The 72,089-nt window shown below is 43.9% G+C and overlaps 1 protein-coding gene across 1 annotated transcript; it reads left to right on the top strand.

Annotated features, from left to right (window-relative positions):
• The first annotated feature begins 12,122 nt into the window (after nucleotides 1–12,122).
• LOC106592864 (doublesex- and mab-3-related transcription factor 1) lies at nucleotides 12,123–39,248 on the top strand. The gene is made up of 5 exons (XM_082968776.1): nucleotides 12,123–12,302; nucleotides 12,469–12,758; nucleotides 14,613–14,793; nucleotides 27,717–27,880; nucleotides 38,946–39,248. Exons 1-5 carry the CDS (start codon nucleotides 12,257–12,259, stop codon nucleotides 39,246–39,248), a joined length of 984 nt encoding a protein of 327 aa, XP_082824902.1. The 5' UTR covers nucleotides 12,123–12,256.
• Nucleotides 39,249–72,089: the final 32,841 nt, after the last annotated feature.

Here is a 72,089-nt window from a genome sequence, read left to right on the forward strand (position 1 = left end):
CGCATCACTGGGGGCAAACTGCCTGCCCTCCAGGACACCTACACCACCCGATGTCACAGGAAGGCCAAAAAGATAATCAAGGACAACAACCATCCGAGCCACTGCCTGTTCACCCCGCTATCATCCAGAAGGCGAGGTCAGTACAGGTGCATCAAAGCTGGGACCGAGAGACTGAAAAACAGCTTCTATCTCCAGACCATCAGACTGTTAAACAGCTTCTATCTCCAGACCATCAGACTGATAAACAGCTTCTATCTCCAGACCATCAGACTGTTAAACAGCTTCTATCTCCAGGCCATCAGACTGATAAACAGCTTCTATATCCAGGCCATCAGACTGTTAAACAGCTTCTATCTCCAGGCCATCAGACTGGTAAACAGCTTCTATCTCCAGACCATCAGACTGTTAAACAGCTTCTATCTCCAGACCATCAGACTGATAAACAGCTTCTATCTCCAGACCATCAGACTGGTAAACAGCTTCTATCTCCAGACCATCAGACTGTTAAACAGCTTCTATCTCCAGACCATCAGACTGATAAACAGCTTCTATCTCCAGACCATCAGACTGTTAAACAGCTTCTATCTCCAGACCATCAGACTGATAAACAGCTTCTATCTCCAGGCCATCAGACTGATAAACAGCTTCTATCTCCAGGCCATCAGACTGTTAAACAGCTTCTATCTCCAGGCCATCAGACCGTTAAACAGCTTCTATTTCCAGGCCATCAGACTGATAAACAGCTTCTATCTCCAGGCCATCAGACTGATAAACAGCTTATATCTCCAGGCCATCAGACTGATAAACAGCTTCTATCTCCAGACCATCAGACTGTTAAACAGCTTCTATCTCCAGGCCATCAGACTGGTAAACAGCTTCTATCTCCAGGCCATCAGACTGATAAACAGCTTCTATCTCCAGGCCATCAGACTGATAAACAGCTTCTATCTCCAGGCCATCAGACTGATAAACAGCTTCTATCTCCAGACCATCAGACTGATAAACAGCTTCTATCTCCAGGCCATCAGACTGTTAAACAGCTTCTATCTCCAGGCCATCAGACTGATAAACAGCTTCTATCTCCAGGCCATCAGACTGATAAACAGCTTCTATCTCAAGGCCATCAGACTGTTAAACAGCCATGACTAGCCAGCTTCCACCCGGCTTCTCAACCCTGCACCTTAGAGGCTGTTGTATTTTAGTCAACGCCACTCCGACATTGCTCGTCCTAATATTTATATATTTCTTAATTCCATTCTTTTACTTTTAGATGTGTGAATTGTTAGATATTACTGCACTGTTGGAGCTAAGAACACAAGAATGACTCTACACCTGCAATAACATCTGCTAAATATCTGTATGGACCAATAACATCTGTTAAATATGGACCAATAACATCTGTTAAATATGGACCAATAACATCTGTTAAATATGGACCAATAACATCTGTTAAATATGGACCAATAACATCTGTTAAATATGGACCAATAACATCTGTTAAATATGGACCAATAACATCTGTTAAATATGTGACCAATAACATCTGTTAAATATGGACCAATAACATCTGTTAAATATGGACCAATAACATGTGTTAAATATGGACCAATAACATCTGTTAAATATGGACCAATAACATCTGTTAAATAAACACGGAGTGTGCGACTTTCTTTATTTTGATAGTTTATAGTTTATTCGCCGTTAATCAGCACCTCCACACAAAATAATTATTCTGGGTGTGCGCCAGCTCATGGTTTTTTAGTGCATTAATATCTAACAAGTAATCGAACATTCCCCCAACAACTACCTAATACACACAAATCTAAAGGGATGAATGAGAATATGTACATATAAATATATGGATGAGCGATGGCCGAGCGGCATAGGTAAGATGCAGTAGATGGTATAAAATACAGTATATACATATGATATGAGTAATGTAAGATATGTAAACATTATTTAAAGTGGCATTAATAAAGTGACTAGTGATCCATTTATTAAAGTGGCCAGTGATTGGGTCTCAATGTAGGCAGCAGCCTCTCTGAGTTAGTGATGGCTGTTTATCAGTCTGATGGTCTGGAGATAGAAGCTGTTTATCAGTCTGATGGCCTGGAGATAGAAGCTGTTTAACAGTCTGATGGTCTGGAGATAGAAGCTGTTTAACAGTCTGATGGCCTGGAGATAGAAGCTGTTTAACAGTCTGATGGCCTGGAGATAGAAGCTGTTTTTCAGTCTGATGGTCTGGAGATAGAAGCTGTTTATCAGTCTGATGGCCTGGAGATAGAAGCTGTTTAACAGTCTGATGGTCTGGAGATAGAAGCTGTTTAACAGTCTGATGGCCTGGAGATAGAAGCTGTTTAACAGTCTGATGGTCTGGAGATAGAAGCTGTTTATCAGTCTGATGGCCTGGAGATAGAAGCTGTTTATCAGTCTGATGGTCTGGAGATAGAAGCTGTTTTTCAGTCTCTCGGTCCCAGCTTTGATGCACCTGTACTGACCTCGCCTTCTGGATGATAGCGGGGTGAACAGGCAGTGGCTCGGGTGGTTGATGTCCTTGATGATCTTTTTTGCCTTCCTGGGACATCGGGTGCTGTAGGTGTCCTGGAGGGCAGGTAGGTTGCCCCCGGTGATGCGTTGTGCAGACCTCACTACCCTCTGGACAGCCTTGCGGTTATGGGCGGTGCAGTTGCCGTACCAGGCGGTGATACAGCCCGACAGAATGCTCTCGATTGTGCATCTGTAAAATTTGGGTGACAAGCCAAATTTCTTCAGCCTCCGGAGGTTGAAGAGGCGCTGCTGCGCCTTCTTCACCACGTTGTTTGTGTGGGTGGGCCATTTCAGTTTGTCCGTGATGTGTATGCCGAGGAACTTAAAACTTTCCACCTTCTCCACTGCTGTCCCGTCGATGTGGATAGGGGGCTGCTCCCTCTGCTGTTTCCTGAAGTCCACGATCATCTCCTTTGTTTTGTTGACGTTGATTAGAACGATAAAAAGTATTTTTTTTTGTCAAACCTGTGGTATAGGGTCTGATATACCACGGCTTTCAGCCAATCTGCATTCATGGATCAAACCAGGTTTATAATTGTAAATAAATCCCCTTTACGCATGTGCATAACTATAGATTAATCCGACAGGAGAGTTTGTTGCTCAGAGATCTCGAAATCTCTGAGCAACAAACACTTGGATGAACATGAAAAAACAAATGTTGAATTATTGTCTAGCTCCCGAGTGGCACAGCGGTCTAAGGCACTGCATCTCAGTGCTGTAGGCGTCACTACAGTCCCTGGTTCAATTCCAGGCTGTATCACAACCCGGCCGTGATAGGGAGTCCCATAGGGCAGCGCACAATTGGCCCAGTGTTGCCTGGGGTAGGGTTTAGCCGGGTTTGGGTTTGGCCGGGGTAGACCGTCATTGTAAATAAGAATGTGTCCTTAACTAGTTAAATAAAGTGGTACATGAAAAAAAATCTGGCAATTGTGTTGTTATTATGTGCCAGATATTAAGACTATAAACCGTTATAAATGGCCCGTTTGTGAGATTGACTTGTCAATGTAATGCGTTCGAACACATGATTGAGATAGAGCTTTAATACCTTACAACTTAATGAACTTAACATGTCCATAATAACATAAGGCAACAATACACCGAAGATAAAGGCTATTTATTAAATTGGTTTGCCAGCTCCAGGTAGGCTACACAAGTGGCACAAATGGATTTGCAATGATATCGTCATTTCAACATATTTATTGTATCAAATGGTAGCGTACAATGACATACAAAATGAATAGGCTACTTGATGGCCAACAGATGCAAATGTATCATTCTCCACATTTAATGTCAGTTTCATTGAGGATTTTCCCCATTAAAACAACCACGTGAGGGAGTTGATGGAATGAAACACAAACTGTAAATAAACTTTTGAATGGTCAGTGATCGTCGCCATTTCGTCGCCATTTCAAACATGTCATTAACTAAACAGAATGACATTTAGGCTGCAATATGTTATGGCCAAGAGGGGCCATCATAGGAGCCTACATAAGAAGAATAGGGAACAACTAATACAAATGATGGAATAGATTAAAAATCTGAGGAATGGATAACAAAGCTGAGGGATGGATAACACATCTGAGGGAATGGCTGATTTCTTTTCTCCACCATGACCCTTAAGGGGCGCTGTAGGGCTACAGATTCCAATCCCAGTTTCAGCTGGAACTTCTTCATCTTCTCTGGTAATAATGGCATTCGCAACAGTTGAATGTGGATAATACGGATGTGGGGTAAAAATCATACAAACTAACAAAAAAATTAACTTTATCTAAACAAAATAAACCTGCTTTAATATTCAATTCTCAAATTCTAAATCGGGACATTTTCTGGCGTCAGTAGTCCTTACAGTGCTTCTGCAGTGAAATCTTGGAGGCCCCAAAACCTTTTTAGCTACAAATATAACAATGTCCAGCTTCTTGGACTTCTTAAACACTTGTGCTGTACAGTTAATTACTGTGGCTATAAATGGCTAAAAACATCCACCTTCTTCACAACGAGTGTCTCCAGGTCACTCGATTGACTTAAAACATTTGCATCTGGTTGCGGTGCATCCACCTCCATATCTTCTTCAGCACTGTGGCCTCTTGACCCTTCGACTCTCTTCCCCGCCGCCACATAGGAGATCTGCTGTACAGCCCTGATCCTTGACCTCTTTCACCCTAACAGGGCACATGGCCATATCTTTTACAATTCCCAAAATCTAGTGGTTTGGACACAAATGCTCTCACCGCATACCTCACATACAGTGGGGGAAAAAAGTATTTGATCCCCTGCTGATTTTGTACGTTTGTCCACTTACAAAGAAATGATCACTCTATAATTTAATGGTAGGTTTATTTGAACAGTGAGAGACAGAATAACAAAAAAATCCAGAAAAACGCATGTCAAAAATGTTATAAAATGATTTGCTTTTTAATGAGGGAAATAAGTATTTGACCCCTCTGCAAAACATGACTTAGTACTTGGTGGCAAAACCCTTGTTGGCAATCACAGAGGTCAGACGTTTCTTGTAGTTGGCCACCAGGTTTGCACACATGTCAGGAGGGATTTTGTCCCACTCCTCTTTGCAGATCTTCTCCAGGTCATTAAGGTTTCGAGGCTGACGTTTGGCAACTCGAACCTTCAGCTCCCTCCACAGATTTTCTATGGGATTAAGGTCTGGAGACTGGCTAGGCCACTCCAGGACCTTAATGTGCTTCTTCTTGAGCCACTCCTTTGTTGCCTTGGCCGTGTGTTTTGGGTCATTGTCATGCTGGAATACCCATCCACGACCCATTTTCAATGCCCTGGCTGAGGGAAGGATGTTCTCACCCAAGATTTGACGGTACATGGCCCCGTCCATCGTCCCTTTGATGTGGTGAAGTTGTCCTGTCCCCTTAGCAGAAAAACACCCCCAAAGCATAATGTTTCCACCTCCATGTTTGACGGTGGAGATGGTGTTCTTGGAGTCATAGGCAGCATTCCTCCTCCTCCAAACACGGCGAGTTGAGTTGATGCCAAATAGCTCAATTTTGGTCTCATCTGACCACAACACTTTCACCAGTTGTCCTCTGAATCATTCAGATGTTCATTGGAAAACTTCAGACGGGCATGTATATGTATTCTTGAGCAGGGGGACCTTGCGGGCGCTGCAGGATTTCAGTCCTTCACGGTGTAGTGTGTTACCAATTGTTTTCTTGGTGACTATGGTCCCAGCCGCCTTGAGATCATTGACAAGATCCTCCCGTGTAGTTCTGGGCTGATTCCTCACCGTTCTCATGATCATTGCAACTCCACGAGGTGAGATCTTGCATGGAGCCCCAGGCCAAGGGAGATTGACAGTTCTTTTGTGTTTCTTCCATTTGCGAATAATCGCACCAAATGTTGTCACCTTCTCACCAAGCTGCTTGGCGATGGTCTTGTAGCCCATTCCAGCCTTGTGTAGGTCTACAATCTTGTCCCTGACATCCTTGGAGAGCTCTTTGGTCTTGGCCATGGTGGAGAGTTTGGAATCTGATTGATTGATTGCTTCTGTGGACAGGTGTCTTTTATACATGTAACAAGCTGTGGTTAGGAGCACTCCCTTTAAGAGTTTGCTCCTAATCTCAGCTCGTTACCTGTATAAAAGACACCTGGGAGCCAGAAATCTTTCTGATTGAGAGGGGGTCAAATACTTATTTCCCTCATTAAAATGCAAATCAATTTATAACATTTTTGACATGCGTTTTTCTGGATATTTTTGTTGTTATTCTGTCTCTCACTGTTCAAATAAACCTACCATTAAAATTATAGACTGATCCTTTCTTTATCAGTGGGCAAACGTACAAAATCAGCAGGGGATCAAATACTTTTTTCCCCCACTGTATCAAAGCTTCAAATGTTGGGGCAGCAGGTAGCCTAGTGGTTAGAGAGTTGGGCCAGTAACTGAAAGGTTGCTAGATCGAATCCCTGACCTAACAAGGTAAAAATCTGTCATTCTGCCCCTGAACAGGCAGTTAACCCACTGTTCCTAGGCCGTCATTGTAAAATAAAATTTGTTCTTAACTGTCTTGACTAGTTAAATAAAGGTAAAATTAAATAAATAAATGTTCAGGTAGAGTCTCCTACAACAATAATATTAACAGGCTTTTCTCCTTCCTTTCATTTACCATTCGGGTCAGGTGACTGACTACTCCTGGGATTTTCTGACTGAGGGACTACTCTATATCCAATGAGACTCCAGCTGTAACTCCTTTAGCGGGCGCCCTGCTCCAAGATCAATACAGGTTACTTCTGACGTGGATGAGTTCAGCCAGATCAATACAGGTTACTTCTGACGTGGATGAATTCAGCCAGATCAATACAGGTTACTTCTGACGTGGATGAATTCAGCCAGATCAATACAGGTTCCTTCTGACGTGGATGAATTCAGCCAGATCAATACAGGTTACTTCTGACGTGGATGAATTCAGCCAGATCAATACAGGTTACTTCTGACGTGGATGAATTCAGCCAGATCAATACAGGTTACTTCTGACGTGGATGAATTCAGCCAGATCAATACAGGTTACTTCTGACGTGGACGAATTCAGCCAGATCAATACAGGTTACTTCTGATGTGGATGAATTCAGCCAGATCAATAAAGGTTTATTCTGACGTGGATGAATTCAGCCAGATCAATACAGGTTACTTCTGACGTGGATGAATTCAGCCAGATCAATAAAGGTTTATTCTGACGTGGATGAATTCAGCCAGATCAATAAAGGTTTATTCTGACGTGGATGAATTCAGCCAGATCAATACAGGTTCCTTCTGACGTGGATGAATTCAGCCAGATCAATAAAGGTTTATTCTGACGTGGACGAATTCAGCCAGATCAATACAGGTTACTTCTGACTTGGACGAATTCAGCCAGATCAATACAGGTTCCTTCTGACGTGGATGAATTCAGCCATATCAATACAGGTTACTTCTGACGTGGATGAATTCAGCCAGATCAATAAAGGTTTATTCTGACGTGGATGAATTCAGCCAGATCAATAACGGTTCATTCTGACGTGGATGAATTCAGCCAGATCAATACAGGTTCCTTCTGACGTGGATGAATTCAGCCAGATCAATAAAGGTTTATTCTGACGTGGACGAATTCAGCCAGATCAATACAAGTTACTTCTGACGTGGACGAATTCAGCCAGATCAATACAGGTTCCTTCTGACGTGGATGAATTCAGCCAGATCAATACAGGTTTATTCTGACGTGGATGAATTCAGCCAGATCAATACAGGTTACTTCTGACGTGGATGAATTCAGCCAGATCAATACAGGTTCCTTCTGACGTGGATGAATTCAGCCAGATCAATACAGGTTTATTCTGACGTGGATGAATTCAGCCAGATCAATAAAGGTTTATTCTGACGTGGACGAATTCAGCCAGATCAATACAGGTTACTTCTGACGTGGACGAATTCAGCCAGATCAATACAGGTTACTTCTGACGTGGATGAATTCAGCCAGATCAATACAGGTTCCTTCTGACGTGGATGAATTCAGCCAGATCAATACAGGTTTATTCTGACGTGGATGAATTCAGCCAGATCAATAAAGGTTTATTCTGACGTGGACAAATTCAGTCAGATCAATACAGGTTACTTCTGACGTGGACGAATTCAGCCAGATCAATACAGGTTACTTCTGACGTGGATGAATTCAGCCAGATCAATACAGGTTACTTCTGACGTGGATGAATTCAGCCAGATCAATACAGGTTACTTCTGACGTGGACGAATTCAGCCAGATCAATACAGGTTACTTCTGACGTGGACGAATTCAGCCAGATCAATACAGGTTACTTCTGACGTGGATGAATTCAGCCAGATCAATACAGGTTCCTTCTGACGTGGATGAATTCAGCCAGATCAATACAGGTTTATTCTGACGTGGATGAATTCAGCCAGATCAATAAAGGTTTATTCTGACGTGGACGAATTCAGCCAGATCAATACAGGTTACTTCTGACGTGGACGAATTCAGCCAGATCAATACAGGTTACTTCTGACGTGGATGAATTCAGCCAGATCAATACAGGTTACTTCTGACGTGGACGAATTCAGCCAGATCAATACAGGTTACTTCTGACGTGGACGAATTCAGCCAGATCAATACAGGTTACTTCTGACGTGGACGAATTCAGCCAGATCAATACAGGTTACTTCTGACGTGGACGAATTCAGCCAGATCAATACAGGTTACTTCTGACGTGGACGAATTCAGCCAGATCAATACAGGTTACTTCTGACGTGGACGAATTCAGCCAGATCAATACAGGTTACTCCTGACGTGGATGAATTCAGCCAGATCAATACAGGTTACTTCTGACGTGGACGAATTCAGCCAGATCAATACAGGTTCCTTCTGACGTGGACGAATTCAGCCAGATCAATACAGGTTCCTTCTGACGTGGACGAATTCAGCCAGATCAATACAGGTTCCTTCTGACGTGGATGAATTCAGCCAGATCAATACAGGTTACTTCTGACGTGGATGAATTCAGCCAGATCAATACAGGTTCCTTCTGACGTGGACGAATTCAGCCAGATCAATACAGGTTACTTCTGACGTGGACGAATTCAGCCAGATCAATACAGGTTACTTCTGACGTGGACGAATTCAGCCAGATCAATACAGGTTACTTCTGACGTGGACGAATTCAGCCAGATCAATACAGGTTACTTCTGACGTGGACGAATTCAGCCAGATCAATACAGGTTACTCCTGACGTGGATGAATTCAGCCAGATCAATACAGGTTACTTCTGACGTGGACGAATTCAGCCAGATCAATACAGGTTCCTTCTGACGTGGACGAATTCAGCCAGATCAATACAGGTTCCTTCTGACGTGGACGAATTCAGCCAGATCAATACAGGTTCCTTCTGACGTGGATGAATTCAGCCAGATCAATACAGGTTACTTCTGACGTGGACGAATTCAGCCAGATCAATACAGGTTACTCCTGACGTGGATGAATTCAGCCAGATCAATACAGGTTACTTCTGACGTGGATGAATTCAGCCAGATCAATACAGGTTCCTTCTGACGTGGACGAATTCAGCCAGATCAATACAGGTTACTTCTGACGTGGATGAATTCAGCCAGATCAATACAGGTTCCTTCTGACGTGGACGAATTCAGCCAGATCAATACAGGTTCCTTCTGACGTGGACGAATTCAGCCAGATCAATACAGGTTCCTTCTGACGTGGACGAATTCAGCCAGATCAATACAGGTTCCTTCTGACGTGGACGAATTCAGCCAGATCAATACAGGTTACTTCTGACGTGGACGAATTCAGCCAGATCAATACAGGTTACTCCTGACGTGGATGAATTCAGCCAGATCAATACAGGTTACTTCTGACGTGGACGAATTCAGCCAGATCAATACAGGTTCCTTCTGACGTGGACGAATTCAGCCAGATCAATACAGGTTCCTTCTGACGTGGACGAATTCAGCCAGATCAATACAGGTTCCTTCTGACGTGGATGAATTCAGCCAGATCAATACAGGTTACTTCTGACGTGGACGAATTCAGCCAGATCAATACAGGTTACTCCTGACGTGGATGAATTCAGCCAGATCAATACAGGTTACTTCTGACGTGGATGAATTCAGCCAGATCAATACAGGTTCCTTCTGACGTGGACGAATTCAGCCAGATCAATACAGGTTACTTCTGACGTGGATGAATTCAGCCAGATCAATACAGGTTCCTTCTGACGTGGACGAATTCAGCCAGATCAATACAGGTTACTTCTGACGTGGACGAATTCAGCCAGATCAATACAGGTTCCTTCTGACGTGGACGAATTCAGCCAGATCAATACAGGTTCCTTCTGACGTGGACGAATTCAGCCAGATCAATACAGGTTCCTTCTGACGTGGATGAATTCAGCCAGATCAATACAGGTTCCTTCTGACGTGGACGAATTCAGCCAGATCAATACAGGTTCCTTCTGACGTGGATGAATTCAGCCAGATCAATACAGGTTCCTTCTGACGTGGACGAATTCAGCCAGATCAATACAGGTTCCTTCTGACGTGGACGAATTCAGCCAGATCAATACAGGTTCCTTCTGACGTGGACGAATTCAGCCAGATCAATACAGGTTACTTCTGTTCTTCATCGACACAATTAACCAAAACAAGGCCGTTTCTAGATTGAATCCACTGTTTTCTCCACAGTCATTGATAGTACAAATGGATCTCCACAGTCATTGATAGTACAAATGGATCTCCACAGTCATTGATAGTACAAATGGAACTCCACAGTCATTGATAGTACAAATGGATCTCCACAGTCATTGATAGTACAAATGGATCTCCACAGTCATTGATAGTACAAATGGATCTCCACAGTCATTGATAGTACAAATGGATCTCCACAGTCATTGATAGTACAAATGGATCTCCACAGTCATTGATAGTACAAATGGATCTCCACAGTCATTGATAGTACAAATGGATCTCCACAGTCATTGATAGTACAAATGGATCTCCACAGTCATTGATAGTACAAATGGATCTCCACAGTCATTGATAGTACAAATGGATCTCCACAGTCATTGATAGTACAAATGGATCTCCACAGTCATTGATAGTACAAATGGATCTCCACAGTCATTGATAGTACAAATGGATCTCCACAGTCATTGATAGTACAAATGGATCTCCACAGTCATTGATAGTACAAATGGATCTCCACAGTCATTGATAGTACAAATGGATCTCCACAGTCATTCATAGTACAAATGGATCTTCACAGTCATTGATAGTACAAATGGATCTCCACAGTCATTGATAGTACAAATGGATCTCCACAGTCATTGATAGTACAAATGGATCTTCACAGTCATTGATAGTACAAATGGATCTCCACAGTCATTGATAGTACAAATGGATCTTCACAGTCATTGATAGTACAAATGGATCTCCACAGTCATTGATAGTACAAATGGATCTCCACAGTCATTGATAGTACAAATGGATCTCCTAAATGAACCATGTCCAAAAAATGCAGTCCAACGAAAAATGCAAGAAATGCATTAGTCCACAGAGTCTCAAATGGAATATGCCCGAGCCCAGTGTGTTGACTGGGTACAATATACAACCAGACCCTAACCCGCTTTGGTGCGCTCTGCCCACTGTTTGTTTGCCAAATGTGCTAGACTGAATCACCCTGCTGAAAAATAACATTACTCCAATTGGAATAGTTGGAATAGTTGTAGTGTATTAAATGCAATGGGTGCGTGGCCCACAAACACTATGCACATGTTTGTACACTGTAGATTGCTGTCTATTGAGTAGCATTTAGATAATTTATATAATCAGATTTCAACCAAAACCCAGATATTAACCAAAATAAGATGCCAGAAAGAGGTCATAAAAAAACATATGTTAATCTGGTTGTGATCTGGTTAGATGTCCCGATCAAATTTCAACCAGAAAAATATGTCTTATGAAAAATACTGTCGTATGTCCACTGGGTAGCGTTCAGAGGGCTTCGCAAGGCCACATTTGATAGACCTGGGGCCCTGTTGCCTACATTAACTCTGAGCGAAAGCATTATGTTAAAACAACTTAGATCTTCATAGTACAATGCCAAGATTCATCTGGTCAGCGAGTGGGTAGAGGAGAGGAGGACCAGCCAGGACCGGGCTGGGTCGGCCTAACCATCATCCCCCACGGACCGGAATGTTAAGGTTGATCTGGGCCAAACCGTCCACGGTGACGTTGAACGGTGAGACTACACGTGGCACAGTAACCTTGTAAATTCTCAATCTTGCTTCAACTTCTCGCGACATTAAAAACTTCAATACTATAAACTCACCGTACTAGATGTCACTTGTGTCGCGAGAGAAGAGAGCCGTTGGTCACCGAGCATCAGTGTTGATTTTTTTTTGTAGCTGAAGATTTTCCTGCAGCCGGTCAGAAACCACTGTCACCATCATCATCATCACTAGCTACCACCACCTCAACAATGAGCGACGACGAGCAGACCAAACTGCTGGAGTGTGCCGGTGCCAGGTCCGCGTCGCCCGGGAAGAAACCCCCGCGGATGCCCAAGTGTTCCCGGTGCAGGAACCACGGCTACGTGTCGCCGCTGAAGGGACACAAGCGCTTCTGCAACTGGAGAGACTGTCAGTGCCAGAAATGCAAACTGATCGCCGAGCGGCAGAGAGTTATGGCGGCCCAGGTAGGGAAAATACTACAGTTTGCAATAGTGCATTGTGGAAAATACATTTAGCAGTGCATTGTATCTTTCGATTAAGCTATGCATTGTGTTTTTTTCCCCCAGTAAATGTAAATAATGCTGTTTTGCAATTATATGCATAAGTGGATTGTGCATTGTGCTGTGTGGACCTGGCTAACTTTAGCTAGTTAACGTTAGCAATACTTTATTAGCAATACTTTATTAGCTACAGTTTTGCTGCTGTGGTTTTCAAATAGTCTGTCAGATTTAATTTTCTTTTCGTCCTACAGTTGTTTGTTTGTGTTCCGTATTTACACAGTTTATCACAACAAAGGCATTTGTTTAGATACATGGATACATTGAATAGCTAGGTGGCTACAATCTGCTACAATGTGAATAAACCCCATCATGTCGGAGTTTCCCTCAGACAGACGGCTAAATGTGAAGATCAATACAGCCTGAAGCATGGATGGAATCCAGGTTAATGAAATACCACATTAGAATAGGGCCAAAATTGTACACTATCAATTTTGCTTTAAAGATATGCTGCTGTATGCATGCATTGTAATTTGTAAACTATAATTTTACTACTACAAGGCATTTTTATTTGGGTTACTTGTAGCTTACTAAAAACGTGTGAAAAAAGTGAAGGAAGTTAATGACGAACTCTCTGATGAGCAGAGACCAGGCTTTGTGGAATTCAGCTCCAATTGTCTAATTCGCCCAAGGTCAATACTTTAGTCAGATAGGCTACATGTAGAGTAGCCTAATCTGCTAGCAGTGGAAGAAGCTGAAGTCACTCCCTGTCTGTCAGAAAGCCTTCTTCAGGCTATATGATTGTGAGACAATAAAATGTTTATAAAGTTTGTAATGTCCAATTGATTCCAAGTTCACTGACATGCAGGAATTCCTATATTTTCATGTGTAGGGAGATTTGGTGGACAAAGATAGGAGGTAATATTAATTAAAAGCAAGATGTGGTCAAAGTAAACCCAAAGATATTCTCCACGTGCATTTTACATCAGGTCCAGGTGCAGGCTGGGTGTGGGAACTGGCCAATGAGGTCCAGGTGCAGGCTGGGTGTGGGAACTGGCCAATGAGGTCCAGGTGCAGGCTGGGTGTGGGAACTGGCCAATGAGGTCCAGGAGCAGGCTGGGTGTGGGAACTGGCCAATGAGGTCCAGGAGCAGGCTGGGTGTGGGAACTGGCCAATGAGGTCCAGGAGCAGGCTGGGTGTGGGAACTGGCCAATGAGGTCCAGGAGCAGGCTGGGTGTGGGAACTGGCCAATGAGGTCCAGGTGCAGGCTGGGTGTGGGAACTGGCCAATGAGGTCCAGGTGCAGGCTGGGTGTGGGAACTGGCCAATGAGGTCCAGGTGCAGGCTGGGTGTGGGAACTGGCCAATGAGGTCCAGGCTTAATCTGTCTGTCTGTCTGTCTGTCTGTCTGTCTGTCTGTCTGTCTGTCTGTCTGTCTGTCTGTCTGTCTGTCTGTCTGTCTACCCAGCTGTCTGTCTACCCAGCTGTCTGTCTGTGTCTACATTCCTGCTTGTATGTCTGTCATGTCTCTATCCTTCCTCAATACAGTAACTAACTGTGTGTGTGTGTGTGTGCATGTATGTGTCTTTCTCTCTCTGTGTGTGTGTGCCTCTTTCTCTCTCTCTCTCTCTCTCTCTCTGTGTGTGTGTGTGTGTGTGTGTGTGTGTGTGTGCGTGTGTGTGTGCCTCTTTCTCTGTGTGTGTGTGTGTTCCTCTTTCTCTGTGTGTGTGTGTGTGTGCCTCTTTCTCTGTGTGTGTGTGTGTGTGTGCCTCTTTCTCTGTGTGTGTGTGTGTGTGCCTCTTTCTCTGTGTGTGTGTGTGCAGGTGGCTCTGCGACGGCAGCAGGCTCAGGAGGAGGAGATGGGGCTCTGTAGCCCAGCCACGCTGTCCAGTCAGGAGGTTGTTGTGAAGAATGAACCCACCGGAGACTGTCTGTCCTCAGTGTCTGGAGGACGATCCCCTACCTGTGGAAACACCTCTGCTGGTACCTCACCTTCTAATGCAGGTATATATACGACACACATTCAATCCATGTGCATCCACCCACGTCCAAACATATTAGAGTGTTAGTGATGTAAATTCACTGATGTAAATCTGGTCCCTATGTTTATAGATCAGTATAATACCATGACTACCACAACTAATATCATCTGGTCCCTATGTTTATAGATCAGTTGAACATATTCCAATCAAACACAGGGCATCAACTTTTTTAGCCACTAGTCCTTTGGACAGGAACTTTTTTAGCCACTAGTCCTTTGGACATGAACTTTTTTAGCCACTAGTCCTTTGGACATGAACTTTTTTAGCCACTAGTCCTTTGGACAGGAAGGACTGATTTGTTTACTTGTCTGAAAGCTCAAGTCAGTTATAATGGTCTGTGACACCAGGGGCCAAAATGGTGACTTCAGATTCTGTTGAATGATGCAAGGAACCACTTTACACAATACAATTATTGTTATCATTATTATTATTATCATTATCATTATTATCATTATTATTATTATCATTATTATTATCATTATCGTTATTATCATTATCGTTATTATCATTATTATCATTATTATTCGTATCATTATTATTAGTATCATTATTATTATTATCATCATTATTGTCATTATTATTATTATCATTATCATTATAATCATTATTATCATTATTATTATCATTAGTATTATTATTATCATTATTACTTCCATTCAGAGAATCAGATTTAAATGCAGGCTCCCCTCTGCCTATTGGCTTCTTTGCAGAGTCAAGCTTCTCTCAAAATAGAACACTTTCCCTTTAAGGCTCTCCTGAAGGATGGTTGATTACAACATTCCAATTACAACCAAATACTTTTTATGTCTTTATAAAATACTTTCCTACTTTAATGAATAAAGGATCAAATGGCTAAGGTTGGCTACCTCAAAGCAAGGTAACTAATAAACATGTTTATCTGCCTGGTAAGGCTAAAATATTCAGGTTTCACTGGAGATCTATTGACATCATTGGTAGTTATTTGTGGTTTAAGCTATTCTAAGAATATTTGAATGTTGTCAGAATGACTTGGCCAATGTTGATTATAGGGGAATAACAGCTTTCCAACTGTGTCAGAATGATTTGGCAGCTATTTTCATGGCTTTAGAGGCGCTTTCCAACAGGACTGTTCTGCCCTGGTTTATTAACACACCCATTCATTTGCGGTTCTTCACAATATGTTTTTTAGGACATCAGACATGACAATGATATCAATAGATCCTATTAGCCAAATAGTTAACTAGCGAGATAGTTAGCCAGGCTACGTGTTATGTTTTGAATTGGTTATCTAGCGAGATAGTTAGCCAGGCTACGTGTTATGTTTTGAATTGGTTATCTAGCGAGATAGTTAGCCAGGCTACGTGTTATGTTTTGAATTGGTTATCTAGCGAGATAGTTAGCCAGGCTACGTGTTATGTTTTGAATTGGTTAACTAGCGAGATAGTTAGCCAGGTTACGTGTTATGTTTTGAATTGGTTATCTAGCGAGATAGTTAGCCAGGCTACGTGTTATGTTTTGAATTGGTTATCTAGCGAGATAGTTAGCCAGGCTACGTGTTATGTTTTGAATTGGTTAACTAGCGAGATAGTTAGCCAGGCTACGTGTTATGTTTTGAATTGGTTAACTAGCGAGATAGTTAGCCAGGTTACGTGTTATGTTTTGAATTGGTTATCTAGCGAGATAGTTAGCCAGGCTACGTGTTATGTTTTGAATTGGTTATCTAGCGAGATAGTTAGCCAGGCTACGTGTTATGTTTTGAATTGGTTATCTAGCGAGATAGTTAGCCAGGCTACGTGTTATGTTTTGAATTGGTTATCTAGCGAGATAGTTAGCCAGGCTACGTGTTATGTTTTGAATTGGTTATCTAGCGAGATAGTTAGCCAGGCTACGTGTTATGTTTTGAATTGGTTATCTAGCGAGATAGTTAGCCAGGCTACGTGTTATGTTTTGAATTGGTTATCTAGCGAGATAGTTAGCCAGGCTACGTGTTATGTTTTGAATTGGTTATCTAGCGAGATAGTTAGCCAGGCTACGTGTTATGTTTTGAATTGGTTATCTAGCGAGATAGTTAGCCAGGCTACGTGTTATGTTTTGAATTGGTTAACTAGCGAGATAGTTAGCCAGGCTACGTGTTATGTTTTGAATTGGTTATCTAGCGAGATAGTTAGCCAGGCTACGTGTTATGTTTTGAATTGGTTATCTAGCGAGATAGTTAGCCAGGCTACGTGTTATGTTTTGAATTGGTTATCTAGCGAGATAGTTAGCCAGGCTACGTGTTATGTTTTGAATTGGTTAACTAGCGAGATAGTTAGCCAGGCTACGTGTTATGTTTTGAATTGGTTAACTAGCGAGATAGTTAGCCAGGTTACGTGTTATGTTTTGAATTGGTTATCTAGCGAGATAGTTAGCCAGGCTACGTGTTATGTTTTGAATTGGTTATCTAGCGAGATAGTTAGCCAGGCTACGTGTTATGTTTTGAATTGGTTAACTAGCGAGATAGTTAGCCAGGCTACGTGTTATGTTTTGAATTGGTTAACTAGCGAGATAGTTAGCCAGGTTACGTGTTATGTTTTGAATTGGTTATCTAGCGAGATAGTTAGCCAGGCTACGTGTTATGTTTTGAATTGGTTATCTAGCGAGATAGTTAGCCAGGCTACGTGTTATGTTTTGAATTGGTTATCTAGCGAGATAGTTAGCCAGGCTACGTGTTATGTTTTGAATTGGTTATCTAGCGAGATAGTTAGCCAGGCTACGTGTTATGTTTTGAATTGGTTATCTAGCGAGATAGTTAGCCAGGCTACGTGTTATGTTTTGAATTGGTTATCTAGCGAGATAGTTAGCCAGGCTACGTGTTATGTTTTGAATTGGTTATCTAGCGAGATAGTTAGCCAGGCTACGTGTTATGTTTTGAATTGGTTATCTAGCGAGATAGTTAGCCAGGCTACGTGTTATGTTTTGAATTGGTTAACTAGCGAGATAGTTAGCCAGGCTACGTGTTATGTTTTGAATTGGTTAACTAGCGAGATCGTTAGCCAGGCTACGTGTTATGTTTTGAATTGGTTATCTAGCGAGATAGTTAGCCAGGCTACGTGTTATGTTTTGAATTGGTTATCTAGCGAGATAGTTAGCCAGGCTACGTGTTATGTTTTGAATTGGTTATCTAGCGAGATAGTTAGCCAGGCTACGTGTTATGTTTTGAATTGGTTAACTAGCGAGATAGTTAGCCAGGCTACGTGTTATGTTTTGAATTGGTTATCTAGTTAGTCTGCTGTCTATCATTATTTTACAGGCCAGGGATGGGCAACTATAATATCTGAACACATTATTTTACAGGCCAGGGATGGGCAACTATAATATCTGACCACATTATTTTACAGGCCAGGGACGGGCAACTATAATATCTGAACACATTATTTTACAGGCCAGGGATGGGCAACTTTAATATCTGAACACATTATTTTACAGGCCAGGGATGGGCAACTATAATATCTGAACACATTATTTTACAGGCCAGGGATGGGCAACTTTAATATCTGAACACATTATTTTACAGGCCAGGGATGGGCAACTTTAATATCTGAACACATTATTTTACAGGCCAGGGATGGGCAACTTTAATATCTGAACACATTATTTTACAGGCCAGGGATGGGCAACTTTAATATCTGAACACATTATTTTACAGGCCAGGGATGGGCAACTATAATATCTGAACACATTATTTTACAGGCCAGGGATGGGCAACTTTAATATCTGAACACATTATTTTACAGGCCAGGGATGGGCAACTATAATATCTGAACACATTATTTTACAGGCCAGGGATGGGCAACTTTAATATCTGAACACATTATTTTACAGGCCAGGGATGGGCAACTTTAATATCTGAACACATTATTTTACAGGCCAGGGATGGGCAACTTTAATATCTGAACACATTATTTTACAGGCCAGGGATGGACAACTTTAATATCTGAACACATTATTTTACAGGCCAGGGATGGGCAACTTTAATATCTGAACACATTATTTTACAGGCCAGGGATGGGCAACTTTAATATCTGAACACATTATTTTACAGGCCAGGGATGGGCAACTTTAATATCTGAACACATTATTTTACAGGCCAGGGATGGGCAACTATAATATCTGAACACATTATTTTACAGGCCAGGGATGGGCAACTATAAAATCTGAACACATTATGAGGGGCAGCAGTGGCTCGCGGGTCTGCGTACCCACATTCATAACCCACACATGCAGTCAGGCCCAGCCCTAGCCTTTTGGGGGCCCTAAACTACATCTGCAGTGGGTTATGAAGCCTTTTGGGGGCCCTAAACTACATCTTGAGAGCATAACATTTTAGCGGCCCCCATCTTGACGGCTGACAGAAATATTTTTGAGATGGTGCATAGAGACAAATATTGCAGTTTTAAAGCAAGTTTGCTCCAATTCTACACATTCTGCCATGCCGTTTTATTATGATATCTGAGTGAGAGTGACTAACAAAATCATTGTGGACCTACAGAAGAGGGAGCGGCCCACGGGCCCAATCACACATGCAGCTGATGCGCACACCATGACTTTTACAGGGTTTTCATAACCCTACGAACCCTGTTTGCCGACCAAAAATGTGCTATAACTGGGCAAATAACTCACTAACTAGCAAGGAACCATAACCCAACTTATCTACCCTTCATATAACCATAACCCAACAGATCTACCCTTCATATAACCATAACCCAATTTATCTACCCTTCATCTAACCATAACCCAACTTATCTACCCTTCATATAACCATAACCCAACTTATCTACCCTTCATCCAACCATAACCCAATTTATCTACCCTTCATATAACCATAACCCAACAGTTCTACCCTTCATCTAACCATAACCCAATTTATCTACCATTTATATAACCATAACCCAATTTATCTACCCTTCATCCAACCATAACCCAACTTATCTACCCTTTATATAACCATAACCCAACATATCTACCCTTCATATAACCCTAATCCAATTTATCTACCCTTCATATAATCATAACACAATTTATCTACCCTTTATATAACATAACCCAACTTATCTACCCTTTATATAACCATAACCCAACCCAACCTATCTACCCTTCATATAACCATAACCCAACTTAACTACCCTTCATATAACCATAACCCAATTTATCTACCCTTCATATAACCATAACCCAACTTATCTACCCTTCATATAACCCAACCCAACTTATCTACCCTTCATATAACCATAACCCAACTTAACTACCCTTCATATAACCATAACCCAATTTATCTACCCTTCATATAACCATAACCCAACTTATCTACCCTTCATATAACCATAACCCAACCTATCTACCCTTCATATAACCATAACCCAACTTAACTACCCTTCATATAACCATAACCCAATTTATCTACCCTTCATATAACCATAACCCAACTTATCTACCCTTCATATAACCATAACCCAACTTATCTACCCTTCATATAACCATAACCCAACTTAACTACCCTTCATATAACCATAACCCAACTTAACTACCCTTCATATAACCATAACCCAATTTAACTACCCTTCATATAACCATAACCCAATTTATCTACCCTTCATATAACCATAACCCAATTTATCTACCCTTCATATAACCATAACCCAACTTATCTACCCTTCATATAACCATAACCCAACTTATCTACCCTTCATATTATCATAACCCAACTTATCTACCCTTCATATAACCATAACCCAACTTTCTACCCTTCATCCAACCATAACCCAACTTATCTACCCATCATCTAACCATAACCCAACCATAACCCAATTTATCTACCCTTCATCTAACCATAACCCAATTTATCTACCCTTCATCTAACCATAACCCAATTGATCTACCCTTCATCTAACCATAACCCAACAATAACCCAATTTATCTATCCTTCATCTAACCATAACCTAACTCATCTACCCTTCTTCTAACCATAACCCAACCTATCTACCCTTCATATAACCATAACCCAACTTATCTACCCTTCATACAAACCATAACCCAACTTATCTACCCTTCATATAACCATAACCCAACTTATCTACCCTTCATATAACCATAACCCAACTTATCTACCCTTCATCTAACCATATCCCAACTTATCTACCATTCATATAACCATAACCCAACAGATCTACCCTTCATATAACCATAACCTAACAGGTCTACCCTTCATCTAACCATAACCCAATTTATCTACCCTTCATCCAACCATAACCCAACTTATCTATCCTTCATCTAACCATAACCCAACCATAACCCAATTACTCTACCCTTCATCCAACCATAACCCAACCATAACCCAACTTATCTACCCTTCATATAACCATAACCCAACAGATCTACCCTTCATATAACCATAACCCAATTTATCTACCCTTCATCTAACCATAACCCAACAGATCTACCCTTCATCTAACCATAACCCAACCATAACCCAACAGATCTACCCTTCATCTAACCATAACCCAACAGATCTACCCTTCATATAACCATAACACAACCATAACCCAATTTATCTATCCTTCATCTAACCATAACCCAACCATAACCCAATTTATCTACCCTTCTTCCAACCATAACCCAACCATAACCCAACTTATCTACCCTTCATATAACCATAACCCAGCAGATCTACCCTTCATATAACCATAACCCAACCATAACCCAACTTATCTATCCTTCATCTAACCATAACCCAACTTATCTACCCTTCATATAACCATAACCCAACAGATCTACCCTTCATATAACCATAACCCAATTTATCTATCCTTCATCTAACCATAACCTAACTCATCTACCCTTCTTATAACCATAACCCAACAGATCTACCCTTCATCTAACCATAACCCAACATATCTACCCTTCATATAACCATAACCCAACCATAACCCAATTTATCTACCCTTCATATAACCATAACCCAACAGAGCTACCCTTCATATAACCATAACCCAACAGATCTACCCTTCATCTAACCATAACCCAACCATAACCCAACAGATCTACCCTTCATCTAACCATAACCCAACAGATCTACCCTTCATCTAACCATAACCCAACAGATCTACCCTTCATATAACCATAACCCAACAGATCTACCCTTCATATAACCATAACCCAACAGATCTACCCTTCATCTAACCATAACCCAACAGATCTACCCTTCATCTAACCATAACCCAACAGATCTACCCTTCATATAACCATAACCCAACAGATCTACCCTTCATATAACCATAACCCAACAGATCTACCCTTCATATAACCATAACCCAACAGATCTACCCTTCATCTAACCATAACCCAACAGATCTACCCTTCATCTAACCATAACCCAACCATAACCCAACAGATCTACCCTTCATCTAACCATAACCCAACCATAACCCAACAGATCTACCCTTCATATAACCATAACCCAACAGATCTACCCTTCATATAACCATAACCCAACCATAACCCAACAGATCTACCCTTCATATAACCATAACCCAACAGATCTACCCTTCATATAACCATAACCCAACAGATCTACCCTTCATATAACCATAACCCAACCATAACCCAACCGATCTACCCTTCATATAACCATAACCCAACCATAACCCAACAGATCTACCCTTCATATAACCATAACCCAACCATAACCCAACAGATCTACCCTTCATGTCAGCAGGTGATCAGACACCTGGTTCTGAATTCCACTATTTGACTCAATATTTTGGTTTCTTTCTCTTTCTTACATGGTGTTCTGTATAAACTGAAGGACTCCCCCTGGAAGAACTAGGGTTAGGGGTTAGTGTGTATCTAGGGTTAGGGGTTAGTGTGTATCTAGGGTTAGGGGTTAGTGTGTATCTAGGGTTAGGGGTTAGTGTGTATCTAGGGTTAGGGGTTAGTGTGTATCTAGGGTTAGGGGTTAGTGTGTATCTAGGGTTAGTGTGTATCTAGGGTTAGGGGTTAGTGTGTATCTAGGGTTAGGGGTTAGTGTGTATCTAGGGTTAGGGGTTAGTGTGTATCTAGGGTTAGGGGTTAGTGTGTATCTAGGGTTAGGGGTTAGTGTGTATCTAGGGTTAGGGGTTAGTGTGTATCTAGGGTTAGGGGTTAGTGTGTATCTAGGGTTAGGGGTTAGTGTGTATCTAGGGTTAGGGGTTAGTGTGTATCTAGGGTTAGGGTTAGTGTGTATCTAGGGTTAGGGGTTAGTGTGTATCTAGGGTTAGGGGTTAGTGTGTATCTAGGGTTAGGGGTTAGTGTGTATCTAGGGTTAGGGGTTAGTGTGTATCTAGGGTTAGGGGTTAGTGTGTATCTAGGGTTAGGGGTTAGTGTGTATCTAGGGTTAGGGGTTAGTGTGTACCTAGGGTTATGTGTTCAACCCTTAAAATAACATAGGGTTATGGTTATGTGCCCAGTAAAATGGCACCAGTTCCAATGGCTGTGGAGGGGCATTTACAGAGCAGGGGACATCAAGCTAATAATGGCTTTTCATCATATATACTACCAGTATTGTCCTGGTACTATCAGTATAGTCCTGATGTCCTGGTACTATCAGTATAGTCCTGGTACTACCAGTATTGTCCTGGTACTATCAGTATAGTCCTGATGTCCTGGTACTATCAGTATAGTCCTGGTACTATCAGTATAGTCCTGATGTCCTGGTACTATCAGTATAGTCCTGGTACTATCAGCATAGTCCTGATGTCCTGGTACTATCAGTATAGTCCTGATGTCCTGGTACTATCAGTATTGTCCTGATGTCCTGGTACTATCAGTATAGTCCTGATGTCCTGGTACTATCAGTATAGTCCTGGTACTATCAGTATAGTCCTGATGTCCTGGTACTATCAGTATAGTTCTGATGTCCTGGTACTATCAGTATAGTCCTGATGTCCTGGTACTATCAGTATAGTCCTGGTACTATCAGCATAGTACTGATGTCCTGGTACTATCAGTATAGTCCTGATGTCCTGGTACTATCAGTATAGTCCTGGTACTATCAGCATAGTCCTGATGTCCTGGTACTATCAGTATAGTTCTGATGTCCTGGTACTATCAGTATAGTCCTGATACTATCAGTATAGTCCTGATGTCCTGGTACTATCAGTATAGTCCTGATGTCCTGGTACTATCAGTATAGTCCTGGTACTATCAGTATAGTCCTGGTACTATCAGTATAGTCCTGATGTCCTGGTACTATCAGTATAGTCCTGATGTCCTGGTACTATCAGTATAGTCCTGATGTCCTGGTACTATCAGTATAGTCCTGATGTCCTGATACTATCAGTATAGTCCTGATGTCCTGGTACTATCAGTATAGTCCTGATGTCCTGGTACTATCAGTATAGTCCTGGTACTATCAGTATTGTCCTGATGTCCTGCTACTATCAGTATAGTCCTGATGTCCTGGTACTATCAGTATAGTCCTGATGTCCTGATACTATCAGTATAGTCCTGATGTCCTGGTACTATCAGTATAGTCCTGATGTCCTGGTACTATCAGTATAGTCCTGGTACTATCAGTATTGTCCTGATGTCCTGCTACTATCAGTATAGTCCTGATGTCCTGGTACTATCAGTATTGTCCTGGTACTATCAGTATAGTCCTGGTACTATCAGTATAGCCCTGGTGTCCTGGTACTATCAGTATTGTCCTGGTACTATCAGTATAGTCCTGGTGTCCTGGTACTATCAGTATTGTCCTGATGTCCTGGTACTATCAGTATTGTCCTGGTACTATCAGTATAGTCCTGGTAGTATCAGTATAGTCCTGATGTCCTGGTACTATCAGTATTGTCCTGGTACTATCAGTATAGTCCTGGTACTATCAGTATAGTCCTGGTAGTATCAGTATAGTCCTGATGTCCTGGTACTATCAGTATTGTCCTGGTACTATCAGTATAGTCCTGGTACTATCAGTATAGTCCTGGTAGTATCAGTATAGTCCTGATGTCCTGGTACTATCAGTATAGTCCTGATGTCCTGGTACTATCAGTATAGTCCTGATGTCCTGGTACTATCAGTATAGTCCTGGTACTATCAGTATAGTCCTGATGTCCTGGTAATGTCAGTATAGTCCTGGTTCTATCAGTATAGTCCTGGTCCTGTCAGTATAGTCCTGGTACTATCAGTATAGTCCTGATGTCCTGGTACTATCAGTATAGTCCTGATGTCCTGGTACTATCAGTATAGTCCTGGTACTATCAGTATAGTCCTGGTAATGTCAGTATAGTCCTGATGTCCTGGTACTGTCAGTATAGTCCTGGTGCCAGCCGCAAGTCCATCTTTTGATCACTCTGTGGTCGAGGAGGTAAGGAGGCAGAAACAGCTTGTTCCTTCAAGCCTGATAGCAGCTCAGGACCCGGTCAAGGCTGCTGGCGCTGTGTGTGTATGTGACCACTGGACCGGTGACAGAGAGGAGAGGAGTTGAGCACTCAGTGATTCAGCCATGAGGACAACGGTCAGAACTGGGACACATACATACACACACACACACACAACACTTCTCTCTCTCCTAATCTACTGATAGTGAGATATACCACAGAGCTGAATCAGGCAGAAGCTTGAGACAAATGTGTCTTTGTTGACTCTAGATATCCCAACACATGATGAGGACTGTTGTTGATATGGTAAATATGCCTTAATGCCGCTCTTTGAGTTACTTGTCTTATTTGTTTCATCCATGGATAACGTTGTTTTTGTGTGAGTTGTATGCAGTGGCGACCCGTCATTCAGGGCAGGTGGGCAGAGCCCTACACTTTTAGGGACACAAATATAATAAAAAGAATAATACATTTTGTTTTTTCTGGGAGGGGGGGGGGGCTTGCCTGTTGTGCTTGTTATTTTGGCATTAATACGTGTCACATATCAGTTTGCAAACAATGTAAAAAAATTAAAATAATAATTGAGTTAATAAAGCCACATACAAACATGGTCTCTTTTGTGCTTCCTTGAGTAAAGCAGCTCCAAAATGCAGGTGTTTCAGCCCAGCTCAGTGCTTTCTGTGGTGGTGAGGCAGCCAGCAGAAAATACAGAGTGTTGCGCCTGATTGGCTCAGTTTTCTGTCACTCATGGGACAGTACGTCATCCCCAATTCTAAGGTTAGAGCTCGAATATTTTGACCCTTGGGTTCTGCCATAGAGTTATATTAGAAATGCCCATCCAGGAAGGCTCATTGGCCACGGATAGAATGACATCAAATCACGTTATATCTACCGTAGTTTTGATTGGACTGATCAAGTCAACATCATACTTTCAAAATCTTAGCTAGCAAGCTAGGAGTCGTCGCCATGAATCAAGTCGACAATCAAATCCTTTTCAACATTACACAACAAGTTGGAAATCGCAAATTCAACAATGCGTGGTTTGGGAATGAATCAGAGGCTAACTGTGAGTTCAAGACAACTCGGGAAAATACATTTGTGCGGTCATTCAACTCGGAATTGTAAATCCGGCATCTTTCTCTTTGATGACAAAATATGCCCACGAAGGACCGCCGCGCCACTTTCCTGTTTAAGCACATCACAACGTGAGTCCAAAAATGTCTTATGCTGCTTCATAAATTATATAGGATACCAGGGAGATGTGTATACTGTAGCTAAGAACGTAATACTAAGTGTATGTTGTGTAGTAAGCTGTTAGTAGCCCATGTGCCTCACCCTAATAATTTGGTCTGTTTTCACCTACGCGGTATTGTAAATCGTTCGTGGCCGGTGTGTGCTTGTTTGCAATTTATTTTGTACAGCTTTAACAGTTCTACTGATCGTAGTGGTGGCGCTTGGCTTGCACATGCAAATTCAGCACACACAACATTCTATAAAATAATTGTGTTATTTGAGGTGTCAAATTAAAAGCTTATTTAACGTGTCAAATAGTGTTATATGACATGTATCTTTTTTGACACGCAAAAACCCAAACGGCGTTCAATGTTTAGAGAAATGTAATCATCGAATATTGTCATTGTCTGCTTATATGCCCTCTTTTATTTATTCTACGGTTCTGACTTGGTGTACAGGGAGAACACTGTAAGAACGGCCCATGTTCTGAATTCTGTCGCTGTACATTTCAAAAGTGCTGAACAAATAGTTATATTGGCTACGTCCGTCGTCTCTCTCTCAATGTCTTAATCTAAATTACGGATTGCCTCTTATCCGCTTGTCGTCCTCTTATGCCATAGTTTGTACATCTCAATTGTCAGCAAATTATAATATGGGGATGAGGTAGATAGATGGTTGGGTGGGCTATTTACAGATGGGCTATGTACAGCTGCACCGACTGATAAGCTGCTCTGACAGCCGATGCTTGAAGTTAGTGAGGGAGATATAAGTCTCCAACTTCAGTGATTTTTGCAATTAGTTTCCAACCTTGTGAACTCCCTTGGAACTGCAACTGGTAGAGTTGGTATCAGTGTACTAGGGGTGGTAGTACACTGGCTGGAGTATTTTTAAGTCTATCGTTTCAGCATGTGTACATATGGAGAGCAGTGGGAGCAGAGAATGCATTTTTAATCTCTCTCCTGTCTGTCCTTGAAGGGAGTTGGTCTGGTCTGAGGGACAGTATACCTGGCCCTGCCTGAACTTTAACCCTAACCCTGTTCCTCTGTCCCTGCAGGGAGTCGGTGTGGTCTGAGGGACAGTATACCTGGCCCTGCCTGACCTTTAACCCTAACCCTGTTCCTCTGTCCCTGCAGGGAGTTGGTCTGGTCTGAGGGACAGTATACCTGGCCCTGCCTGACCTTTCACCCTAACCCTGTTCCTCTGTCCCTGCAGGGAGTTGGTCTGGTTTGAGGGACAGTATTCCTGGCCCTGCCTGACCTTTAACCCTGTCCTCTATCCCCTGTAGGTAGTCGTTCTGGCCTGGCTTCCAGCCCCACAGCGTTCAGTAGGGGGCAGTCTACTGATGGAACAGCTGACCTCCTGGTGGATACCTCCTACTACAACTTCTACCAGCCATCACGCTACCCTGCAGCCTACTACAGTAACCTGTACAACTACCAACAATACCAGGTAGATCTCTCTGTAACCCTACCCTACCTTAACCCTACCCTAACCCTACCCTACCTTAACTCTACCCTAACCCTACCCTACCTTAACTCTACCCTACCCTACCTAACCCTACTCTACCTTAACCCTACTCTACCTTAACCCTACCCTACCTTAACCCTACCCTACCTTAACCCTACCCTACCTTAACATACCCTACCTTAACCCTACCCTACCTTAACCCTACCCTAACCCTACCCTACCCTACCTTAACCCTACCCTACCTTAACCCTACCCTACCTTAACCCTACCCTACCTTAACCCTACCTTAACCCTACCCTACCTTAACCCTACCCTACCTTAACCCCACCCTACCTTAACCCTACCCTACCCTAACCTTACCCTACCTTAACCCTACCCTACCTTAACCCTACCCTACCCTAACCCTACCCTACCTTAACCCTACCCTACCTTAACCCTACCCTACCCTAACCCTACCCTACCTTAACCCTACCCTACCCTAACCCTATCCTACCGTAACCCTACCCTACCTTAACCCTACCCTACAGGCTACTACAGTAACCTGTACAACTACCAACAATAACCTTACCCTACCCTAACCCTACTCTTAACCATACTTTACCTTAACCTCACCCTACCTTAACCCTACTCTTAACCATACTTTACCTTAACCTTACCCTACCTTAACCCTACTCTTATCCATACTTTACCTTACCCTACCCTAACCCTACCCTTAACCCTACCCTACCTTAACCTTACTCTACCTTAACTCTACCTTACCTCCTACCCCTTACGGGGTGCATCGTAAGGATCCGCCGACGGCGAGTGGGAACTCTGTCCTTTCCATCAATATTACTTTCCAACGTCCAATCATTGGACAGTAAATTAGACGAGGTACGATCACGAATATCCTACCAACGGGACATCAAAAAGTGTAACATCTTATGTTTCACCGAATCCCGGCTGAATGACGACATGGATATTCAGCTAGCGGGATATACGCTGCACCGGCTGGATAGAACAGCACACTCCGGGTAAGACGAGGGGGGGAGATCTGTGTATATTTGTAAACAACAGCTGGTGCACGAAATCTAAGGAAGTCTCTAGATTTTGCTCGCCTGAAAGTAGAGAATCTCATGGTAAGCTGTAGACCACACTATTTGCCAAGAGAGTTTATCTATTTTTTTCGCGGCTGTTTATTTACCACCATAGATGGATGCTGGCACTAAGACCGCACTCAGTCAGCTGTATAAGGAAATAAGCAAACAGGAAACAGCTCACCCAGAGGCGGCGCTCCTAGTGGCCGGGGACTTTAATGCAGGGAAACTTAAATCAGTTCTACCTCATTTCTACCAGCATGCTAAATGTACAACCAGAAGGAAAATAACTCTAGACCACCTTTACTCCACACACAGAGACGCATACAAAGCTCTCCCTCTCCCTCCATTTGGTAAATCAGACCACAACTCTATCCTCCTGATTCCTGCTTACAAGCAAAAACTAAAGCAGGAAGCACCAGGGACTCAGTCTATAAAAAAGTGGTCAGATGAAGCAGATGCTAAACTGCAAGACTGTTTTGCTATCACAGACTGGAACATGTTCCGGGATTCTTCCGATGGCATTGAGGAGTACACCACATCAGTCACTGGCTTCATCAATAAGTGCATTGAGGACGTCGTCCCCACAGTGACTGTACGTACATACCCCAACCAGAAGCCATGGATTACAGGCAACATTCACACTGAGCTAAAGGGTAGAGCTGCCGCTTTCAAGGAGCGGGACTCTAACCCGGAAGCTTATAAGAAATCCTGCAATGCCCTCCGACGAACCATCAAACAGGCAAAGCATCAATACAGGACTAAGATTGAATCATGCTACACCGGCTCCGACGCTCGTTGGATGTGGCAGGGCTTGCAAACTATTACAGACTACAAAGGGAAGCACAGCCGAGAGCTGCCCAGTGACACGAGCCTACCAGACGAGCTAAATCACTTCTATACTCGCTTCAAGGCAAGCAACACTGAGGCATGCATGAGAGCATCAGCTGTTCCGGACGACTGTGTGATCACGCTCTCCGTAGCCGACGTGAATAAGACCTTTAAACAGGTCAACATACACAAGGCTGCAGGGCCAGACGGATTACCAGGACGTGTGCTCCGGGCATGTGCTGACCAACTGGCAGGTGTCTTCACTGACATTTTCATGTCCCTGATTGAGTCTGTAATACCAACATGTTTTAAGCAGACCACCATAGTCCCTGTGCCCAAGAACACTAAGATAACCTGACTAAATGACTACAGACCCGTAGCACTCACATCTGTAGCCATGAAGTGCTTTGAAAGGCTGGTCATGGCTCACATCAACACCATTATCCCAGAAACCCTAGACCCACGCCAATTTGCATACCGCTCATACAGACCCTAACCCTAACCCTACCCTACCTTAACCCTACACTACCTTAACCCTACCCTACCCTACCTTAACCCTACCCTACCTTAACCCTACCCTACCTTAACACTACTCTACCTTAACCCTACCCTACACTACCTCAATAACCCTACCATACTTTAACACTACCCTACCTTAACCCTACCCTACCTTAACCCTACCCTACACTACACTACCTCAATAACCCTACCATACTTTAACACCACCCTACCTTAACCCAACCCTACCCTACCTTAACCCTACCTTAACCCTACCTTACTTTAACCTTATCCTACCTTAACCATACCCTACCTTAACCCTACCCTACCTTAACCCCACCCTACCCTACCTTAACCCCACCCTACCTTAACCCTACCCTACCTTAACCCTACCCTACCTTAACCCTACCCTACCTTAACCCTACCGTACTCTTAACCCTACCTTAAACCAACCCTCCTTCACCCTACCCTACCTTGACCCTACCCTGCCTACCCTTAACCCTATCTACCCTTAACCTACTCTACCCCACCTAAATCCTACCCTACCTACCTTTAACACTACCCTACATACCTTAACTCTGCAGCCTACTACAGCAACTTGTATAACTACCAGCAATACTACCATTTTGGCCAATCAGATCACGTCTCCCTGTTATTACTTCCCGTCTACAAACAACTATTGAAGAGGGAGCCACCAACGGGGAGAATAATGAGATGCTGGATGGAGAGAGCCACCAACGGGGAGAATAGTGAGATGCTGGATGGAGGGAGCCACCAACGGGGAGAATAGTGAGATGCTGGATGGAGGGAGCCACCAACGGGGAGAATAGTGAGATGCTGGATGGAGAGAGCCACCAACGGGGAGAATAATGAGATGCTGGATGGAGAGAGCCACCAACGGGGAGAATAGTGAGATGCTGGATGGAGAGAGCCACCAACGGGGAGAATAGTGAGATGCTGGATGGAGAGAGCCACCAACGGGGAGAATAGTGAGATGCTGGATGGAGAGAGCCACCAACGGTGGGAGAATAATGAGATGCTGGATGGAGAGAGCCACCAACGGTGGGAGAATAATGAGATGCTGGAGGGAGCCACCAACGGTGGGAGAATAATGAGATGCTGGATGGAGAGAGCCACCAACGGGGAGAATAGTGAGATGCTGGATGGAGAGAGCCACCAACGGGGAGAATAATGAGATGCTGGATGGAGAGAGCCACCAACGGTGGGAGAATAATGAGATGCTGGATGGAGAGAGCCACCAACGGTGGGAGAATAATGAGATGCTGGATGGAGAGAGCCACCAACGGTGGGAGAATAATGAGATGCTGGATGGAGAGAGCCACCAACGGTGGGAGAATAATGAGATGCTGGATGGAGAGAGCCACCAACGGGGAGAATAGTGAGATGCTGGACGGAGGGAGCCACCAACGGGGAGAATAGTGAGATGCTGGATGGAGAGAGCCACCAACGGGGAGAATAGTGAGATGCTGGATGGAGAGAGCCACCAACGGGGAGAATAATGAGATGCTGGATGGAGAGAGCCACCAACGGGGAGAATAGTGAGATGCTGGATGGAGAGAGCCACCAACGGGGAGAATAGTGAGATGCTGGACGGAGGGAGCAGAATCAGTGCTCCAGGACTGTTTGGAGAATACTGATTGGAATATATATATAGGATTCAGCTACCCACGATTCATTCTCTAACATTGAGGAATGCACATCATCAATCAGAAGTTTCATAAAAAAATCCGGACATTCCCCAACCAAAAACCCTGGACTAACGGAGAAATCTGTACCATGCTGAGAGCCCGTACTGCAGCATTCAACGTTAGCAAAGTGAATGTGTAGAACACCTTCATGATTCCTATATTGTCTCTGATAACATTAGAGTGTAGAACACTTTCAAGAACATTAACACCAGGCAAGTCAGTTAAGAACAAATTCTTATTTTCAATGACAGCCTAGGAACAGTGGGTTAACTGCCTTGTTCAGGGGCAGAATGCCACATTTTTACCTTGTCAGCTCAGGGATTCGATCTAGCAACCTTTTGGCTACTAGTCCAACACTCTAACCACTAGGCTACCTGCCTCCTCTAACCACTAGGCTACCTGCCTCTAACCACTAGGCTACCTGCCTCTAACCACTAGGCTACCTGCCTCTAACCACTAGGCTACCTGCCTCCTCTAACCACTAGGCTACCTGCCTCTAACCACTAGGCTACCTGCCTCCTCTAACCACTAGGCTACCTGCCTCTAACCACTAGGCTACCTGCCTCTAACCACTAGGCTACCTGCCTCTAACCACTAGGCTACCTGCCTCCTCTAACCACTAGGCTACCTGCCTCTAACCACTAGGCTACCTGCCTCCTCTAACCACTAGGCTACCTGCCTCTAACCACTAGGCTACCTGCCTCTAACCACTAGGCTACCTGCCTCCTCTAACCACTAGGCTACCTGCCTCTAACCACTAGGCTACCTGCCTCCTCTAACCACTAGGCTACCTGCCTCTAACCACTAGGCTACCTGCCTCTAACCACTAGGCTACCTGCCTCTAACCACTAGGCTACCTGCCTCCTCTAACCACTAGGCTACCTGCCTCTAACCACTAGGCTACCTGCCTCCTCTAACCACTAGGCTACCTGCCTCCTCTAACCACTAGGCTACCTGCCTCTAACCACTAGGCTACCTGCCTCCTCTAACCACTAGGCTACCTGCCTCTAACCACTAGGCTACCTGCCTCTAACCACTAGGCTACCTGCCTCCTCTAACCACTAGGCTACCTGCCTCTAACCACTAGGCTACCTGCCTCCTCTAACCACTAGGCTACCTGCCTCCTCTAACCACTAGGCTACCTGCCTCTAACCACTAGGCTACCTGCCTCCTCTAACCACTAGGCTACCTGCCTCTAACCACTAGGCTACCTGCCTCTAACCACTAGGCTACCTGCCTCTAACCACTAGGCTACCTGCCTCCTCTAACCACTAGGCTACCTGCCTCCTCTAACCACTAGGCTACCTGCCTCTAACCACTAGGCTACCTGCCTCTAACCACTAGGCTACCTGCCGCCCCGTAAACATGCATGATCAAATCAAATCAAATTTATTTTTATATAGCCCTTCGTACATCAGCTGATATTCTCAAAGTGCTGTACAGAAACCCAGCCTAAAACCCCAAACAGCAAGCAAAGCATGTGAAAGAAGCACGGTGGCTAGGAAAAACTCCCTAGGAAAAACTCCCTAGAAAGGCCAAAAACCTAGGAAGAAACCTAGAGAGGAACCAGGCTATGAGGGGTGGCCAGTCCTCTTCTGGCTGTGCAGGGTGGATATTAAAACAGAACATGGTCAAAATGTTAAAATGTTAAAATGTTCATAAATGACCAGCATGGTCAAATAATAATAATCATAGTAGTTGTCGAGGGTGCAACAAGCACGTCCGGTGAACAGGTCAGGGTTCCATAGCCGCAGGCAGAACAGTTGAAACTGGAGCAGCAGCACGGCCAGGTGGACTGGGGACAGCAAGGAGTCATCATACCAGGTAGTCCTGAGGCATGGTCCTAGGGCTCAGGTCCTCCGAGAGAAAGACAGAAAGAGAGAAAGAGAGAATTAGAGAGAGCATATTTAAATACACACAGGACACCGGATAAGACAAGAGAAATACTCCAGATGTAACAGACTGACCCTAGCCCCCCGACACATAAACTACTGCAGCATAAATACTGGAGGCTGAGACAGGAGGGATCAGAAGACACTGTGGCCCCATCCGATGATACCCCCGGACAGGGCCAAACAGGCAGGATATAACCCCACCCACTTTGCCAAAGCACAGCCCCCACACCACTAGAGGGATGTCTCCAACCACCAACTTACCGTCCTAAGACAAGGCCGAGTATAGCCCACAACGATCTCCGCCATGGCACAACCCAAGGGGGGGGGGGGGGGGGGGGCGCCAACCCAGACAGGAAGACCACGTCAGTGACTCAACCCACTCAAGTGACGCACCCCTCCCATGGACGGCATGGAAGAACACCAGTAGGCCAGTGACTCAGCCTCTGTAAAAGGGTTAGAGGCAGAGAATCCCAGTGGAAAGAGGGGAACCGGCAAGGCAGAGACAGCAAGGGCGGTTCGTTGCTCCAGCCTTTCCGTTCACCTTCACACTCCTGGGCCAGACTATACTTAATCATAGGACCTACTGAAGAGATAAGTCTTCAGTAAAGACTTAAAGGTTGAGACTGAGTCTGCGTCTCTCACATTGGTAGGCAGACCATTCCATAAAAATGGAGCTCTATAGGAGAAAGCCCTACCTCCAGCCGTTTGCTTAGAAATTCTAGGGACAATTAGGAGGCCTGCGTCTTGTGACCGTAGCGTACGTGTAGGTATGTACGGCAGGACCAAATCGGAAAGATAGGTAGGAGCAAGCCCATGTAATGCTTTGTAGGTTAGCAGTAAAACCTTGAAATCAGCCCTTGCCTTAACAGGAAGCCAGTGTAGGGAGGCTAACACTGGAGTAATATGATCAAATTTTTTGGTTCTAGTCAGGATTCTAGCAGCCGTATTTAGCACTAACTGAAGTTTATTTAGTGCTTTATCCGGGTAGCCGGAAAGTAGAGCATTGCAGTAGTCCAGCCTAGAAGTAACAAAAGCATGGATTAATTTTTCTGCGTCATTTTTGGACAGAAAATTTCTGATTTTTGCAATGTTACGTAGATGGAAAAAAGCTGTCCTTGAAACAGTCTTGATATGTTCTTCAAAAGAGAGATCAGGGTCCAGAGTAACGCCGAGGTCCTTCACAGTTTTATTTGAGACGACTGTACAACCATCCAGATTAATTGTCAGATTCAACAGAAGATCTCTTTGTTTCTTGGGACCTAGAACAAGCATCTCTGTTTTGTCCGAGTTTAAAAGTAGAAAGTTTGCAGCCATCCACTTCTTTATGTCTGAAACACAGGCTTCTAGCGAGGGCAATTTTGGGGCTTCACCATGTTTCATTGAAATGTACAGCTGTGTGTCGTCTGCATAGCAGTGAAATTTAACATTATGTTTTCGAATGACATCCCCAAGAGGTAAAATATATAGTGAAAACAATAGTGGTCCTAAAACGGAACCTTGAGGAACACCGAAATTTACAATTGATTTGTCAGAGGACAAACCATTCACAGAGACAAACTGATATCTTTCCGACAGATAAGATCTAAACCAGGCCAGAACTTGTCCATGTAGACCAATTTGGGTTTCCAATCTCTCCAAAAGAATGTGGTGATCGATGGTATCAAAAGCGGCACTAAGATCTAGGAGCACGAGGACAGATGCAGAGCCTCGGTCTGACGTCATTAAAAGGTCATTTACCACCTTCACAAGTGCAGTCTCAGTGCTATGATGGGGTCTAAAACCAGACTGAAGCGTTTCGTATACATTGTTTGTCTTCAGGAAGGCAGTCAGTTGCTGTGCAACAGCTTTTTCTAAAATTTTGGAGAGGAATGGAAGATTCGATATAGGCCGATAGTTTTTTATAATTTCTGGATCAAGATTCGGCTATTTCAAGAGAGGCTTTATTACTGCCACTTTTAGTGAGCTTGGTACACATCCGGTGGATAGAGAGCCGTTTATTATGTTCAACATAGGAGGGCCAAGCACAGGAAGCAGCTCTTTCAGTAGTTTAGTTGGAATAGGGTCCAGTATGCAGCTTGAGGGTTTGGAGGCCATGATTATTTTCATCATTGCGTCAAGAGATATAGTACTAAAACACTTTAGTATCTCCCTTGATCCTAGGTCCTGGCAGAGTTGTGCAGACTCAGGACAATGGAGCTTTGGAGGAATACCCAGATTTAAAGAGGAGTCTGTAATTTGCTTTCTAATGATCATGATCTTTTCCTCAAAGAAGTTCATAAATTTATTACTGCTGAAGTGAAAGCCATCCTCCATTTGCGAAGGCTGCTTTTTAGTTAGCTTTGCGACAGTATCAAAAAGAAATTTCGGATTGTTCTTATTTTCCTCAATTAAGTTGGAAAAATAGGATGATCGAGCAGCAGTAAGGGCTCTTCGATACTGCACGGTACTGTCTTTCCAAGCTAGTCGGAAGACTTCCAGTTTGGTGTGGCGCCATTTCCGTTCCAATTTTCTGGAAGCTTGCTTCAGAGCTCGTGTATTTTCTGTATACCAGGGAGCTAGTTTCTTATGACAGATGTTTTTAGTTTTTAGGGGTGCAACTGCATCTAGGGTATTGCGCAAGGTTAAATTGAGTTCCTCGGTTAGGTGGTTAACTGATTTTTGTCCTCTGACGTCCTTGGGTAGGCAGAGGCAGTCTGGAAGGGCATCAAGGAATCTTTGGGTTGTCTGAGAATTTATAGCACGACTTTTAATGCTCCTTGGTTGGGGTCTGAGCAGATTATTTGTTGCAATTGCAAACGTAATAAAATGGTGGTCCGATAGTCCAGGATTATGAGGAAAAACATTTAGATCCACAACATTTATTCCATGGGACAAAACTAGGTCCAGAGTATGACTGTGGCAGTGAGTAGGTCCAGAGACATGTTGGACAAAACCCACTGAGTCGATGATGGCTCCGAAAGCCTTTTGGAGTGGGTCTGTGGACTTTTCCATGTGAATGTTAAAGTCACCAAAAATTAGAATATTATCTGCTATGACTACAAGATCCGATAGGAATTCAGGGAACTCAGTGAGGAACACTGCATATGGCCCAGGAGGCCTATAAACAGTAGCTATAAAAAGTGAGTGAGTAGGCTGCATAGATTTCATGACTAGAAGCTCAAAAGACGAAAACGTCATTGTTGTTTTTTTTTTTGTAAATTGAAATTTGCTATCGTAAATGTTAGCAACACCTCCGCCTTTGCCGGATGCACGGGGGGTATGGTCACTAATGTAACCTGGGGGTGAGGCCTCATTTAACACAGTAAATTCATCAGGCTTAAGCCATGTTTCAGTCAGGCCAATCACATCAAGATTATTATCAGTGATTAGTTCATTGACTATAACTGCCTTGGAAGTGAGGGATCTAACATTAAGTAACCCAATTTTGAGATGTGAGGTATCACAATCTCTTTCAATAATGGCAGGAATGGAGGAGGTCTTTATACTAGTGAGATTGCTAAAGCGAACACCGCCATTTTTAATTTTGCCCAACCTAGATCGAGGCACAGACACGGTCTCAATGGGGGAAGCTGAGCTGACTACACTGACTGTGCTAGTGGCAGACTCCACTAAGCTGGCAGGCTGGCTAACAGCCTGCTGCCTGGCCTGCACCCTATTTCATTGTGGAGCTAGAGGAGTTAGAGCCCTGTCTATGTTCGTAGATAAGATGAGAGCACCCCTCCAGCTAGGATGGAGTCCGTCACTCCTCAACAGGCCAGGCTTGGTCCTGTTTGTGGGTGAGTCCCAGAAAGAGGGCCAATTATCTACAAATTCTATCTTTTGGGAGGGGCAGAAAACAGTTTTCAACCAGCGATTGAGTTGTGAGACTCTGCTGTAGAGCTCATCACTCCCCCTAACTGGGAGGGGGCCAGAGACAATTAATCGATGCCGACACATCTTTCTAGCTGATTTACACGCTGAAGCTATGTTGCGCTTGGTGACCTCTGACTGTTTCATCCTAACATCGTTGGTGCCGACGTGGATAACAATATCTCTATACTCTCTACACTCGCCAGTTTTAGCTTTAGCCAGCACCGTCTTTAGATTAGCCTTAACGTCGGTAGCCCTGCCCCCTGGTAAACAGTGTATGATCGCTGGATGATTAGTTTTAAGTCTAATACTGCGGGTAATGGAGTCGCCAATGACTAGGGTTTTCAATTTGTCAGAGCTAATGGTGGGAGCCGTCGGCGTCTCAGACCCCACAACGGGAGGAGTAGAGACCAGAGAAGTCTCGGCCTCCGACTCCGACTCGCTTAATGGGGAGAACCGGTTGAAAGTTTCTGTCGGCTGAATAAGCGACACCGGTTGAGCATTCCTACAGCGTTTCCCTCCAGAAGCCATGAGAAAGATGTCCGGCTGCGGGGACCGTGCGAGGGGGTTTATACTAACGTTACTATCTGTACTTACTGGTGGCACAGACGCTGTTTCATCCTTTCCTACACTGAAATTACCCTTGCCTAACGATCGCGTCTGAAGCTGGGCTTGCAGCACAGCTATCCTTGCCGTAAGGCGATCGTTCTCCTGTATATTATAAATACAACGACTGCAATTAGAAGGCATCATGTTAATGTTACTTAGCTTCGGCTGTTTGAAGTCCTGACGAACCATGTCCAGATAAAACCTCCGGGGATGAATGAAAAAAGTTGAGTGAGGAAAAAAGTTGAGTGAGGGAAAAAGTAAAAATATACGGTAATGAAAAAGTAAAAAACCGTCAGGTATCAAAGTAAGATCGGCAACAAAAACGCACAGCAGCGTAAACAAGTCTGCAAGTTGTCAATGATGCATTGTTTAACCTTTAACTTCCTTTTAGCTGAGAGAGGACTTGGGAGATCTGTTTAAAGCTCTGTTTAAATATAATTTTGAAATTGAGAAAGCCTATTATTTTCTTCCCACCTGTCTGTGTGTGTGTGTGTGTGTGTGTGTGTGTGTGTGTGTGTGTGTGTGTGGTGTGTGTGTGTGTGTGTGTGTGTCTGTGTCTGTGTGTTATCATCTGAAACAGATGCCGAACGGCGAGAGTCGTCTATCCAGCCACAACATGTCTCCTCAGTACCGGATGCATTCTTACTACTCCTCTGCCTCCTACCTCAGCCAGGGGCTAGGCCAGGGGTTGGGCCAGGGGCTGGGCCAGGTGCTGGGCCAGGGCTTGGGCCAGGGGTTGGGCCAGGGGTTAGGCCAGGGGTTGGGCCAGGGGCTGGGCCAGGGGTTGGGCCAGGGACTGGGGACCACGGCAGCCTGTGTTCCCCCCATCTTCTCTCTGGAGGACAACAACACCTGCCATGAGACCAAGCAGACCTGTGAGTAATCACACACACACACACACACACACACACACACACACACACACACACACACACACACACACACACACACACACACACACAGATACATACACACACACACACACACACACACACAGATACACACACACACACACACACACACACACACACACACACACACACACACACACACACACACACACACACACACACACACACAGATACACACACACACACACACACATACACACACACACATACACACACACACACACAGATACATACACACTTTTACATTCCCACTGAGTCTTTGGTCCATAAAGTTGAATCCAGACTTCATCCAGAGAGGGGTTGGGTTCGTCCGGGTGAGGTCCACACTGCACGACAAAGACTCTGTAAAAGTTATACAAATAACGTCAAAAGTCCAAGTTTTATTATGGCCATTTGTACTGTCAGTCCTACTCAGCATCCAACAGTTGTTTACAATCACTTTGGGACTAATTTCAGAACCTTGTGGTCATTTTTCAAAACTCTAGACGCTAAAACTCAAAACGGTCGTCACTCGTAACACAGGCTGTCCGATGTTCAAAACATTACATTGTAGATTCATATCTTTAAAGAAACTGTGCACTTGCAGAATCATTGGTTCAAATAATCAAATCAAATTTATTTTTATATAGCCCTTCGTACATCAGCTGATATTCTCAAAGTGCTGTACAGAAACCCAGCCTAAAACCCCAAACAGCAAGCAAAGCATGTGAAAGAAGCACGGTGGCTAGGAAAAACTCCCTAGGAAAAACTCCCTAGAAAGGCCAAAAACCTAGGAAGAAACCTAGAGAGGAACCAGGCTATGAGGGGTGGCCAGTCCTCTTCTGGCTGTGCAGGGTGGATATTATAACAGAACATGGTCAAAATGTTAAAATGTTAAAATGTTCATAAATGACCAGCATGGTCAAATAATAATAATCATAGTAGTTGTCGAGGGTGCAACAAGCACGTCCGGTGAACAGGTCAGGGTTCCATAGCCGCAGGCAGAACAGTTGAAACTGGAGCAGCAGCACGGCCAGGTGGACTGGGGACAGCAAGGAGTCATCATACCAGGTAGTCCTGAGGCATGGTCCTAGGGCTCAGGTCCTCCGAGAGAAAGACAGAAAGAGAGAAAGAGAGAATTAGAGAGAGCATATTTAAATACACACAGGACACCGGATAAGACAAGAGAAATACTCCAGATGTAACAGACTGACCCTAGCCCCCCGACACATAAACTACTGCAGCATAAATACTGGAGGCTGAGACAGGAGGGATCAGAAGACACTGTGGCCCCATCCGATGATACCCCCGGACAGGGCCAAACAGGCAGGATATAACCCCACCCACTTTGCCAAAGCACAGCCCCCACACCACTAGAGGGATGTCTCCAACCACCAACTTACCGTCCTAAGACAAGGCCGAGTATAGCCCACAACGATCTCCGCCATGGCACAACCCAAGGGGGGGGGGGGGGGGGGGGCGCCAACCCAGACAGGAAGACCACGTCAGTGACTCAACCCACTCAAGTGACGCACCCCTCCCATGGACGGCATGGAAGAACACCAGTAGGCCAGTGACTCAGCCTCTGTAAAAGGGTTAGAGGCAGAGAATCCCAGTGGAAAGAGGGGAACCGGCAAGGCAGAGACAGCAAGGGCGGTTCGTTGCTCCAGCCTTTCCGTTCACCTTCACACTCCTGGGCCAGACTATACTTAATCATAGGACCTACTGAAGAGATAAGTCTTCAGTAAAGACTTAAAGGTTGAGACTGAGTCTGCGTCTCTCACATTGGTAGGCAGACCATTCCATAAAAATGGAGCTCTATAGGAGAAAGCCCTACCTCCAGCCGTTTGCTTAGAAATTCTAGGGACAATTAGGAGGCCTGCGTCTTGTGACCGTAGCGTACGTGTAGGTATGTACGGCAGGACCAAATCGGAAAGATAGGTAGGAGCAAGCCCATGTAATGCTTTGTAGGTTAGCAGTAAAACCTTGAAATCAGCCCTTGCCTTAACAGGAAGCCAGTGTAGGGAGGCTAACACTGGAGTAATATGATCAAATTTTTTGGTTCTAGTCAGGATTCTAGCAGCCGTATTTAGCACTAACTGAAGTTTATTTAGTGCTTTATCCGGGTAGCCGGAAAGTAGAGCATTGCAGTAGTCCAGCCTAGAAGTAACAAAAGCATGGATTAATTTTTCTGCGTCATTTTTGGACAGAAAATTTCTGATTTTTGCAATGTTACGTAGATGGAAAAAAGCTGTCCTTGAAACAGTCTTGATATGTTCTTCAAAAGAGAGATCAGGGTCCAGAGTAACGCCGAGGTCCTTCACAGTTTTATTTGAGACGACTGTACAACCATCCAGATTAATTGTCAGATTCAACAGAAGATCTCTTTGTTTCTTGGGACCTAGAACAAGCATCTCTGTTTTGTCCGAGTTTAAAAGTAGAAAGTTTGCAGCCATCCACTTCTTTATGTCTGAAACACAGGCTTCTAGCGAGGGCAATTTTGGGGCTTCACCATGTTTCATTGAAATGTACAGCTGTGTGTCGTCTGCATAGCAGTGAAATTTAACATTATGTTTTCGAATGACATCCCCAAGAGGTAAAATATATAGTGAAAACAATAGTGGTCCTAAAACGGAACCTTGAGGAACACCGAAATTTACAATTGATTTGTCAGAGGACAAACCATTCACAGAGACAAACTGATATCTTTCCGACAGATAAGATCTAAACCAGGCCAGAACTTGTCCATGTAGACCAATTTGGGTTTCCAATCTCTCCAAAAGAATGTGGTGATCGATGGTATCAAAAGCGGCACTAAGATCTAGGAGCACGAGGACAGATGCAGAGCCTCGGTCTGACGTCATTAAAAGGTCATTTACCACCTTCACAAGTGCAGTCTCAGTGCTATGATGGGGTCTAAAACCAGACTGAAGCGTTTCGTATACATTGTTTGTCTTCAGGAAGGCAGTCAGTTGCTGTGCAACAGCTTTTTCTAAAATTTTGGAGAGGAATGGAAGATTCGATATAGGCCGATAGTTTTTTATAATTTCTGGATCAAGATTCGGCTTTTTCAAGAGAGGCTTTATTACTGCCACTTTTAGTGAGCTTGGTACACATCCGGTGGATAGAGAGCCGTTTATTATGTTCAACATAGGAGGGCCAAGCACAGGAAGCAGCTCTGAATAACTCATTAATCATGAAATACCATAGGAACATTCATTTAGATCAGCCACACACACAAGATACCGATAGTTTCACTGTGCAGTTGTTTGTACAATCATTAAATATTGTAGTACACAATATGTGATGCATGTTTCATTATGGTACTACACGTAAATACATCACTGTAAAAGGACTAGTAGAGAGAAATACTACAGACACAGTGGAATCACTGAACAAAATATGAAATGTATTGATGAAATACAGTAAAATCACAACATGGGTTTCTTTTGAATCAAAGCAAAAATAATTAGCTACAAAAAAGGAAAAAACTACAGTAAAACATCAAGTGCAGTGTTCCTCACCTGGCTTACTGTAAAAAGCTAACTACAGTAAAACATCAAGTGCAGTGTTCCTCACCTGGCTTACTGTAAAAAGCTAACTACAGTAAAACATCAAGTGCAGTGTCCCTCACCTGGCTTACTGTAAAAAGCAAAGGGTTGATTACTGTACTTCTATATTTCCATCAACCCTGTCTTGTGGATTTGGCCACAGCTTCTCATCCACATCACAAAATGGATGTTTTCATCAGCCAAACATCTCGGGAAGAATCTTCCGGGCGAATCCAGGCCTGACACTGGCCTGGCCTGGAGAAGGGCGGCTTGTCCGTGAGGGCGCCTATCATATACCTTCCACCTCCACGTGGAGAAACATTCCTCAATCGGGTTTTAGGAAAAGAGAGAATGGTGATAAGTACAGGGTGGGCCTGAAACCATTTTTGCACCATTTGAGCGTGGTGGAACCTGACATTATCCCACACAATGACATAGGTCACACCATCAGCTCTACAGACCTGATTTATCTCATCAAGGAAGGATACAAGGAGAGCTGCGTTATATGATCCAATAGGAGGTCTACATCCCACCACACCATCAGAACTACAGACCTGATTTATCTCATCAAGGAAGGATACAAGGAGGAGCTGCATTATATGATCCAATAGGTCTACATCCCACCACACCATCAGCACTACAGACCTGATTTATCTCATCAAGGAAGGATACAAGGAGAGCTGCGTTATATGATCCAATAGGTCTACATCCCACCACACCATCAGCACTACAGACCTGATTTATCTCATCAAGGAAGGATACAAGGAGAGCTGCGTTATATGATCCAATAGGTCTACATCCCACCACACCATCAGCACTACAGACCTGATTTATCTCATCAAGGAAGGATACAAGGAGAGCTGCGTTATATGATCCAATAGGAGGTCTGCATCCCACCACACCATCAGAACTACAGACCTGATTTATCTCATCAAGGAAGGATACAAGGAGGAGCTGCGTTATATGATCCAATAGGTCTACATCCCACCACACCATCAGCACTACAGACCTGATTTACCTCATCAAGGAAGGATACAAGGAGAGCTGCGTTATATGATCCAATAGGAGGTCTGCATCACACCACGCCATCTTCCGATATAGCTGCACACGTGGTGATGTTGGCCCCATGTCGTCCGGGTACTTGGATGGTTACCCGCTGGCCAATGAAAATTCCGACCTCTCCTCCTTGTCTCGGCCAGGTTGAAGCCTGCCTCATCCTAAAAAGAGGAATTTGTGATGGTTTTCGTCAGCGTCCAGCTCCATCACCCTCTAAAAATACATCTTGGAAAGAGAATTAACTGATTACAATGATGTAGAATTTTGGGGGGAATTTTTCACAACAGGCATCTTGAATCTGAATATACCTGAACATACTCAGTCCTCAGTTACTTCAACATACTCAGTCCTCAGTTACTTCAACATACTCAGTCCTCAGTTACTTCAACATACTCAGTCCTCAGTTACTTCAACATACTCAGTCCTCAGTTACTTCAACATACTCAGTCCTCAGTTACTTCAACATACTCAGTCCTCAGTTACTTCAACATACTCAGTCCTCAGTTACTTCAACATACTCAGTCCTCAGTTACTTCAACATACTCAGTCCTCAGTTACTTCACTCTGTCTGCATTTCTTTCAAAAGGCCCACGGTCTTTCAACAGGCCCACGGTCTTTCAACAGGCCCACGGTACAGCTGTTATAGAGACCCCTGGTGCCTTTTCAGCGTGCGCGCAACAGTCTGCAAACTAATGGCTTCCACATTGTTGAACACGTCGTCATTGTCCAACATGTGCTGCGAATATCATTTCTGTGCCGAACCAAATTGACCACAGCCCTGCTCTTGTTGGTCAGTCTGAATTTTGCCTCCGCCTCCCCTATTTGGTCTAGTCTCAATTCTGTTGTGAAAATGACTGTAAGAACACATTTAGTCACATCGCCTACTCTGTGGTACACATTGGCATGCAGTATACAGTCCTTTAACAGTAGAGAGTAGCTTAATGTTTAGTCCATGCTGAAGACTTACCGGTTCTCATTGAGGAAAGTTCTGATGATTGAGGCCACGGTTGATCTTCTGAGTTTTGGTGGAATCATTGTAGCTGCCTCAGTCATTGTCATGCCGTGATTTACGACATGGTCTACAACTATCGCTCGGATTTCATTGGACACTCTTTGCTGTTGCTGCCGCTGTCTTGGTCCGTGGCCTTGTCCTCTACCACGTCCCCCCCACACCTCTCTAACGAGGCCCACGGCCACCTCTCAGAAGGGGTGCTCGTCCTCTCTAACGAGGCCTACGGCCACCTCTCAGAAGGGGTGCTCGTCCTCTCTAACGAGGCCCACGGCCACCTCTCAGAAGGGGTGCTCGTCCTCTCTAACGAGGCCCACGGCCACCTCTCAGAAGGGGTGCTCGTCCTCTCTAACGAGGCCCACGGCCACCTCTCAGAAGGGGTGCTCGTCCCCTCTAACGAGGCCCACGGCCACCTCTCAGAACGGGTGCTCTTCCTCTCTAACGAGGCCCACGACCACCTCTCAGAAGGGGTGCTCGTCCCCTCTAACGAGGCCCACGGCCACCTCTCAGAAGGGGTGCTCGTCCTCTCTAACGAGGCCCACGGCCACCTCTCAGAAGGGGTGCTCGTCCCCTCTAACGAGGCCCACGGCCACCTCTCAGAAGGGGTGCTCGTCCCCTCTAACGAGGCCCACGACCACCTCTCAGAAGGGGTGCTCTTCCTCTCTAACGAGGCCCACGACCACCTCTCAGAAGGGGTGCTCGTCCTCTCTAACGAGGCCCACGGCCACCTCTCAGAAGGGGTGCTCGTCCCCTCTAACGAGGCCCACGACCACCTCTCAGAAGGGGTGCTCGTCCCCTGCCGTTCCTTTCACCACCACGTCTTCCTCCTCCCACTGCTTGACCTCTATTGTGACCTGGATCACCTGCCGGGCTCCATGTTATCGCTATGTTGTTGTAGGTGGAAACCTCTCAGTTCACTATGTACACTTAACCACAATGTGAAATCAATCATCAGTAATGAGTTGGCAGTATTGGAAAAGCGATTCCAAGGGCCTGCATACATACACTCACCAGGCCACTTTATTAGGTACACCTGCGTGTTAAACGCAAATAGCCTGCTCCTTCGAACAGCGAATCACGTGGCTGCCTGCAACTCAATATATAGAGTATATAGAGTAGAGAGCTTTAGTTGTTGTTCGACCAAACATTGCAACAGGCAAGATGAGTAATCTAAGCAACTTTGACCGTGGTATGATTGTTGATGCCACACATGCTGATTCCAGCATCTCAGAAACAGCTGCCTTCCTGGGATTTTAACGCACTACAGTCTCTAGAGTTTACAGAGAATGGTGCGATAAACAAAACATATTCAGTGAGCGGCAGTTCCAGCCAGTCAGCCAGACAGTCAGTCAGCCAGCCAGTCAGCCTGACAGCCATTCAGAGAGCCAGACAGCCAGAGAGCCAGACAGCCAGTCAGTCAGAAAGCCAGCCAGCCAGACAGCCAGAGAGCCAGACAGCCAGTCAGTCAGACAGCCAGCCAGTCAGACAGACAGCCAGCCAGTCAGTCAGCCAGTCAGCCAGACAGCCAGAGAGCCAGACAGCCAGACAGCCAGTCAGTCAGACAGCCAGCCAGTCAGACAGACAGCCAGCCAGTCAGTCAGCCAGTCAGACAGCAGGTCAGCTAGTCAGAAGAGGAGAGGAGCTGGACAGGTAGGAGAGGAGATGGACAGGTATGAGAGGAGATGGACAGGAGAGAGAGGAGATGGACAGGTGAGAGAGGAGATGGACAGGTATGAGAGGAGATGGACAGGAGAGAGAGGAGATGGACAGCTGAGAGAGGAGATGGACAGGAGAGAGAGGAGATGGACAGGTAGGAGAGAAGATGGACAGGAGAGAGAGGAGATGGACAGGAGGGGGAGGAGATGGACAGGTAGGAGAGGAGATGGACAGGTAGGAGAGGAGATGGACAGGTGAGAGAGGAGATGGACAGGAGAGAGAGGAGATGGACAGGTAGGAGAGGAGATGGACAGGTAAGAGAGGAGATGGACAGGTGAGAGAGGAGATGGACAGGCATGAGAGGAGATGGACAGGAGAGAGAGGAAATGGACAGGTAGAAGAGGAGGTGGACAGGTGAGAGAGGAGATGGACAGGTAGAAGAGGAGATGGACAGGTGAGAGAGGAGATGGACAGGTGGAGAGGAGATGGACAGGTGTGATAGGAGATGGACAAGTGTGATAGGAGATGGACAGGTAAGAGAGGGGACAGGTCAGAGAGGGGACAGATAGAAGAGGATATGGACAGGTGAGAGAGGAGATGTACAGGTAAGAGAGGAGATGGACAGGTAGGAGAGGAGCTGGATGGGTGATGGTGAGAGAGGAGATGGACAGGAGAGAGAGGAGATGGACAGGTAGGAGAGGAGATGGACAGGTAGGAGAGGAGATGGACAGGTGGAAGAGGAGATGGACAGGTAAGAGAGGAGATGGACAGGTAGAAGAGGAGATGGACAGGTAAGAGAGGAGATGGACAGGTGTGATAGGAGATGGACAGGAAGGAGAGGGGACAGATGCGAGAGGGGACAGGTAGAAGAGGAGATGGACAGGTAAGAGAGGAGATGGACAGGTAGAAGAGGAGATGGACAGGTAGAAGAGGAGATGGACAGGTAGGAGAGGAGATGGACAGGTAGAAGAGGAGATGGACAGGTAAGAGAGGAGATGGACAGGTAGGAGAGGAGATGGACAGGTGTGATAGGAGATGGACAGGTAGGAGAGCGGACAGGTGAGAGAGGGGACAGGTAGATATGGACATGTGGAGAGGAGATGGACAGGTAGGAGAGGAGATGGACAGGTAGGAGAGGATGAAGAGAGAGCAGCTGGAGTAGTAGTGTTCTGGGGTGATCCATGTCTCCTTCAGGGCCAAAAAGTCAAGGGACTGAAGAGCAGCCTAGGCTGAGATGAACTCTGCGTTCTTGACCACAGATCTGCAGTTCCAAACGCTGCCTTACACGGGACCCAAACCGGCATCGTGCATAAATGTATTTTGTCCCCCTACACCAAACGCAATCACGACACGCAGGTTAAAATATCAAAACAAACTCTGAACCAATGACATTAATTTGGGGACAGGTCGAAAAGCATTAAACATGTATGGCAATTTAGCTAGTTAGCTTGCACTTGCTAGCTAATTTGTCCTATTTAGCTAGCTTGCTGTTGCTAGCTAATTTGTCCTGGGATATAAATGTTGAGTTGTGCATTTCAGGTAAAATAACAAGGTCCTCTACTCAGACAATTAATCCACACGTAAAACGGCCAACCAAATCGTTTCCAGTCATCTCTCCTCCTTCCAGGCTTTTTCATCTTTGAACTTATATGGTGATCGGCATCTAAACTTTCATAGTATTACCACGACGACCGACAAAACAGTTCGTCTTTCAATCACCCACGTGGGTATAACCAATGAGGAGATGTGTTGTTGTACATGGATATGGGGGTTCTGTGTTGTGTTGTATTTCCAGCATAATAATCACAAGACCTTCCAGTTGTTTTGGAGCTTGTCTGTTTGCAGTAAGGAGGTACAGTTTGGCACATTGACCTTGTACAGTCCTGCACAGTCAGTTGGCATGGTTATCTAAACAGGGTTAGAGAACTGGTTATCAGAGTAGTGTTCCCCTCCTCTCCTCTCTCCTCCTTATCCTCCTCTTCCTCCCCCTCCTCCTTTCTCCTGCTCCTCCCCTCATCCTCCTTATTCATATCTTCCTCTCTCCTCCTCCTCTCTCCTTTTCCTTTCTCCTCTTCCTCTCTTCTCCTGCTCTCTCATCTTCCTCCTCTTTCTCCTTCTCTCTCCTCTTCCTCTCTACTCTTCCTCCTTCTCCACCTTCTCTTCCTCTCTCCTCTTCCTCTCTTCTCCTGCTCTCTCTTCTTCTTTCTCCTTCTCTCTCCTCTTCCTCTCTTCTCTTCCTCCTACTTCTCCTCATTCTCCTCCTCTCTCCTCTTCCTCTCCTCTTCCTCTCTTTCTCTCTTCTGTTTCACCTCCTCTCCTTTTTCCTCTCTCCTCTTCATTCTTCTCTTCCTCTCTCCTCTTCCTCCTCCTCTCCTCTTCCTCCTCCTCCTCCTTCCCTTCCTCTCTCCTCTTCATCCTTCTCTTCCTCTCTCCTATTCCTATTCCTCCTCCTCTCTCCTCTTCCTCCGTCTCCTCCTTCTCTTCCTCTCTCCTCTTCCTCCTTCTCTATCCTCTTCCTCCTTCTCTTCCTCTCCTCCTCTTCTCTCCTCTTCCTCATCTTTCTGCTCCTCTCTCCTCTTCCTCTCTCATCCTCTCTCCTCTTCCTCCTTCCTCCTCTTCCTCTCTCCTCCTCCTCTTCCTCTCTTCCTCTCTCCTCCTCCTCCTTCTCTTCTTCTCTCCTCCTCCTCTTCCTCTCTTCCTCTCTCTTCCTCTCTTCCTCTCTCCTCCTCCTTCTCTTCCTCTCTCTTCCTCTTCCTCTCTCTTCCTCTCTTCCTCTCTCCTCCTCCTCCTCCTCCTCCTCTTTCTCTCTCTCTTCTTCTCTCCTCCTCCTTCTCTTCCTCTCTCCTCTTCCTCCTCCTCTTCCTCTCTCTCTTCCTCTCTTCCTCTATCCTCCTCCTTCTCTTCCACTCTCCTCCTCCTCCTCCTCTCTCTTCCTCCTCCTCTTCCTCTCTCCTCCTCCTCCTCTCTCCTCCTCCTCTTCCTCTCTCTTCCTCTCTTCCTCTCTCCTCCTCCTTCTCTTCCTCTCTCCTCTTCCTTCTCCTCTCCTCCTTCTCCTACTTCTTCTCTCCTCATCCTCTCCTCCTCCTCCTCTCCTCATCCTCCTCTCTCCCCTGTGGCACCACACCAACAGGCCACTATGTCTATCACTACCAGTGATAGCGGCGGCACAACTAGTGCTAGATCCTTGCCTCCCCTCTGCCAGTTCCCAGACGGGCACTGTGCCGTTGTTCTGTGCTGTGCCTAACCCCCAGAACACAATGCCTCCACCGGACTGGCCTTGACATTCCACCTAGCTGGCCAAGGGACTGTCACTGGGAGGGAGAGACTGGGTCTATATTAGAGTGAAGATGCTAGACTTGTTAAGTGAGAATAATGTGGTCATTATTTTCAGTTGAAGAAAGACACGTCAGTGTTCTAGACAGAAGATTCTGTCTTTTTGTAATGTCATGTTATAATTTGATATCAAAATATACACAATATATACAAAAGAATGTGGACACCCTTTCAAATTAGTGGATTCGGCTATTTCAGCCACACCAGTTGCTGACAGGTGTATAAAATTGAGCACACAGCCATGCAATCTCCATAGACAAACATTGGCAGTAGAATGGCCTTTTCTGAAGAGCTCAGTGACTTTCAACGTGGCACCGTCATAGGATGCCACCTTTCCAACAAGTCAGTTCATCAAATTTCTGCCCTGCTAGAGCTGCCCCGGTCAACTGTAAGTGCTGTTATTGTGAAGTGGAAACGTCTAGGAGCAACAACGGCTCAGCCGCGAAGTGGTAGGCCACACAAGCTCACAGAACAGGACCGCCGAGTGCTGAAGCGCGTAAAGATCATCTGTCCCTGGTTGCAACGCTCACTACCGAGTTACAAACTGCCTCTGGAAGCAACGTCAATGGGTTTCCATGGCCGAGCAGCTGCACATAAGCCTAAGATCACCATGCGCAATGCCAAGCGTTGGCTGGAGTGGTGTAAAGCTCGCCGCCATTGGACTCTGGAGAAGTGGAAACACGTTCTCTGGAGTGATGAATCACGCTTCACCATCTGGCAGTCAGACGGACGAATCTGGATTTAGCGGATGCCAGGAGAACACTACCAGCCCGAAAGCAAAGTGCCAACTGTAAAGTTTGGTGGAGGAGGAATAATGGTCTGGGGTTGTTTTCATGGTTCGGGCCCCTTAGTTCCAGTGAAGGGAAATCTTAATGCTACAGCATACAATGACATTCTAGATGATTCTGTGCTTCCAACTTTGTGGTAACAGTTTGGGGAAGGCCCTTTCCTGTTTCAGCATGACAATGCACACGTGCACAAAGCGAAGTCCATACAGAAGTGGTTTGTCGAGATTGGTGTGGAAGAACTTGACTGGCCTGCACAGAGCCCTGACCTCAACTTCATCGAATACCTTTGGGATGAATTGGAACGTCGACTGCGAGCCAGGACTAATCGCCCAACATCAGTACGACCAACCTCACTAATGCTGTTGTGGCTGAATGGACGCAAGGCGGGACCAACTCCATATTAATGCCCAAGGCTTTGGAATGAGATGTTAGACGAGCAGGTGTCCACATACTTTTGGTCATGTAGTGTAAATATCTTTGGCTTCTTTCCTTGTGTATTGAGACATGAGGACATTAGGAGGAACAGCGTGTGACAGCTCTCTCCCAGCCCTGGCGACAGGCGACAGCACCGCGCTCCCCAACAGGAAACAGGTCATTAGTTGGCCAAACACACACACACACACACACACACACACACACACACACACACACACACACACACACACACACACACACACACACACACCAAGCAGCCAAATAACCTTCAGGATGCCACGCCCCCTAGAGATGAAACTTGTCGTGCGTCTTTCTCCATTCGTCACGCAGGGCCTCGGCGGGCCGCCCAGTGTTCTCATAACACCCAACTTGCTGTGTATTACAGCCAGCCACCCAACCCGCCACCCAGCCCGCCACCCAACCCGCCACCCGCCACCCAACCCGCCACCCACCCAACCCGCCACCCAACCAGCCACCCAACCCGCCACCCAGCCCGCCACCCAACCCGCCACCCAACCCGCCACCCACCCAGCCCGCCACCCAGCCCGCCACCCAGCCCGCCACCCAACCCGCCACCCAGCCCGCCACCCAACCCTCCACCCAGCCCGTCACCCAACCAGCCACCCAGCCCGCCACCCAGCCCGCCACCCAGCCCGCCACCCAACCCGCCACCCAGCCCGCCACCCAACCCGCCACCCAGCCCGCCACCCAACCCGCCACCCTGCGCCGTAAATACACCGGACGGGAAAAGAGGTGACGCTGCAGTCAAACCCAACTTCTCCCCCCAGCCTCACCCCCCAGCCTCACCCCCACAGCCTCACCCCCCAGCCTCACCCCCACACTTCACCCCCCAGTCTCACCCCCCAGCCTCACCCCCCAGTCTCACCCCCCAGCCTCACCCCCCAGCCTCACCCCCCACACACACCCCCCAGCCCCACCCCCACACTTCACCCCCCAGCCCCACCCCCCAGGCCAGCCCCACCCCCCACACTTCACCCCCCAGGCCAGCCCCACCCCCACACTTCACCCCCCAGCCTCATAATAGTATGGTATTAACTGACCCTGTATATAGTATGGTATTAACTGACCCTGTATATAGTATGGTATTAACCTGACCCTGTATATAGTATGGTATTAACTGTATATAGTATGGTATTAACTGATCCTGTATATAGTATGGTATTAACTGTATATAGTATGGTATTAACTGACCCTGTATATAGTATGGTATTAACTGTATATAGTATGGTATTAACTGACCCTGTATATAGTATGGTATTAACTGTATATAGTATGGTATTAACTGTATATAGTATGGTATTACCTGACCCTGTATATAGTATGGTATTAACTGTATATAGTATGGTATTAACTGACCCTGTATATAGTATGGTATTAACTGTATATAGTATGGTATTAACTGACCCTGTATATAGTATGTAATTATCTGACCCTGTATATAGTATGGTATTAACTGACCCTGTATATAGTATGGTATTAACTGTATATAGTATGGTATTACCTGACCCTGTATATAGTATGGTATTAACTGACCCTGTATATAGTATGGTATTAACTGTATATAGTATGGTATTAACTGTATATAGTATGGTATTAACTGACCCTGTATATAGTATGGTATTAACTGTATATAGTATGGTATTAACTGACCCTGTATATAGTATGTAATTATCTGACCCTGTATATAGTATGGTATTAACTGACCCTGTATATAGTATGGTATAACTGTATATAGTATGGTATTAACTGTATATAGTATGGTATTAACTGTATATAGTATGGTATTAACCTGATCCTGTATATAGTATGGTATTAACTGACCCTGTATATAGTATGGTATTAACTGACCCTGTATATAGTATGGTATTAACTGTATATAGTATGGTATTAACTGACCCTGTATATAGTATGGTATTAACTGACCCTGTATATAGTATGGTATTAACCTGACCCTGTATATAGTATGGTATTAACTGTATATAGTATGGTATTAACTGACCCTGTATATAGTATGGTATTAACTGTATATAGTATGGTATTAACTGTATATAGTATGGTATTATCTGACCCTGTATATAGTATGGTATTAACTGACCCTGTATATAGTGTGGTATTAACTGACCCTGTATATAGTATGGTATTAACTGTATATAGTATGGTATTATCTGACCCTGTATATAGTATGGTATTAACTGTATATAGTATGGTATTAACCTGACCCTGTATATAGTATGGTATTAACTGACCCTGTATATAGTGTGGTATTAACTGACCCTGTATATAGTATGGTATTAACTGTATATAGTATGGTATTATCTGATCCTGTATATAGTATGGTATTAACTGTATATAGTATGGTATTAACCTGACCCTGTATATAGTATGGTATTAACCTGACCCTGTATATAGTGTGGTATTAACTGACCCTGTATATAGTATGGTATTAACTGATCCTGTATATAGTATGGTATTAACTGTATATAGTATGGTATTAACTGTATATAATATGGTATTAACTGACCCTGTATATAGTATGGTATTAACTGACCCTGTATATAGTATGGTATTAACCTGACCCTGTATATAGTATGGTATTAACTGATCCTGTATATAGTATGGTATTAACTGACCCTGTATATAGTATGGTATTAACTGACCCTGTATATAGTATGGTATTAACTGACCCTGTATATAGTATGGTATTAACTGACCCTGTATATAGTATGGTATTACCTGTATATAGTATGGTATTAACTGTATATAGTATGGTATTAACCTGACACTGTATATAGTATGGTATTAACTGACTGTATATAGTATGGTATTAACTGATCCTGTATATAGTATGGTATTAACCTGACCCTGTATATAGTATGGTATTAACTGTATATAGTATAGTATTAACCTGACCCTGTATATAGTATGGTATTAACTGTATATAGTATGGTATTAACTGATCCTGTATATAGTATGGTATTAACCTGACCCTGTATATAGTATGGTATTAACTGTATATAGTATGGTATTAACCTGACCCTGTATATAGTATGGTATTAACTGATCCTGTATATAGTATGGTATTAACTGTATATAGTATGGTATTAACCTGACCCTGTATATAGTATGGTATTAACTGTATATAGTATGGTATTAACTGACCCTGTATATAGTATGGTATTAACTGTATATAGTATGGTATTAACTGTATATAGTATGGTATTAACTGTATATAGTATGGTATTAACCTGACCCTGTATATAGTATGGTATTAACCTGACCCTGTATATAGTATGGTATTAACTGTATATAGTATGGTATTAACCTGACCCTGTATATAGTATGGTATTAACCTGACCCTGTATATAGTATGGTGTTAACTGTATATAGTATGGTATTAACTGTATATAGTATGGTATTAACCTGACCCTGTATATAGTATGGTATTAACTGTATATAGTATGGTATTAACTGTATATAGTATGGTATTAACTGACCCTGTATATAGTATGGTATTAACTGTATATAGTATGGTATTAACCTGACCCTGTATATAGTATGGTATTAACTGTATATAGTATGGTATTAACCTGACCCTGTATATAGTATGGTATTAACTGTATATAGTATGGTATTAACCTGACCCTGTATATAGTATGGTATTAACTGTATATAGTATGGTATTAAACTGACCCTGTATATAGTATGGTATTAACTGTATATAGTATGGTATTAACCTGACCCTGTATATAGTATGGTATTAACTGACCCTGTATATAGTATGGTATTAACCTGACCCTGTATATAGTATGGTATTAACTGACCCTGTATATAGTATGGTATTAACTGTATATAGTATGGTATTAACTGTATATAGTATGGTATTAACTGACCCTGTATATAGTATGGTATTAACTGTATATAGTATGGTATTAACCTGACACTGTATATAGTATGGTATTAACTGTATATAGTATGGTATTAACTGTATATAGTATGGTATTAACTGATCCTGTATATAGTATGGTATTAACCTGACCCTGTATATAGTATGGTATTAACCTGACCCTGTATATAGTATGGTATTAACTGTATATAGTATAGTATTAACCTGACCCTGTATATAGTATGGTATTAACTGTATATAGTATGGTATTAACTGACCCTGTATATAGTATGGTATTAACTGTATATAGTATGGTATTAACCTGACCCTGTATATAGTATGGTATTAACTGTATATAGTATGGTATTAACCTGACCCTGTATATAGTATGGTATTAACTGATCCTGTATATAGTATGGTATTAACTGTATATAGTATGGTATTAACCTGACCCTGTATATAGTATGGTATTAACTGTATATAGTATGGTATTAACTGACCCTGTATATAGTATGGTATTAACTGTATATAGTATGGTATTAACTGTATATAGTATGGTATTAACTGTATATAGTATGGTATTAACCTGACCCTGTATATAGTATGGTATTAACCTGACCCTGTATATAGTATGGTATTAACTGACCCTGTATATAGTATGGTGTTAACTGTATATAGTATGGTATTAACTGTATATAGTATGGTGTGAACTGTATATAGTATGGTATTAACTGTATATAGTATGGTATTAACCTGACCCTGTATATAGTATGGTATTAACTGACCCTGTATATAGTATGGTATTAACTGTATATAGTATGGTATTAACTGTATATAGTATGGTATTAACCTGACCCTGTATATAGTATGGTATTAACTGTATATAGTATGGTATTAACCTGACCCTGTATATAGTATGGTATTAACTGTATATAGTATGGTATTACACTGTATATAGTATGGTATTAACTGTATATAGTATGGTATTAACCTGACCCTGTATATAGTATGGTATTAACTGTATATAGTATGGTATTAACCTGACCCTGTATATAGTATGGTATTAACCTGACCCTGTATATAGTATGGTATTAACTGACCCTGTATATAGTATGGTATTAACTGTATATAGTATGGTATTAACTGACCCTGTATATAGTATGGTATTAACTGTATATAGTATGGTATTAACCTGACCCTGTATATAGTATGGTATTAACTGTATATAGTATGGTATTAACTGACCCTGTATATAGTATGGTATTAACCTGACCCTGTATATAGTATGGTATTAACCTTACCCTGTATATAGTATGGTATTAACTGACCCTGTCTCGGCCCCGTGGTCTCGGCCCCGTGGTCTCGGCCCCGTGGTCTCGGTCCCGTGGTGTCGGCCCCGTGTTGTCGGCCCCGTGGTCTCGGCCCCGTGGTCTCGGCCCCGTGGTCTCGGCCCCGTGGTCTCGGCCCCGTGGTCTCGGCCCCGTGGTGTCGGCCCCTGCTACCCTACAGCCATTGAGGAAATGCTGCATTTGAAATCAATGAAAGGTGCTACTCACGCAGTTAACGTTAGCTAGCTAGGGAGAGTCAAATCTTCCTCTCTCAGAGTTTAGGGTGTTCATTCATAAAATGATGAATTCATTCCCCCCACCACATTGCAATCAAAACATTTGAACAGCCACCCTTTTGCCTCTTGACAGCACAGAGAACATCTTTCGTGCAATACTACACATTTTGCCATGGGGCGTAGGGAAAATGCTGCAGTTTTAAAGCAAGTTTGCTACAATTCTACACATTTTGCCATTGGATAGAGAGAAATGTTTTCCGTTTTTAATATGATGTCAGAGTGAGACAGACAAACCAATGGGGGTCCCCATGCCGTAATTTGACCATGATTAGTAAGTTTAGATAGCTGGCAGCTAGACTAATTTATCAATCTAAAACATTTTAGCTGACATGGCTAATTGAGTGACTGATAACAACAAGATAAACTGCTGATGCACGACCAATCAATCAATCAATCAATCAAATGTATTTATAAAGCCCTTCTTACATCAGCCGATGTCTCAAAGTGCTGTACAGAAACCCAGCGTAAAACCCCCAAACAGCAAGCAATGCAGGTGTAGAAGCAACACCTTGTGTAGTCTACTATTACAAGTCTTCAACAGTAAGTTGAGACCCTGACTGAAAAGAGAGAAGGAAAGTGCCATTCACCACCTCTCTCCTCCTCTCTTCCTCTCCTTTCTTCCTCTCCTCCTCTCCTCTCTCTCCTCTTGTCCTCTCTTCTTTCCCCACCTCTCCTCTCTCCTCCTTTCTTCCTCTCCTCTCTCATCCTCTCCTCTCTCCTCCTGTCCCTCTCCTCTTTCCCCACCTCTCCTCTCTCCTCCTCTCTTCCTCTCCTCTCTCATCCTCTCCTCTCTCCTCCTGTCCCTCTCCTCTTTCCCCACCTCTCCTCTCTCCTCCTCTCTTCCTCTCCTCTCTCATCCTCTCCTCTCTCCTCCTGTCACATCTGGGCTTTTGTTCCTCTCTTCTCCTCTCACTTGCAGGAATGATTGAGTCTTGTTCACTCCCTCTTTCACGGGGCAGGAAAAAAAGCTTCCTTTTGTTAAAGCAACACAAAGACTGTTTAATAGCTGTGGATTCAAAAGTACTCCGTAGAGAGGGGGAAAGGAGAGGGAGTGTGAGGAGGGCAACAGTTCACGGGGAGAATAATCTGTGTGTGAATGATGTAAGCTAAAGCCTCTCGTGTTTCAGAGCAGTTTAAACTTGATGGACGTGTGTGGTTCAGTAAAGTGGGGTTATTGTTCATTCTCTGTCAGTGCTCAGGAGAAAAGTCTTAGAATGTGTCCCAAATGGCACCCTATTCCCTATATAGTGCACTACTTTAGACCAGGACCCTATTCCCTATATAGTGCACTACTATAGACCAGGACCCTATTCCCTATATAGTGCACTACTATAGACCAGAGCCCTATTCCCTATATAGTGCACTACTATAGACCAGAGCCCTATTCCCTATATAGTGGTACTACTATAGACCAGGGCCCTATTCCCTATATAGTGCACTACTATAGACCAGAGCCCTATTCCCTATATAGTACACTACTATAGACCAGAGCCCTATTCCCTATATAGTGCACTACTATAGACCAGAGCCCTATTCCCTATATAGTGCACTACTATAGACCAGAGGCCTATTCCCTATATAGTGCACTACTATAGACCAGAGCCCTATTCCCTATATAGTGCACTACTATAGACCAGAGCCCTATTCCCTATATAGTGGTACTACTATAGACCAGAGCCCTATTCCCTATATAGTGCACTACTATAGACCAGAGCCCTATTCCCTATATAGTGGTACTACTATAGACCAGAGGCCTATTCCCTATATAGTGCACTACTATAGACCAGAGCCCTATTCCCTATATAGTGCACTACCTGATCTAGAACCTAATGTAGATACAATACAGATATGCAACTGAATAGAAATACTGTATTGGAATTCAGAATAATATTTTATATTATAGGGCATCACCCTCAGGGGAATTTACAAATATCATTGGACACATTACAACATGTGGATATTTAGGAGGTTTAATACCCTGACCTAGTGAGATATACATGGAGGAGGTTTAATATCCTGACCTAGTGAGATATACATGGAGGAGGTTTAATATCCTGACCTAGTGAGATATACATGGAGGAGGTTTAATACCCTGACCTAGTGAGATATACATGGAGGAGGTTTAATATCCTGACCTAGTGAGATATACATGGAGGAGGTTTAATACCCTGACCTAGTGAGATATACATGGAGGAGGTTTAATATCCTGACCTAGTGAGATATACATGGAGGAGGTTTAATATCCTGACCTAGTGAGATATACATGGAGGTTTAATATCCTGACCTAGTGAGATATACATGGAGGAGGTTTAATATCCTGACCTAGTGAGATATACATGGAGGAGGTTTAATATCCTGACCGAGTGAGATATACATGGAGGTTTAATACCCTGACCTAGTGAGATATACATGGAGGAGGTTTAATACCCTGACCTAGTGAGATATACATGGAGGAGGTTTAATATCCTGACCTAGTGAGATATACATGGAGGAGGTTTAATATCCTGACCTAGTGAGATATACATGGAGGAGGTTTAATATCCTGACCGAGTGAGATATACATGGAGGTTTAATACCCTGACCTAGTGAGATATACATGGAGGAGGTTTAATACCCTGACCTAGTGAGATATACATGGAGGAGGTTTAATATCCTGACCTAGTGAGATATACATGGAGGAGGTTTAATATCCTGACCTAGTGAGATATACATGGAGGAGGTTTAATACCCTGACCTAGTGAGATATACATGGAGGAGGTTTAATACCCTGACCTAGTGAGATATACATGGAGGAGGTTTAATACCCTGACCTAGTGAGATATACATGGAGGAGGTTTAATATCCTGACCTAGTGAGATATACATGGAGGAGGTTTAATACCCTGACCTAGTGAGATATACATGGAGGAGGTTTAATATCCTGACCTAGTGAGATATACATGGAGGAGGTTTAATATCCTGACCTAGTGAGATATACATGGAGGAGGTTTAATATCCTGACCTAGTGAGATATACATGGAGGAGGTTTAATATCCTGACCTAGTGAGATATACATGGAGGAGGTTTAATACCCTGACCTAGTGAGATATACATGGAGGAGGTTTAATACCCTGACCTAGTGAGATATACATGGAGGAGGTTTAATATCCTGACCTAGTGAGATATACATGGAGGAGGTTTAATATCCTGACCTAGTGAGATATACATGGAGGAGGTTTAATATCCTGACCTAGTGAGATATACATGGAGGAGGTTTAATACCCTGACCTAGCGAGATATACATGGAGGAGGTTTAATATCCTGACCTAGTGAGATATACATGGGGAGGTTTAATACCCTGACCTAGTGAGATATACATGGAGGTTTAATACCCTGACCTAGTGAGATATACATGGAGGAGGTTTAATATCCTGACCTAGTGAGATATACATGGAGGAGGTTTAATATCCTGACCTAGTGAGATATACATGGAGGAGGTTTAATACCCTGACCTAGTGAGATATACATGGAGGAGGTTTAATACCCTGACCTAGTGAGATATACATGGAGGAGGTTTAATATCCTGACCTAGTGAGATATACATGGTGGATGCTCATTCAAGCTACTCATCTTGACTACTTTCTTGTATCCTTCGCGCTGGCACCAAACTTTTAGGGGGCAGAATGCGGTTCGACCATCAAATAATTGGAATCCACAGAATTTCCATGTGGGCGAGGATATTGGAAATGTAATCAAAGCCTTTTGGATGATGACCTGTTTTTAACCAAGACAAAAGATTTTAGAACTGACTTTTTCCTGCATAACATAGGCACAGCAGATCCCCTTATTGTATGGGACACTTTTAAATGTGTCTTTAGAGGCCATGTAATTCAATACTCATCTTTAAAACAAAAGCAATTTAGGTCAAAGGAGTTCATATTAACTGATGCAAGCAGTAAAATTAGATTTCAAAAACAGATATAAATGCATACACACTGTGTATGCACACACACACACGATAACATATGCACTATACACACACTTACACATGGATTTAGTACTGTAGATATGTGGTAGTGGTGGAGTAGGGGCCTGAGGGCACACAGTGTGTTGTGAAATCTGTGAATGTATTGTAATGTTTTTAAAATTGTATAAACTGCTTTAATTTTGCTGGACCCCAGGAAGAGTAGCTGCTGCCTTGGTAGGAACTAATGGGGATCCATAATAAACCCCAGGAAGAGTAGCTGCTGCCTTGGCAGGAACTAATGGGGATCCATAATAAACCCCAGGAAGAGTAGCTGCTGCCTTGGCAGGAACTAATGGGGATCCATAATAAACCCCAGGAAGAGTAGCTGCTGCCTTGGCAGGAACTAATGGGGATCCATAATAAACCCCAGGAAGAGTAGCTGCTGCCTTGGCAGGAACTAATGGGGATCCATAATAAACCCCAGGAAGAGTAGCTGCTGCCTTGGCAGGAACTAATGGGGATCCATAATAAATACAAACATTAACAAAGGAAATAGAGGAACTAACAGTACAGTAGACAGCAATAAAAACTACCGTAGACGTGCATAATAAGTTAGAGGAAAAACAAAAAGAAATGGATCAACTTATTCAAGAAAGTAGAATGAATTGTAAAAAATGAAGTGAATTGGATGACATTTTTACAAAAATGGACCAAATTATTTTTAAATCTTCAACATAGAAATGCTACCAAAAATAATTTACAGAAATTTTTTTCAAATTTCGGAGTCACCCAGGATTCACCAAATTATATTTTGTAAGAGAAAGCAAAGTGCTTTAAGCGTGTTGTCTTTTCAGCCTCCTCCATTTCCACTAACTGAAGTTAACTGCAAAAAAGTATTATTGTTCCTAATAATAGTGTAACATTTAAAAGCTGTACAGAAATACTTTTTTACCCCCCTTTTTCCTCACCAATTCCGATCTTGTCTCATCACTGCAACTCCCCTAGGGGCTCGGTAGGTGAAGGTGGAGTCATGTGTCCTCCGAAACATCACCCGCCTAACAGCGCTCCTTAACACTTGCCAGCTTAACCTGGAAGCCAGCCACACCATTGTGTCGGAGGAAACACCATTCAACTGGCGACCGGGGTCAGCGTGGAGGCACCCGGCCCGCAACAAGGAGTTGCTAGGGAAAGATGAGCCAAGTAAAGCTCCCTTCGGTCAAACCCAGACGACGCTGGGCCAATTGTGGGACTCCCGGCCATGGGAAAGGAAACTTGTTGATGCATTTAAAGCTTTTAGGCCAGGGAAAACTCCAAGGCTGGATGGCATACCAGTTGAGGTATACCAAACCTTTTTTGATCTACTCAAAGATCCACTATTTACATGTTTTAACCACTGCTATGTAGATGGTAGATTATCAGACACTCAGCAAGAAGCTCTGATTTCATTATTACTGAAACAGGATCCAAGTGGTAAATATAAACATCCAGTCCATTAAAAAAATTGGAGACCTCCTACACTTCAGTGTTGTGATGCATAAATTCTAGCTAAGTGCATAGAGCATAGAATTAAAAAGGTATTGTCAGATATTATTCATCCTAATCAGACAGGTTTTTTACATGGACGATACATTGGAGATAATATAAGACAAGTACTGGAAACAATAGAATACTATGAAATATCGGGGACACCAGGCCTGGTTTTCATAGCTGATGTTGAAAAGGCTTTTGATTTAATACGACTAGAATATATATATATATATATATATATATATACACATACATACATACATACATACATACATACATACATACATACATACATACACATACATACATACATACATATATATATATATATATATTTTTTTTTTTTTACCTTAACTAACTTGCCTAGTTAAATAAAGAACAAATTCTTATTTACAGTGAAGGCCTACCAAAAGGCAAAAGGTCTCCTGCGAGGACGGGGGGCTAGGATTTAAATAAAAATATTGGACAAAATACACATCATGACAAGAGAGACAACTCAACGCTTCATAAAGAGAGACCTAAGACAACAACATAACAAGGCAGCAACACAACATGACAACAACATGGCAGCAGCACAACATGGCAGAAGCACAAAACAGGGTACAAAACATTATTGAGCCCTACTGTCTCTCTCTCTCTCCAGCCCTACTGTCTCTCTCTCTCTCTCTCTCTCTCCAGCCCTACTGTCTCTCTCTCTCTCCAGCTCTACTGTCTCTCTCTCTCCAGCCCTACTGTCTCTCTCTCTCTACTGTCTCTCTCTCTCCAGCCCTACTGTCTCTCTCTCTCTCCAGCTCTACTGTCTCTCTCTCTCCAGCCCTACTGTCTCTCTCTCTCTCTCTCTCTCTCTCTCCAGCCCTACTGCCTCTCTCTCTCTCTCTCTCTCTCTCTCCAGCCCTACTGTCTCTCTCTCTCTACTGTCTCTCTCTCTCCAGCCCTACTGTCTCTCTCTCCAGCTCTACTGTCTCTCTCTCTCCAGCCCTACTGTCTCTCTCTCTCTCTCTCTCTCTCTCTCTCCAGCCCTACGGTCTCTCTCTCTCTCCAGCCCTACTGTCTCTCTCTCTCTCTCTCTCCAGCCCTACTGTCTCTCTCTCTCTCTCTCCAGCTCTACTGTCTCTCTCTCTCCAGCCCTACTGTCTCTCTCTCTCTCCAGCCCTACTGTCTCTCTCTCTCTCCAGCCCTACGGTCTCTCTCTCTCTCCAGCCCAACGGTCTCTCTCTCTCTCTCTCTCCAGACAACAGCACAAATGGCAAGGTAGAGACAACGATACATCACGTATATAAATGCCTGGACTATTTACATTTTTTAGAAACTCTTATAAAATGGGTTAGAGTTATGTGCAGTAAAGGTGTAAAATAGTAAATAATGGCTACTTCTCAGAAAGTTAAACAAGGTTGTCCACTGTCGGCATATCTATTTATTATTGCCATCGAAATGTTAGCTGTTAAAATCAGTTCCAACAATAATATAGAGCGGCTAGAAATCCAGGGCTTAAAAACAAATCTGTACGGTAACGACTCAAGTCTCCTCTTAAATCCTTAATCTAGATCCACAGCCTCATAGAGGATCTGGAGAATGTTTCTGGATTACAACTGAACTATGATAAATGCACCATATTACGTATTGGGACTGTAAAAACTATAAGTTTTACATTACCGTGTAGTTTACCATTAAAACGGTCTGATGGTGAAGTGGATTTACTCGGTATACATATTCCTACAGAAATAACTAATGCAACAAATCTTAACAGGAAGTTAGCAAAAATAGATAAGATCTTGTTACCATGAAAAGGGTAAATACCTGTCTATTAGTGGAAAAAGAACCCTGATTAATTCTTTAGTCATATTCAGGTTTACCTATTTACTACACCGAATGAGCTTTCTTTTAAATGATTTGAACAAAACAATATTTCACTTTATTTGGAAGAGGAAGCCAGGCAAATAAAATGTGCTTATTTATATAATGAATATTTGTTCGGGGGGCTAAAATGAATAAATATTAAAGCATTAAACCTCTAACGAAAAGCATCAGTCATACAAAGGTTATACTTAAACCCAAACTGGTTTTCCTGTAGATTAGTAAGAATGGCTCCGTCTATTTCCCTTTATCCAGATTACAACCTCTCAGATTCAGTTGTATACAGTGTTCAGACCCCTCGACTTCTTCCACAATTTGTCACTTAACAGCCTTATTCTAAAATGGGTCAAATAGTTTTTTCCCCCTCATCAATCTACACACAAAACCCCATAATGACAACGCAAAAACAAATGTTTTAAAACTGAAATTACATTTACATAAATATTCAGACCCTTTACTCAGTACTTTGTTGAAACACCTTTGGCAGCGATTACAGCATTGAGTCTTCATGGGTATGACGCTACAAGCTTGGCATACCTGTATTTGGGCAGTTTCTCCCATTCTTCTCTGCAGATCCTTTCAAGCTCTGTCAGGTTGGATGGGGAGCATCACTGCACAGCTATTTTCAGTTCTCTCCAGCGATGTTTGATTGGGTTCAAGTCCGGTCTCTGGCTGGGCCACTCAAGGACATTCAGAGACTTGTCCCGAAGCCACAGCTGCGTTGTCTTGGCTGTGTGCTTAGGGTCATTGTTTTGTTGGAAGGGGAACCTTCGCCCCAGTCTGAGGTCCTGAGCGCTTTGGAGCAGGTTTTCATCAAGGATCTCTCTGTACTTTGCTCGAATCATCTTTCCCTCGATCCTGACTAGTCTTCCAGTCCCTGCCGCTGAAAAATATCCCCACAGCATGATGCTGCCACCACCATGCTTCACTGTAGGGATGGTGCCAGGATTCCTCCAGATGTGACGCTTAGCATTCAGGTCAAAGAGTTCAATCTTGGTTTCATCAGACCAGAGAATCTTGTTTCTCATGGTCTGAGAGTCCTTTAGGTGCCTTTTGGCAAACTCCAAGCGGGCTGTCATGTGCCTTTTACTGAGGAGTGGCTTCTAGCTGGCCACTCTACCATAAAGGCCTGATTGATGGAGTGCTGCAGAGATGGTTGTCCTTCTAGAAGGTTCTCCCATCTCCACAGAGGAACTCTGGAGCTCTGTCAGAGTGACAATCTAGTTCTTGGTCACCTCCCTGACCAAGACCCTTCTCCCCTGATTGTTCAGTTTGGCCGGGCGGCCAGCTCTAGGAAGAGTCTTGGTGTTGCCAAACTTCTTCCATTTAAGAATAATGGAGGCCACTGTGTTCTTGTGGACCTTCAATGCTGCAGACATTAGTTGGTACCCTTCCCCAGATCTGTGCCTCAATACAATTCTGTCTCAGCGCTCTACGGATAATTCCTTCGACCTCATGGCTTGGTTTTTGCTCTGACAATCACTGTCAAGTGTGGGACCTTATATAGACAGGTGTGTGCCTTTCCAAATCATGTCCAATCAATTGAATTTACCACAGGTGGACTCCAAGTTGTAGAAACATCTCAAGGATGGTCAAATGTAACAGGATGCACCTGGGTTCAATTTCCAATCTCTTATGTAAATAAGGTATTTCTGTTTTTAATTTTTTGTAAACGTGCCGGGTGGAGATTATAAGAGTACATCATGGCCATTAAGGCCATTAAGATTAGAAACCTAGAGAGGAACCAGGCTATGAGGGGTGGCCAGTCCTCTTCTGGCTGTGCCGGGTGGAGATTAGAAACCTAGAGAGGAACCAGGCTATGAGGGGTGGCCAGTCCTCTTCTGGCTGTGCCGGGTGGAGATTATAAGAGTACACGGCCATTAAGGACAGATTGTTCTTCAAGATGTTCAAACGTTCATAGATGACCAGCAGGGTCAGATAATAATAATCACAGTGGTTGTAGAGGGTGCAACAGGTCAGCACCTCAGGAGTAAATGTCAGTTGGCTTTTCATAGCTGAGCATTCAAAGGTCGAGACAGCAGATGCAGTAGAGAGAGTCATTCAGGTCTAGACAGCAGGTGCGGTAGAGAGAGAGTCATTCAGGTCGAGACAGCAGGTGCGGTAGAGAGAGAGTCATTCAGGTCGAGACAGCAGGTGCGGTAGAGAGAGAGTCATTCAGGTCGAGACAGCAGGTGCGGTAGAGAGAGTCATTCAGGTCGAGACAGCAGGTGCAGTAGAGAGAGAGTCATTCAGGTCGAGACAGCCAGTGTGTTAGAGAGAGAGTCATTCAGAGGTCGAGACGGCAGGTGAGGTAGAGAGAGAGAGAGAGTCATTCAGAGGTCGAGACATTGCCATCAATAAAATGCAATAGTACTTGTTGTCCGTAGCTTAGGTCCTACCCATACCATAACCCCACCATGTTCCCCGCTCGCCCACACCACGCCATACACGTGGTCTGCGGTTGTGAGGCCAGATGAAGGTACTCTCTAAAACGACGTTGGATGCGGCTTATGGTACAAAAATGAACATTAAATTATCTGTAAACAGCTCTGGTGGACATTCCTGGAGTTAGCGTGCCAATTTCACACTCCCTCAAAAATGGTGACATCTGGGGCATTGTGTTGTGTGACAAAACTGCACATTTTAGAGTGACCTTTTATTGTCCCCAGCACAAGGTGCACCTGTGTAATGATCATGCTGTTTCTAACCCGCCTGTCTGTCTATCTGTCCTGTGTAACCCACCTGTCTGTCTGTCTGTCTAACCCACCTGTCTATCTGTCTGTCTAACCCACCTGTCTAACCCACCTGTCTATCTGTCTGTCTAACCCACCTGTCTACCTGTCCTGTCTAGCCCACCTGTCTATCTGTCCTGTCTAACCCACCTGTCTATCTGTCTGTCTAACCCACCTGTCTGTCTGTCTGTCTAACCCACCTGTCTATCTGTCCTGTCTAACCCACCTGTCTGTCTGTCCTGTCTAACCCACCTGTCTGTCTGTCTGTCTAACCCACCTGTCTGTCTGTCTGTCTAACCCACCTGTCTCTGTCTGTCTAACCCACCTGTCTATCTTCTGTCTAACCCACCTGTCTATCTGTCCTGTCTAACCCACTTGTCTGTCTGTCTGTCTAACCCACCTGTCTGTCTGTCCTGTCTAACCCACCTGTCTGTCTGTCCTGTCTAACCCACCTGTCTATCTGTCTGTCTAACCCACCTGTCTGTCTGTCCTGTCTAACCCACCTGTCTGTCTGTCTAACCCACCTATCTATCTGTCTGTCTAACCCACCTGTCTGTCTGTCTGTCTGTCTGTCCTGTCTAACCCACCTGTCTATCTGTCTGTCTAACCCACCTGTCTATCTGTCCTGTCTAACCCACCTGTCTGTCTGTCTGTCTAACCCGTCTGTCTGTCCTGTCTAACCCACCTGTCTGTCTGTCCTGTCTAACCCACCTGTCTGTCTGTCTGTCTAACCCACCTGTCTATCTGTCTGTCTAACCCACCTGTCTGTCTGTCCTGTCTAACCCACCTGTCTGTCTGTCCTGTCTAACCCACCTGTCTATCTGTCTGTCTAACCCACCTGTCTATCTGTCTGTCTAACCCACCTGTCTATCTGTCCTGTCTAACCCACCTGTCTGTCTGTCTAACCCACCTGTCTGTCTGTCTGTCTGTCTAACCCACCTGTCTATCTGTCCTGTCTAACCCACCTGTCTGTCTGTCTGTCTAACCCACCTGTCTGTCTGTCTGTCCTGTCTAACCCACCTGTCTATCTAACCCACCTGTCGATCTGTCCTGTCTAACCCACCTGTCTGTCTGTCTGTCTGTCTAACCCGTCTGTATGTCTGTCTAACCCACCTGTCTAACCGACCTGTCTGTCTGTCTGTCTAACCCACCTGTCTGTCTGTCTGTCTGTCTAACCAACCTGTCTATCTGTCCTGTCTAACCCACCTGTCTATCTGTCTGTCTGTCTAACCCACCTGTCTATCTGTCTGTTTAACCCACCTGTCTATCTGTCCTGTCTAACCCACCTGTCTGTCTGTCTGTCTAACCCACCTGTCTATCTGTCTGTCTAACCCACCCGTCTGTCTGTCTGTCTGTCTAACCCACCTGTCTGTCTGTCCTGTCTAACCCACCTGTCTGTCTGTCTGTCTATCTAACCCACCTGTCTGTCTGTCTAACCCACCTGTCTGTCTGTCTATCTGTCTGTCTAACCCACCTGTCTGTCTGTCTAACCCGTCTGTCTGTCTGTCTGTATGCCTGTCTAACCCACCTGTCTGTCTGTCTAACCCGTCTGTCTGTCTGTCTGTCTAACCCACCTGTCTATCTGTCTGTCTAACCCACCTGTCTGTCTGTCTGTCTAACCCGTCTGTCTGTCTGTCTAACCCACCTGTCTATCTGTCTGTCTAACCCACCTGTCTATCTGTCTGTCTAACCCACCTGTCTGTCTGTCTAACCCGTCTGTCTGTCTGTCTGTATGCCTGTCTAACCACCTGTCTGTCTGTCTAACCCGTCTGTCTGTCTGTCTGTCTAACCCGTCTGTCTGTCTGTCTAACCCACCTGTCTATCTGTCTGTCTAACCCACCTGTCTATCTGTCTGTCTGTCTAACCCGTCTGTCTGTCTGTCTGTCTGTCTAACCCGTCTGTCTGTCTGTCTAACCCACCTGTCTGTCTGTGTCTCCCTGCAGCCTACTCCCAGTCAGTGACGGCCATGACGGTCTGTCCTGTCTGTCCATCAGCTCCCTGGTCAACAGCTCTGAGGGGAAGACTGAGTGTGACGGACATGACCAGGGACAGGGTTTTACTGTCGACTCCATCATAGAGGGAAACAACAAATAACCAGAGAGAGGAAGAAGAGGAGAGAGGAAGAAGAGGAGAGAGAAAAACATCTATAATCACACTCTTTTGAAATCTATTTGTTGAAATAAAAGGTTTTGTTTCTGTAAACTTTCTTCATTGTGAAGATATTGGAAGTGTTATGTTTTCCTGTCTGAGCTCTTTAGAAATGGTTGTAGTGAGTGTGTGGTCTGTAAGCCAGGGGGAAGGGGAACATACAGGCTAGATATGAATCATGTTGCCTCCTGAGAGCTATGCCAGTCTATACCAGTCAATATCAGTCTATATAGGGAATATACCAGTCTATACTACTCTATACCAGTCTATATAGGGAATATACCAGTATATATCAGTCTATATATGGAATATACCAGTCTATACTAGTCTATACTACTCTATACCAGTCTATATATGGAATATACCAGTCTATACTAGTCTATACCAGTCAATATCAGTCTATATAGGGAATATACCAGTCTACACTGGTCTATATCAGTCTATACCAGTCAGTCTATATCAGTCTGTACCAGCCAGTCAACATCAGTCTATATAGGGAATATACCAGTCTATACTACTCTATACCAGTATATATTAGTCTATATATGGAATATACCAGTCTATACTACTCTATACCAGTCAATATCAGTCTATATAGGGAATATACCAGTCTATACCAGTATATATTAGTCTATATAGGGAATATACCAGTCAATACTCAGTCTATACCAGGGAATATACCAGTCTATACTACTCTATACCAGTCAATATCAGTCTATATAGGGAATATACCAGTCTATACTACTCTATACCAGTCTATATAGGGAATATATCAGTCTATATATGGAATATACCAGTCTATACTACTCTATACCAGTCTATATATGGAATATACCAGTCTATACTAGTCTATACTATGGAATATACCAGTATATATCAGTCTATATATGGAATATACCAGTCTATACTACTCTATACCAGTCTATATATGGACCAGCTATACCAGTCAATATCAGTCTATATAGGGAATATACCAGTATACACTGGTCTATATCAGTCTATACCAGTCAGTTATATCAGTCTGTACCAGCCTGTCTATACCAGTCAACATCAGTCTATATAGGGAATATACCAGTCTATACTACTCTATACTAGTCTATCTCAGTCTATACCAGTCAGTCTATATCAGTCTGTACCAGTCAGTCTACTTCAGGCAATATTAGGCTATACCAGTCAGTCAACACCAGTCTATATCGGTATATACCAACCAATACCCATCTATATTTAGTATATACCAGTCAGTCTATATCAGTTTATTCCAGTCTTTACCAGGCTATATACCAGTCAGTCCAGAACAGACTATGGGAGGCGCACGGTACCGTTTGGGTCTGCGTGTCAAAAACGATACACTTCAAATAACACTGTTCGACTCGTCAAATAATCTTTTAATTTGACACGTCAAATAACACAATATTGTAACGACCCTGGGTTTATAAGCGCGGAAATCGACTGCAGCTTGAGCATGCTTTTGCGGCACAGTCGATAGCGCGCCGGACTTCGGGCTTGAAGGTCGAGGGTTCGAGACCTGCTCCTTGCTGTATCATTACAATACTATTATAGAATGATGTGTGTGCTGAATTTGCCCGTTCAAGCCACTACCATCAGTAGCACTGTCAATACTGCAAACAACCGGGCCGCGATGCGTTTACAACACCGCGTCGGTAATACGGCTGTTCGACCGAACGGGAAAACGTCTGTGAGACCATTTGAAATAAGATCGAGAAATTGTGCAAATATCTTTGATACATGTTATTAGCCAACTTCTGCAGTAGCTTTAGCTTGGTACCTAGTTAGGACCAATGCAACCAGCCTGAAAACAACGACCAGGAGAATCCGCAGTCAGTTTCATTATTCTAAGCGATGGTTTAGGAAACCATGTGGGTTTTAGCTAAGTAACCACTTGTTGTTGAACTTCAGCTCATGAAAATAACTAACTAGCCAGCTACTTAACCATGTCGCACAAAGCTAACGTTATAAAAAGCTTCCCGTGGCTCACGAGGCTTTACCGGACCGGTTCCGCGTTGTGAAGATAGCAACAATACTGACGTTGCGGTTGGCCTTCAAAATAAAAGTCACTTTATGAAAGTGACGCAGGACATTACAATTGGTGGAATCATGCCATATTTAGACTAGATAATGTTAAACAAGGTTGTAGTGAGGAGAAATGAAATGGTTTATCTGTCTACTCGGTGACACCCACAGAACACAACTGGGGAGAGTTTAAGCGAATGTGTGCGTCATAGCTCTAATCAGAGACTTTGACTGTGAAATCACCTTCCCAGTCAGCCTATTGTGTTTACTGACATTCATTTTGCACTGTACAGCTTTACCTAAGGATTGGGGATCAATGAAACGGGGTGTCAGTCTACTCAGTACCCAAGTGCTTTTTTTCCCAACGTCCTCAGAGTTATCAGACTCCAAAACATCCACGTTGTATGGTTTTTCCTCTGGGATAGTGTTCAATACAGATAGTAGGTTGACTGGTACAATAAGTGGGGCTCAATTCATAGTTGTTTCAGAGTCCTGCAACAAGAGCTACGATGCTAATGTTCTCTGGGAGTCACTGAGTAGACTGATACCCCATGTCATAGATCCACAATCCATAGGTTAGGCTGTACAGTGAAATAATCCATAGGTAAGGCTGGTCAGTGAAATAATCCATAGGTAAGGCTGTACAGGGAAATAATCCATAGGTAAGGCTCTACAGTGAAATAACCCATAGGTAAGGCTGTACAGGGAAATAATCCATAGTAAGGCTGTACAGGGAAATAATCCATAGGTAAGGCTCTACAGTGAAATAACCCATAGGTAAGGCTGTACGGAAATAATCCATAGGTAAGGCTGTACAGGGAAATAAGGATGGACCCCAATGCAATTCTAAAGTACAATACACCCAGTGGGATTTCAACAGATTTTTGTCAAATTAACAAATTATTGTCTTTTGTTGAATTTACAAAACAACATTCCAAATTCGTTTTTGCATGATCTATTAAATGATGGCATAGTTCCACTATTTGTATTAATTTGCTTAATTGTCAATGACAGACTGTCTTATACATTTGGGGTAGCTAACTAACTATAGCTAACTTTAGCTACTGAAAAAATATGATGTCGTTTTGCTGTGTTTTTGGGAAAGAACATTGTTTGCATCCATCAGCTAGCTAGCTAATATATGACCAGCGCTGTCCAGAGCTTGGGGAGCTAGCTTTATAATAACCAGCGCTGTCCAGAGCTTGGGGAGCTAGCTTTATAATAACCAGCGCTGTCCAGAG

The sequence above is a fragment of the Salmo salar genome, chromosome 24, assembly GCF_965601325.2.
Source record: "Salmo salar chromosome 24, fSalSal1, whole genome shotgun sequence".
Taxonomy (NCBI): domain Eukaryota; kingdom Metazoa; phylum Chordata; class Actinopteri; order Salmoniformes; family Salmonidae; genus Salmo; species Salmo salar.

Bases quoted from the DNA above. Each gene is read 5' to 3' on its own strand.
- LOC106592864 (XM_082968776.1), top strand. From the start codon at position 12,257: ATGTTAAGGTTGATCTGGGCCAAACCGTCCACGGTGACGTTGAACG. The intron at 12,759-14,612 runs GTAGGGAAAATA...GTGTGTGTGCAG, and splicing joins AGAGAGTTATGGCGGCCCAG to GTGGCTCTGCGACGGCAGCA. The intron at 27,881-38,945 runs GTAGATCTCTCT...CATCTGAAACAG, and splicing joins ACAACTACCAACAATACCAG to ATGCCGAACGGCGAGAGTCG.